This window comes from Cololabis saira, chromosome 2 (assembly GCF_033807715.1).
Source record: "Cololabis saira isolate AMF1-May2022 chromosome 2, fColSai1.1, whole genome shotgun sequence".
Lineage (NCBI taxonomy): Eukaryota > Metazoa > Chordata > Actinopteri > Beloniformes > Belonidae > Cololabis > Cololabis saira.
In genome coordinates, this window is record NC_084588.1 from 45,879,777 (window position 1) to 45,951,865 (window position 72,089).

Below are 72,089 nucleotides of genomic sequence, written 5' to 3' on the forward strand. Positions count from 1 at the left end.
TTATTTGATATTTGCACAAATGTTTTGTTATTTGCACAACTGTCAACCTCAGTGGAAAAGTCTGCCTGTTACTGTCTACATTGTATTAATTGCACAGTATATTTTAATTTAATTGTTATGCAGGAAAGGGATATTTGTTTTATTTTATTCAAGAAGCATTTTTATTCTATATATGCAGGCAGTTTATTTTTATTTCATTTGTTTTATACATTTTGATATTGTGCAGACCTCTGTTAATAAAGGTATCTGTGTGACATTTGGCACGAGGCTTTGTAATAAAACTGACTGTTTTTTTTAAGGGTTTGCCTCAGAAAAAAATGAAGCTAACAGAGATGCTAACAGAGATGCTATGCTATAATGCTTTGGGGGAAACCCCAATTAGTGCACAGAAAAAATATCGATATATATCGAGTATCGCCATTCAGCTAGAAAATATCGAGATATGACTTTTGGTCCATATCGCCCAGCCCTAAGTGACAGTGTGTTTGCGATGGCGGTACCAGTACTAGTAATACTTGATCTACTTTTGAAAATAAAAAAAAAAGGAAAAAATCATCCTTAGCAGCCACACCTGCCATCACAGTAGTTGCATCTATTTAAGGTCCAATTTGACAGAAATGTGCAAACCTGTAACCCTGATTACTTGTGCTTTCACATTAGCCTCACCTGGGACGAGCGCTATGCAGGCAATGTAACCTGGTTCTACAAAGCTGCACATCTAATTCATGACACGATTACAGGAGCCCCACTCAATCCGTTTGTTTTTCCCCCTCACAGCAACATCAGTCACCAGTTTGATTGAAACACATTGATGCTTAAACCAACCAAAGGTTTGTATTAGTCCCGGTCGAGTCCAGCCGTCTCTCCGTGGAGCTGAACCTGAACCTGTACGTCCCGGTGAGAAAAGGCAGAGCCATATCCACAACCGCACGGCCAACAGTCTCCGCGCCGTGTCCTTTGGCCCCGGTTCACGTTTGACTCGATCAATTATTTTGCCCCGAAACATTCTACTAGGTCCGCTGTGAGCTAACAGTCTTGGCGAAATTCCCAACATTGAACTTCACATTTATTTTATTATTAGTGCCACAAACTTTAAGTGGAACCCGACCCCGGGTCCCGTCACCGTGTGCTCTTCACCAGTGATCGACGCTAACACAAAAGCATGAGATGGTCGTGACTCATGATGGGATGGCACTATTGCATTTAGACAATCAAGTTATTATTTCTTCTTTTTTTTGGCACAGTACACATGATGATTTCGGTGCTGCCCTGAACAACTTTCCCCTCCTTCCATAACCATTTTATGGACAACTCTATTTTCTATATTCGCCAAAAAAACTAAATTTAAGAAATTGGGCATCCACTTTTTTTTGTCTGCAACCATTTACTAACTCGTCATGGTACTTGTAAGTTAATACTGTTGTCTTTGCTGCAGGGGTACATACATTCAGGAGGTGAACGCCACCGTTTTGTACGCAGAACTCGACAAATCTTTGCGATTTTCCTCCAACAGCAGGCTCTCGATATCAGCGACCCTCAATCCACCTCCCCTCCTCTTACAATCATGACTTTACCTCGGCAAAAAGGGAACGACTGTGCGTCTGACTTGCTTTCATAATTTGCGTTTGACTATGAAAAATGGATAAATGTGAACAATCTTAACCGACACCTGAACTCCTGGACACCGTGTAGCTGCAGCCGGGGTCTGGTGTGCGTGACAGAAGCGCGTTCTTCTGCAGAACATGTGCAATATTACAGGGTTACAATATCTTTGATTTTATCATTGTATGCGACAGACATCTAGATAGGACCATCTACTGATATATACCTAAAAAGATACTGTGATAATAGAAGGTCTTTCGTTTCCCTGCACCTGTTCTCTCACACACACACACCGATGTTAGTGGCCGTCTGTTTGAGTCAAAAAAGACAGTTATAATTACTCTTAGCAGCTGCCGTGGTTATCCTAGTTGAAACCAGAGATTGTGCTGCCTCCTCGTATATGTCTGTAGCAGCAAAAACCAGAGCAACCTCTGGCTTTGGAGTGGTAATGGTTAAATGAAAATGACCTCCGCACTGATCACAGAACCGACATGATTAAAAGAAAGGAAACGTGCTGTGATGTAGGATCGTGTGAGGGGTCTCCTCTCCTGTGCTCGAAGGCCGTTCTCCCTCACGGAGATGCAGGGTGTCATCTCTGAGTGAACGCTCAGCTCTCATACGATGGAGTCCTTGATCTCCGAGCCCAGCCGGACCCGGGGCCGGGGGCAGGTGGGCGAGTACTCCACGTGGCTCTCCTTCACGTTGAGCGGCCGCCGGTCCGAGGACTCGGAGAAGCTCTTGCTGTTGTCCGGCGAGGACTCGTGCGTGGGCGTGCTGCAGATGTAGTTGTCGTTTAGCGTCTGGTAGCCCTTGTGGTCCGACGTGGAGACGGGGATGGTGTTGCCGTTGAGCGGCAGGCTCTCCGTGGGCTTCCCCGCTATCCGGGGCTTCTTCTGCTGCATGTTGGGGCACTCGCCCTGCTTCAGCATGGACTTCATGTGGTCGCGGTTCCTGTAGATGACGAACAGGGAGAACACCACCAGGGAGAAGGCCAGCAGAGCGCACACCACGATCAGCTCGTTCCAGTACGTCTTGGTGTGCACCTGCTCGGCGGGGGACTGGCCCGGCAGGATGATGCTCTCCTCCTGGGCGATGTGCGGCGTGCGCGAGTGGCCGATCAGAGTCGTGCTCTCCTGCCGGGGCTCTGCTCTCACGCAGTAGTTGGCCAGCAGCTGGCGGAAGCCCTCTTCCTCCGACCAGCACTCGTACGTCTCCACCTGGTCGGACTGGGCCACCACCACCAGGTTCCCCTCCGGCGTGGCGTACAGGAACTTGCTGGTGCTGTCGCTGTAGTGCCACCTCCTCTGGGCCAGGTTGGACCGGAGCTTACAGGGCAGCACTCGAAACGTGTTGGCTGGCATCGTAATGACCTTGCAATGAGAGCCACCTGCAAGATAAAATGTAGATTAATTATGGAGGATCAAGTCTCTATTACAAAGAACTGAACTGGATAAAATGTCCATTAATAAAGTCAGTTTTGGGGTTTGCTGGTTCCCTTTTCTTAACTGTGTACAAAAAAAAACAACACATTTTTAAGCCTGTCTTGTAATCAGAAGTCCTGAAAACATTGTAATGTTCACACTAGGTGACTGAAAGGTGACAAAAAAAAAAAACATGCAAGAAATTACCGTATTTTCTGGACTATAAACCGCACATAAGCCGCATCCGCTCTATTTTTTTTTTAAATAATTAAAAAAAGATATACAAGTCGTACCTGCATACAAGCTGCATCCTCTCTATTTAAAAAAAAAAAAGATATGCAAGCCGCAGATATTTATGTTGTTAGATTAGATATTTACTACATGTACAGAAGGATTTTGAACTGTAAATGATGTACATGTTTGTACCTAAATAGATCCTTTCCTAACAGTGTCTTTTAACACGGCAGCAACTTTGCTGATTAAAACGGGACAGAACCAAGAGAAAATAACCAGTATTTATTTATCTATGTATCTGTTTGAAATCTGCTTCTACCTACTTCTATCTGCTAAAGAAGAAGTAGTGTATTCTTCTTTGCATTTATTTTGTCTTAGTTTTGATTCTAATTCCAGTTAGAGCGCCCCGAGCAGTGGAAGAAAAATCCACAGAATAGCCGCACCTTTGTATAAGCCGCATGGTTCAAAACCTATGAAAAAAGTAGCGGTTTATAGTCCAGAAAATACGGTAGATATAAATCAGGAGTTGTTCATTTGAAAATGGAGCGAGGGAAGCAGTTTGTGGCGTGATCTGTTCTGAGTTCAAATGAAAAAAGCAAAGTCAAGGAACACGGGTTAGTAATGGGTTTGCACATGTCGGGAGATGGGATCATCTGCACTACACAGAACTAAAAAAGTAGCTGATTGTTGGTATAGTAGCGCGGGGTCTTGTGTCTAAGCGTATGTTTGCCAGGACTCTTTGCTTTAGGTCTCCCGTCCTCACAGCACTGTCCCCTCATCTCGCTCTCTGGACAATGTCCTGTTGAAGAAATGTCTAAACAACTGTAATGTGTAACATCACTCCATCGTTAAAAAGAGTGAAATCAGTTTGACTGCAAACTGCAAACCAAGTACTTTATGTTTTTATGTCTTTGGTTTGTGCTGCATTAATATTTTATTAAACAAACACAAAAAAAGAAATTGTGCCGGAGTTGGTTTGGAAGTGGAGCAAACCAACTCTTTTCAGAGGATCTCAGTCCACTTGTGGTTTACCCACATCTCCGATGACAGAATTCACTCAAACCATAACAGGACCATCAAACCAGAGCTTGCTTTAATCCAAATAAAGCCCCCAAGTGCTTGTCTAGTTATCAAAGGGTGCTTAATAATTGTCTGATGACTGTTATTAATAATGTAAATAAATCATCCATATTACTTAATCACCACCCGAATATTGGGAATGAATAACTAAACAGCACAATCAGTCTAAAAAGAACTGTTATTCTATGCGTGTCAGCTTGTGACCAGGGGTGGCGCTGTAGAGTAACAGAAGAGGAAGAGCTTTGCAGCCAGAAAATGTAACAAAAAAGGCCCGCTCTTTATAGCCGGGCCTGGGCTGCTACGCGCAGAGCTGGGTAGAGGAGCCAAAAATTGTACTCAAGTAAAAGTACTGTTACTTCAGAATAATATGACTCAAGTACAAGTAAAAAGTAGTCATCCAAATAATTACTTGAGTAAAAGTAAAAAAGTACTTGGTGAAAAAACTACTCAAGTACTGAGTAACTGTTGAGTAACGTCTGATTTCTTTTTTTAACACAACCATTCAAACAGACAAAAGTACAAAATAATTCAGGCAAATTAAATCAATAAAATAATAAAATAAATTAAAATTAATAGCTTAAATTAAAATAATAAGTAAATTCAAGTACTTTAATACATAAAATAAATAAAATAATAACAGAATAAAAAAAATAAATTAAGCACAAGTAGCACAAAATTTCAAGCCTTTGTACTTTTCTTTTTTAACCAGAACTAGAACAAGTCCATGAACTCATAGAAACTCTGTGTGTTTGAGTCTGTGTAAATGTGACAAAACATGCAAAAACAAATATTTTTTCCCAAAGAATCACCCAGTGATGTCATGAGATTGACGCATACGTGAATAAAAGGAATAAAAGAAAAGTAACAGCTAAACGTAGCCTAATGTAGCGGAGGAAGAGGAACAGTTTCTCCTTCACAAATCTACTCAAGTAGTAAAAAGTATAGTGATTCAAAACTACTCCTAAAAGTACAAAATTTCCCCAAACTTACTCAAGTAAATGTAACGGAGTAAATGTAACTCGTTACTACCCACCTCTGGCTACGCGTCAGCGGGGATCGCTGCTGGGGTTTGGGGTCCGTGCCCAATGAAAGCCCAAATCTTTGTCATTTACACCAAAACAATAAACCCTGCAAAGCCTGCTGGGGATTTGAGTCATGGAGTGTGTTTGTCTCAAAACCATGTGGTCAGGCTTTGCTGTTGATGTTGGGTCTGACTTTGCTCAACACATGGCTGAGGCCCAACAACCTGTTCCCTGACTTTATCATCGGAGCTGACGCGGTTCTTTAAAGGCTGAGAGCGCGTTTGCGGAGAAGTGAGTGGCAGAACTTAAATGAAAGGCCGAGACTGGGATGAAAACAAAAACACACTCACGAGGAGCGGCTGGTCTGGCAGATCTGGGGCTGGGAACGGTCCTGTTACAGATGGCTGATGTGTCAGCCTCCTCCACGTCCTGCTGCCAGTGGCTGAGACAAAACACAGCAAACCAAACAACCGGGTGAGAAGCAGAAGCTGGAACCAGGAGCACCTTATATGGATGTACCTTCTCCCCCGGAGCGAATCCTGCGTGCACAGCTTCATCAGAATGACTAAGAGACAGAGCTTTTACAAGCACATGACTATAAGCTGGTAATGGTCATCTCAAATGTTTGAGTGAATATTAGATTGCATTGATTTGCATTGATTGCATTCTTATGGAATTGAAATTTGTATGAATGTGTGTCTGTATCTGTGTGTGTGTGCGTGTATGTATATATGTGTGAATGTATATGTGTGTGTAAATGGATGTGTATATGTATAGGCAGTACTCGAGTTGTAAAAACAAATCAGGGGGGATGGTGGATTTTATCATATGGGGACAGATAATTTGTGCTGATTACAAATAATATAATATGTTACAAATAATAGCACTGACCAAAACAGCTGCAGAAATACTGCAGGAATGACATAGCAGCAGTTAAATGCAGCCTTCTGTAAGCTTTAAATATCCACTGGGCTTACATCAAATACATCAAAACAAAACAATAAAAAACAGTTTTCTGAACTTATCAATATGACTCTGTCCTTCACAGGATAAGTAACATGGATCACTGCAAAAACTCAAAATCCTAACAAGAATATTTGTCTTATTTCTAGTTAAAATGTCTCATTTTAGTAAAAAAAATCTCATTACACTTAAAACAAGACTCATCACTGGAAAAAACAACAATTTTCACCTGTTTCAAGTAAATTTTCACTTGAAATAAGTAGAAAAATCTGCCAGTGGAACAAGATTTTTTTGCTTGTAATGAGAAGATAAATCGTGTCCCACTGGCAGATTTTCCTACTTATTTCAAGTGAAAATTTACTTGAAACAAGTGAAAATGGTCAAATAAGTTATTTTTCTGATGTTATTTTTCTGGTGATGACTCTAAATGTTGAAATATCAGTAAAACCACATTCATTGATGAAATGACATAAGGGATGGAAAGGAGGAATGGCAGTTTTACAGGGGGGATGATTTGGACCGTTTTTATTTCAGTGGGGACGCCACCCCCCCTCATCACCCCTCAACTCGAGTACTGTGTATAGGTGTGTATGTGTATGTATGTGTTTATGAATGTATATATATGTATATATAATTGTATTTTATACTATATGACAAAGTATGGGGGGGCTGAACTTGATAAGCTTTGCTTTCTTTAGCTCCTTCTCGAACTTGCACTTCATCACAATGTGCTATTTCTTTTTATTATTATTATTATATATACCGTTTGTTTTATGCTTCTGCATGTTTGAGACAAATAAAAATCAAATCAAATCAAATATTTGCAGCAATAAAACAAGTCATGTGACTCATTCTGTAGATGCACGTGGGTTATTTATGTCAACTCCTTTGCTTCATCCAGTGTTTAATCAGCCCCTCACCTGTCAGGTGGAGCCATCCTGACGTCGCGACACAGGCGGCCCGTCCAGGCGCAGTACGGGTCTCGGGACAGCACGCACTCGCCACAGCTCAGGTAGTTGGAGCAGTTTGCCACTGGAACCTCCACCAGGCCCGAGTATGACGACACGAACAAAAGTCCCTGCAGAGAGAGGAGTGAAAACATCTGTGAGCGCGTGCGTGTGGGCCCCGCGAGGGGGCGGCTGCAGGGCAGGGGACGGCTTCTGCCTCTCTGTTTACGGGTTTCTCATTTCAGGGAAAGAAGAAAGCAGGCTGGAGTGATTACTTAAGGCAAACAGAAGAGTACGACTTACACAACGGGGTAAACGCCGGCCAGCTGTTCTCTGTATCCAGACCAGCTGAGAAACTTTATCATCATGTGTTCAAAGACACATGTTCGCAATGTCAGTGACGTTTACCGTGCACTTTGTTCATTTTCTGTTTATTCTTTTTGCAGTTTGACCGATTTTCATGCCAACATGTGTTAAACACATGCCCCCCCCCACCCCCCACCTACGTTACAGTCAAACCAACACACGGCCTACAGGTTCAGACTCAGAGTCTATTTTTATGTCGTCTTCTCTCCCTCAGTCTTTCATCTCACTATCTGGAGAAAAAGACTTTACTGACAAAAAGAATATTTGACTTTATTAGTATTATATAATCACAGATAAGATTTCAGTTTGGCAGCGTTGGCACAGGGAGAGTTCTTTATGTAATAAAGGGAAAAGGTAATGTAATTTAGCTCTGGGTAAAATGCCAGGGAGGGTAATAAACTCTCTTCCAGGCCGTGAGATTACTAACAGCAAAGCAGACCCTGCGGAGGGAAAAGCCTCTAACCAGCTTTTGCTTCTTTTGCATCCTCATTAGTTAACAAAAATGAACTACACCTGATTGAATAAAAGATACTTCTGACTAATAAAAATGCATGAATATAATTTGATAGTATTTCTGGGTTTAATTGGGTTAATCAGACTTACCCGTTGAGGATCCAGTTCGATGTGTTGCACCGGCTGAGGCTCCTCAAACAGAACCATCTCCTCTATGATGTGCATCTTTCTGTTGGCATTGATGGCTTTGTGAAGCTTTCCGTCATCTGGGGAGACATTGTATATTATTATATTTACATTTTGTGGTGGAAACTACGACGGAGTATTAGGGCCAAACTAAGACAAAAAAAATATAGGAAATTACGAGAATAAAGTCATAATATAATGAGAATAAAGTCGTAAAATTACGAGAATAAAGTCGTAATATTATGAGAATAATGTCGTAATATTATGAGAATAAAGTCGTAATATTACGAGAATAAAGTCGTAATGTTGCGAGAATAAAGTCGTAATAGAATAAAGTCGTAATATTATGAGAATAATGTCGTAATATTACGAGAATAAAGTCATAATGTTACGAGAATAAAGTCGTAATAGAATAAAGTTGTAATATTATGAGAATAATGTCGTAATATTATGAGAATAAAGTCATAGCATTACGAGAATAAAGTCGTAACATTACGAGAATAAAGTTGTAATTTATGAGAATAAAGTCGTAATATTATGAGAATATAATTTATGAGAACTCTAACAGGAAGGGCAGTCTTCTCCCTGTGTTAAAATGAGGAATATTGAGCATCTTGTGAAGTTGTATTTATATATTTATAATATATTTAATATTACGACTTTATTCTGGTAATATTATGACTTTATTCTCAAAATATTACGACTTTATTCTCGTAATTTCCATTTTTTTTTTGTCTTAGTTTGGCCCTAATACTCCGTCGTAGGAAACAAAGCAATTGACACTATTCTTTTCTATTAAAGCCATTTGCTGAATTTCTTTCAATTTTTTTGTGGCATAAAAACGGCACCTGTCCCGATGAAAAGCACATCGTAAGCCTTCTCCATGCCCTGGATCTTGTGCACGGCGATCTGGGTGTAGCGCACGCTGCGTTTCAGCAGCAGGGGAGCGCTGCGGATCACGCTGTCCATCAGGAAATGGTCCTTGACGAAGTTGAGCACTTTATCGGGCATGTGCAGGGATGAATGGATACCCATTTGCCTGGCATGGTTGGTCACGCACTGATGGGAAATATATTAGAAATGAGGGGAAAAAAGAAGAAAAAACAAAAATCAAACTACTGCTGGAGGTGTGTATACATGGATTTTATTATGCTGAGTTACAGTCATGCTTCTGTCTCAAGTCATTAGTTTATAGATAATATTTCTAATTCTAACTCATCATAATGGTTAACAGTATATGGACGCTGTTGTTTCTGCTGGTGATCAAAGTCCTTATCAAACTGTGACAATAGACTCCTGCAAAGGTTTCTCAGCTCTCTAGGTCTCCAGTGTAGAAGATCAGCTTTTAGTTTCTATTTAACAAACATCTGGAACTCCTTAAAGCACATCCTAAAACTGTTTTACTTTGTAACCTCTGTTATTGGAGATGAAATGAATTGAGTTACTCTATAAATAACACTGTCCTGACCCAGGAATAGAAGATGTTAGAGTTGGGTTCACGTGGCATCTCAAAATTAAACGGAAAACACTAATAAAGATGTATTTTATCAAGTAATTCAGCTTCACGGACTATCTATTGTTAGTTTTAAAGACTATTTCATTTCGTTTGATGCATAGAAAAAGTAAAATCAGCAAAGGCACCATTTGTGGACCTCATCTTCGATCAGGCAAAGAAATTAAGAGGAAATAGAGTGGACAAATATATACGGCAAATATGTCTAGAGCCGCAAAAAATGAAAAGTCTTGTATAACCCTTAGAATGAAGGCAAATGGCGAAAGTCGAAATGTTGAGAAAAAAGTTGAAATTTCGAGAAAAAAGTTGAAATGTCGAGATTAATGTTGAAGTACAATTTTGAGAAAAAAGTTTAAATGTTGAGAAAAAAGTCGAAATGTTGAGAAAAAAGTCGAAATGTTGAGAAAAAAGTTGAAATGTCGAGATTAATGTTGAAGTACAATTTTGAGAAAAAAGTTTAAATGTTGAGAAAAAAGTCGAAATGTTGAGAAAAAAGTCGAAATGTTGAGATAAATGTTGAAGTACAATTTCGAGAGAAAAGTCGAAATGTCGAGAAAAAAGTTGAAATGTCGAGAAAAAAGTTGAAATGTCGAGATTAAAAAAGAAAAAAGGAAGAAAAAAGGGAAAAAAAGGAAAAAAGAAAAAAAAAGAAAAGGAAAAAAAGAAAAAAAAGAAGAAAAAAAGAGAAAAAGGGAAAAAAGAGAAAGAAAGAGAAATAAAGAGACAAAAAAGAAAAAAAAAGGAAAAAAAAAAGGTCAAACATTTTTGAAAAAGCTCCAGGAGCCACCAGGGCGGCGCTAAAGAGCCGCATGCGGCTCTAGAGCCGCGGGTTGCCGACCCCTGATCTAGCTGTTGTGTGAACCTGCATTCTTCTAACTTAAATGACGGGGAACCAACAGAAAAACGATAGAAACAGCTTCAGTGCCACCGTGACAGGACAGTGTAAACTCACCGCTCCGGGCCGTGGCTCCGGGGCCGGGTGGTTGTAGGTGTACCACTGCTGCGTCTCTCTGTTCACCTCCCGGTAGCGGCCGCTGAACGCTTGCTCCACCTGCTCCATGCTGAAGGAACAGACTGCTGAACTGCCCGATGCCCCTTTATACCTATTTAAAAAGACAGATTAGTAATAGAAAAAGCATATAACTACATCATAACCTTAAAAAAAAAAGTATTTATCCAGTTCTGTATTTCAGGTTTGCAACATATTCCACACAGTTTTGGTTCAGTAAAGGTTTTTGCCACTTTGTAATCAACTCTCCTTACACTGCTGTTTATTGGGGAGTGCAGTGGAGAATGCATGGGAAGATTATGCAACGTATCATTGCTCTCGCCTTTCTGTCTGTGAAAAGGTCAATACTTATGAACTGGAAGATTCGCAAACCAAACTGCTTTCACAAATACAATTGGCTGAAGGACTTTTTGGACTTATTATCAATGGAAAAGGCAACCGCAATCCTCAAAGATAATGAAAATGACCAATTTGCCCCATGGACTGTCATTAGACAACAGTTGAGAATAATGTAATAATAATAATATGACCTGTTGTGTTGGTCACATGCTTTTTATTTTATTTTACTTATTATTCTTTTAGAGCGGGACCTGAACTGACGCTAGAGGCTCCATCATTCTTAAAGTTTATCTGTACCAACCCTTCCCCCACCCCCTTGTCTTTTTTTTTTTTGTATGTTATTGTAATGTTTCTTTTTTTGATTATGTGAAATGTGGTGTTTTTAACCTTTTTTTTTATTTATTGTCCCTGTCTTCATTTTGAAAAATAAAAATTATAAATTAAAAAAAAAAACTCTCCTTACACTACGCAGCCTTTTAAAGATAATTATAAAAATACCGATGATACCAAGCAATGAAGTTCAGAAATGAGTTTCAGTTGTTGCTTGTCATTTTTTTAAGAAAACTCAAATATCCTATCTCAAAAAATTTGAATATTCTGGAAATCTTAATCTTAAACTATAAACCATAATCAGCAATATTAAAATAATAAAAGGCTTGCAATATTTCAGTTGATTTGTAATGAATCCAGAATGTATGATATTTTTGTTTTTTTTTAATTGCATTACAGAAAATAAAGAACTTTATCACAATATTAAAATTTTCTGAGACAGTCCTGTATTTGTTGACAAACTGGAGGTCTTTCAGGCATCAACTCATGATTACAGTCAGCTGTTGACCTGTTTGAAGTAACATCATCGATATGTTATTTTCTACCTCATTTCTGGCCTCAGTTTGCCCCATCGCCATATTTTGCAATGTGTTGCGAACTGCAAATGCAGGACTGGATGTCCGCTAACGAGTAAAATGAAAATGACGAGACGAAATATGAAATATCTTGAGTTTATACCATCTGCAAGGACATAAAAACCCAACAGCTGTAATAATATACCTTGTAAAGGTTTAAAAACTGTAATACAGTTTTTTTGTACAGGACTGTCTCAGAAAATTAGAATATTGTGATAAAGTCCTTTATTTTCTGTAATGCAAAAATGTCATACATTCTGGATTCATTACAAATCAACTGAAATATTGCAAGCCTTTTATTATTTTAATATTGTGATCATGGTTTACAGTTTAAGAAAACTCAAATATCCTATCTCAAAAAATTAGAATATTCTGGGAATCTTAATCTTAAACTGTAAGCCATAATCAGCTATATTAAAATAATAAAAGGCTTGCAATATTTCAGTCGATTTGTAATGAATCCAGAATGTATGACATTTTTGTTTTTTTAATTGCATTACAGAAAATAAAGAACTTTATCACAATATTCTAATTTTCTGAGACAGTCCTGTAAGTATTTTCCTTGCTTCAGTTTTTTTCTACTTGAGGATTGCATTACAGCTGTTTTTTTTAAGGTCAACATTGCGTGTGAGCTGCATGTGTGTGTGGGATCGCCTCTGACGGTGACAGAAATCACACCGTGTGAAACAGACGACAGCTGAGATGCGACACAGTGACGGCCTGAACCACTTCCTGTACTCGTGTCTCACCACTGAGAGGTGAAGACGCCGTAGAACACGGTGCTCTCCCAGCTGTCTCCCATGGGCTTCAAAACAAACATGTCCTGGATGATGTTGAAGGGGAAGCCGTCGTCGGGGAGCGAACACAGGAGCTGAGCCTTCAGGAACGTGGTCCATTTCTTCTGCAGCACCCGCTCACCGCCCTTGTCACCCTGAGTGAGAGACATTCAGTATGTTAGACGACATCACAGATGACTTTATGTCCCAATCATTTTTGTAGACCTAAAACCTCTACATATTTTGGCATCAGCTAAAGATCCACTGATGATCCGAGCTCAGCCTTCGACTCTCTACAGACTGAAATCTGATTTTGGATGAATGTGTTGCAGCTGGGAGGAAATCAAAGCCTCCCATTCTCCAAAACAACAGACAAAAACAGCAGTATGAGGGCTGGAAACTGCTCAGCTCACTGCAACTAGATGCTCAACTGCTTTTCCAATGTCATGTTGAAGCTAAAATAGACCATTAACAAGTGAATAATGAAATATCAAAAAGCTTTAGATCTGGATTACAGGCCTGTGTTGAAAAGATCGATTCTCCGATTTTAAATCGATTCTCATTTTAATTCCTAAAAATCGATTCATATGTCTAAGGATCGATTTAAAAAAAAATTTTTTTTTTTTCTTTTTCATAATTACATCACAACTTTTGGTATTTTTTTGTTTATGCCCAAAAAAGGAATATTTTGTTGGACACGAGAATAACTGGTGCCATGTTTTTGCCTTTAAATATGTTTAAAGGTATGAAAACATTAAAGTTTTCAGTTATAATTGCATAAATTGTCTATATTTCTTTGCTTTATATACTGTCTTGGGGTTAAATTTGCATAAATGTTAAAAACCAAATTCTCATAAATGGGGAAAAAATAAAAACGATTTCTTTTGTCCTCTGTTTGCTGCCCTGGATCTGTTTGATAATTCTGACCCACAAGATGATGTTTCTGATGTTTCTGAAAGCAGTTCTATCAGCATTCTGGGAGCTGATTGGTCCTTACAGCATCATTAGCTGCCAATACTTGCTGTTGAATCTCAATATAATACTAGTATTAATATGTTGCAGAACTACAGTCATATAATTCATGCAACAGCTGAAAAAACAGTTTTATTAACACTAACCCAAATCAATATTGGATCGAATCGGATCCAATCAAATCTTGATAATCGATTCTGAATCTTAAGAATCGGAATCGAATCGATTCTTGATATTTAAATCGATCCCCACCCCTACTGGATTAAATATTCATTTTAAGTGAATACTCTCATCACACATTTTCAGACACAGTTAGGTTGATATATCACAGAAACACTCAAGTATGTATATCATGAATATACTGAATGTTACATACCGGTAATAATGGGATTAAATGTGCAAAACAAATTCAGGGGAATGTTTAGGATTTACAGCTCAGACAATAGACAATAGATTCAAGTTATTTCATCAACACATGTTTATGTGGGATGCTTTGTGATTAACTCAGTTGTTAAGAAGGTCAAACGTGAGGTTTGTGCAGGCGGAACGGATCAATCTGTATCTACAGCAGTCAGAGGAGCTCTCCGTGCACGTGAAACATTGTTTAGGCTGCAGAAACAGAAAACAATCATAAAGATACCAGGGAGATTAGGAGTGACTGGATAAACAGTTTAGTACATCCTGAGTCAAATCAAAGCATTTACGACTTGAAGCCAAGTGGAGGAAGATACGACACTAATCGTGTTTACAATGAAAACAAGCTTTCATCAGAACAAATACAACAAGGTTTAAGCCACTCATTAGTCTCAGTAAAGGAAAGTTAGACCTGTGAGAAACCGGACATTAACGATGGTTGATCGGTACCAGGAGAATGAGAGAAGTGAATATGCAGCCGTGTTGGAATGGTGGATGATCTAAAGCAGGGGTTTGGTCCTCAAGGTCTGGTGTCCTGCATGTTTTATCGTGTCCCTGCTGCAGCACACGCCAATACATATGACTGTCAATAACAGGCCTGAACAGACCTTGGTGAGATGCTGAGGATGGACATTCATTTCAATCAGGTCTGTTAGAGCGAGGAAGCATCTAAAACAGGGGTCGGCAACCCGCGGCTCTTTAGCGCCGCCCTAGTGGCTCCTAGAGCTTTTTCAGATATGTTTGACCTTTTTTTCTTTTTTTTTTTCTTTTTTTCTTCTTTTTTTCCTTTCCTTTTTAATCTCGACATTTTGACTTTTTTCTCAACATTACGACTTTTTTCTCGACATTTCGACTTTTTTCTTAACATTTTGACTTTTTTCTCAACATTTCGACTTTTTTCTTAACATTTTGACTTTTTTCTCGACATTTCGACTTTTTTCTTAACATTTTGACTTTTTTCTCGACATTTCGACTTTTTTCTCAACATTTCGACTTTTTTGTCGAGATTGTACTTCAATATTAATCTCGACATTTCGACTTTTTTCTCGACATTTCGACTTTTTTCTCAACATTTCAACTTTTTTCTCAACATTTCGACTTTTTTCTCAACATTTCGACTTTTTTTTCAACATTTTGACTTTTTTCTCGAGATTGTACTTCAATATTAATCTCAACATTTCGACTTTTGTCTCGAGATTGTACTTCAACATTAATCTCGACATTTCAACTTTTTTTTCTCGAAATTTCCACTTTTTTCTCGAAGTGCATAATGAGAAAAAAAAATCTTCCCCCAGTTATAACTAACTAATACATGCAGCATGTGTTGTCTTCATTCTAAGGCTTATACAAGACTTTTCATTTTTTGCGGCTCCAGACATATTTGTTTTTTGTGTTTTTGGTCCAATTTCAACATTTTGGGTTGCTGACCCCTGATCTAAAACATGCAGGACACCGGACTTTGAGGATGGGAACTGAAGACCCCCGATCTAACGTACGCAAGGTCTTTTATAACGTAAGTGGCAGTGGGTTTCTGGATCTTACTGATAAAAGACCAGATGAATACTCCAGTAGTGATGTTTAGACTGCTCACTGTGCCTTAAATGCAGTTATGTTGATTAAATTATACTTTATAGATCAGCAGTGAGTGACCCAAAACATCCTACAAAAGTCTTTGAAGGGAAAGAAGGATACAATTCTGCAGCAAGATAATCAATCCTCTGATCTTAACATACATCCTTACTGTCGCAGCTGGTGTCCTAAATAGAAATGTACATTCAGACACAGAAAAGAAAAAACGAGGACAGCTTCACCAAAGACCAGCAAAAACATCAGAGGCCTGTTTCTTTAGTGACGTCCTTGGACCGAAGATTTCAAGAAAGAGCAATCAGCAGATTCGTGTGAAGATGCCCTTCTAAAGTCGGACAGCCAGCCAGATTAAGAAAATCCCATTTTGAGCATTGAAGCTACAAAACACGCTCCTGCTTAAAAGATTGAAGCTGCAATTGAGGCCATTTCCCCAGAGAGGGTGCTGCTGACGTCAGAAAACAGCAACGTCAGTTATGACAATCATGACTTTAACATCAGTGTCTTTCATAATTTGTTGAAATCCTTTCCTGCAGTGTCACGTCAGAGGACTGATCTGTGTTAAACGAGAAGTTGAAAGTCACAAGATGATAAAATACTAATTACAGCTTCCATGGAGATCAGTGGTCCGTGCCAGACTTCCTCTCAGACTACACAGGTGAAACAAACATTCATTTCCTCCTGAGATGACCAGAAATATTCCCACACAAAAGTTTTCAGACAACCTGGCCAAGACCGGCAATTATGGAGTAGCTTGTAAACACACGCTAAAGACACTCTTAGTGCAGAAGGAAGAGATTGAGGAGGGAGATCAGGACCAAAACAAAACAAGTGGTTGCACCCAATATGAAGTCCTAACTATCCCGTCAGCAACTCCTCCCTAAACCCAGAACAACTCCTGCACGGGGAGTGAATCACCTCTGGATGGACAAAAAGTACTACTTCCTCCTCCTCCTCCTCCTCCTCCTCCTCCTCCTCCTCCTCCTGCCTGTGCTGCTGTCGCACACAAACAATTACGCAGCTCCTCTGCAGTGAGCCGAACCCTTGTGGGACCGTTGCAGGACCTGGGAGCCAATTACGAGGCTGTGCTCGTAGCCCGTGCACATAATGAGGAGAGCACATTCCTGCTCTCTCAGCCGGCCGATGCCGTTGTTGCCGTGCTCCGCTGCACGGCTTCAACTTCCAGTCGCATCGACCACTCCCCTGTGATATCTGCCCTCCCCCTCTTCTCCATATCTCTTATATGTATATGCTAGTTTTCTTATCATTTGTCAACTTCAGGAGTAGCCGGAGAGGAAAATGCTGCTGCACAGTGTTTAAAATCTGCTGGCTTTTCAGCGTCCCACGGGGAGCAACACCTGAATAAACACGAGGAAGAGGGAGTCTAAGAAGGGAGGGGACGCATAGGAAAGGAGGGAGAAAAAAACAACTCGGAAGCAGGATTACTTGGCTAACCAAAGTACAACAATAGTTAGAATTCCTTAAAAAAAAAAAAAAAAAAAGAAACAAAAGATGAGATTTTCAGTTTTTCCACTTCTCTAATGTGACGGGACGCGCGTCTTCTTTCTTCACTATTGTCCAAGACATGATTCAGATATTAAATAAGACCACATTCCAACACACGTGCACTTTTTTTGGCCTGGTGCATGTGGAAAAAGAGGGAGTGCATGCCTTCCCTCGGTCTGCATAAGCACGTTAGATGTACAGCCCGCTAACCGGGACGGTTCTCCGTGAGGCGGTTTCAGCTCAACGTAATCCCAGTTCAGCACGCCCTGCAAGCATCGCAGCGCCAGGCGAAAGGTGCAGCTGCCTGTCGGGGAGCAGTTTCTGAGATTTTAGCTACCGGCTTCACCGTCCACCTTCAGAATCAGCAGAGAGGCAATGGATGCACTTGAAACCCCGAGAGCCCCATTGTCAACATTTGCGTGAAAACATTTCTATTTTTGCGATCATTACTTTAAATGCCTCAAATGAGTGCAGGCATAAATGTGTTTATAGTAGGGGTGTAACAATACACTAATCTCACGATACGGTACGATACACGATATTGAGGTCCCGATAACGATACGATATTATAGCAGTATTTTTTTAACAACCTTGCATGAGGATCATATGACTAGAAAGAATTGTCTTTTATTTGAAAGACACAAAATACAATACAATGCTGTGCATTTGCCCTATTGTTACAGTTTGTAATGCTTTATAACTGTTTAAGTTTTAAAGAGAAAGCCAGGCCAACCATTTTCCACAAACTGAACTAAAAGTAAATGTCAGGTTTGCATTATGCATCTTCAGTTTCATACAAGTACAAATATTTTACCACAAACTGAATAGTTTCATGTATGATTTGACCTTTTTCTTTTCCAGAAATGTAACAACTAAAATTAAATAAATAAATACAAGTAAATAAATGCATACAATTTTACATCATAAAAAAGATTGATTCATGCTCACCTTATAAGTGTAAGAGGAGATTTATTTTTGTTAAGAAGGTTATTTTGGTAATTCAGGGTTCATTATTTTCTAAATATATTCTGTATATTCTGATGTAAATCAGGGACTATAATGACACTAGTCAGTTTATCTGTAGTGATTAGTCTGTTTTAGATTGGGCGGAGTGATACGCCACAGTACGGCACTAGGTGCTGTGTTGATGTTCTAAAATCCTACACTGTTGAGGGACATTAAAGTACACTGGAACTCAGCAGAAGTTGTCCCCGTGTTTATCCTACTCACGACCCCAAAAAGGTTTAATTTAATAAGGTAAGGCTTAACTCTACACCAGCCTTACATTAGTAAAGGTTCAGAGCTCAAAACGGGACTAGTTTCTTCTGAGCGGAGTAAGATTATATAATATAATCTAATAACCCAATATCGCGATACAGTTTGTCACCTCCACGACACGTATTGTGACGTTTTTGTATCGCGATATTTCGTGGCACGATATATTGTTACACCCCTAGTTTATAGTGACACAGAAAGCACAGAAAACGGTAAGAAACTTATTGTAACTCATGATGCTTTCACGTTCTTTATTATTCACTGTAAATTGGAAACAAGGAGAACAAAAAAAGGAATGCTGCATTCCAGTGAAATGAAAGGTGCGTTAGTGGCAGAGAAAGACACTTTGCTGCCTCGATTGCACGGCTCAGCTGCAGAGAGTTGTCACAGTCTGTGGGCCTTTCTGTCAATGATTTCCATATATAGAACCCAGGAGGAGCTCTGCCGGCTACGAGAGGTGTCGCAGCACCAAACGCCAGAGCCTTGCAGGACTAAGTCATTAAGCTGTCACTTGAGATTACATGCAGTCCCCGCGATTACTCACATTACTGCCTCCACGAACAAAGGAGCAACAGTCGGGGAGGGGACGCCGAGCGCATGTATATCACACGGCTTCATTGCCATTTAATTGATCTGATTGCAGGCGAGAAAAAAGACGAAGTCCGCGAATGGTTTGGCAGTTTAAATCAAATATAACTCTCGAGGGAAGGGGTTGGGGAGGTCGACGGCAGTAGAATGACGTCTAAAATGATCAAAGTGACATCTGTAGCTGTCACACTTTGCATGCTTTATCTTGACAAAAAAAATGCTGTGTAGGGGGAGACGGGGAGAAGAGGCATTTCATTTTGCTGCGAAGCACCCTTGAATACTAATAACGCCTGCAAAAGCTCAAAGGGCTGGTGGAGGAAGGCGAGGAGCTGCCGGGATGGACGAGTGCAGCTGACATTGTAAAGAAGATGGAAGGAGAGTGGGATATGACATTGCAGAGGAATGGGAGGGCGGGGAGCGGAGAGGAAGGGAGGGAGGGAGCGATGATTTAGACAAGGGGAAAGAAAATCTGTTGAAAACATGTTTGTACAGTCAAATATAGACGACGCTTTAACACGCCAGCTACATTTTTCTTCCCAGCGCCTCCACGCAGGCATGAAAATACAGTTGCATGTCATCCAACATGCTTTGACGTGGGAGTGCCCCTACTTGTTTCAAGGCCAACTGGAGCAGGATTAAGGACGGGGAAGCTTGAGCCGTGCTGCACCTCTTTCTACTGTGTAAAGTAGGAATGGGTGATATTTTACCGTTCACGATATACCGTCCAAAAAATTCCCCACGGTAAGAATTTGTCATCTCGCGGTAAAAATGATAAATTCCTGTTGATAAAGTTTTTGTGTAAAAATGATTTATGGTTCTGCGTTAAATCCACAACGTACGGGAAGGAAGGAAGGAAGGAAGGAAGGAAGGAAGGAAGGAAGGAAGGAAGGAAGGAGGAAGAAAAGAAGGAAGGAAGGAAGGAAGGAAGGAAGGAAGGAAGGAAGGAAGGAAGGAAGGAAGGAAGGAGGAAGAAAAGAAGGAAGGAGAGAGCAGGAGGAAGGAAGGAAGGAAGGAAGGAAGAAAATAAGGAAGGAAGGAAGGAAGGAAGGAAGGAAGGAAGGAGGAAGGAAGGAAGGAGGAAGAAAAGAAGGAAGGAAGGAAGAAAATAAGGAAGGAAGGAAGGAAGGAAGGAAGGAAGGAAGGAAGGAAGGAAGGAAGGAGGAAGAAAAGAAGGAAGAAAAGAAGGAAGGAAGGAAGGAAGGAGGAAGGAAGGAAGGAGGAAGAAAAGAAGGAAGGAAGGAAGAAAATAAGGAAGGAAGGAAGGAAGGAAGGAAGGAAGGAAGGAAGGAAGGAAGGAAGGAAGGAAGGAAGGAGGAAGAAAAGAAGGAAGGAAGGAAGAAAATAAGGAAGGAAGGAAGGAAGGAAGGAAGGAAGGAAGGAAGGAGAGAGCAGGAGGAAGGAAGGAAGGAAGGAAGGAAGGAAGGAAGAAAATAAGGAAGGAGAGAGCAGGAGGAAGGAAGGAAGGAAGGAAAGAAGGAAGGAAGGAAGGAGAGAGCAGGAGGAAGGAAGGAAGGAAGGAAGGAAGGAAGGAAGAAAGAAAGAAAGAAAGAAAGAAAGAAAGAAAGAAAGAAAGAAAGAAAGAAAGAAAGAAAGAAAGAAAGAAAGAAAGAAAGAAAGAAAGAAAGAAAGAAAGAAAGAAAGAAAGAAAGAAAGAAAGAAAGAAAGAAAGAAAGAAAGAAAGAAAAAAGGATAAATTCCCGTTTATGACGATTTGTGTAACAAACATGGCGGATCTGAGAGCGAGATAGATTTATAGTTAAAAAGGTGGAGTTGAATTGGTATTTTTTAATCGTTATCGGGATAAATGCCGGAAATTATCGTGATACATTTTTTAGTCCATACCGCCCATCCCTAGTGTAAAGCTCCCACCGTTACCCCGTATGTCTCACCTTGCAGACCCGGGCGATCCTCGACACGATGGTGCTGTCAAAGAAGTCAAACTCCTTTCCCGCCTCGCTGAAGAAGAAGTAGATTTTGTCGTCGTCACCTACGGGGTTACCTGCCGGCTGACTCTCCTCGATGTAAGCCGAACCGACAAAGACGGGATCTGTCAGGAGTAGAAAACACAAATATATACATGAATTCACAAAAGGCATGGTGTGCTTTCATCACTGGCACCACAGGAGCTATTTTTTTCTTTTTTTTGCAGCAAGTTCATCGTTTTTGTGATTTTTGTCATAAATCTGGAGCAAAGTTAGATGTGTCTAGGGGTGTAATGATACACTAATCTCACGATACGGTACGATACACGATATTGAGGTCACGATAACGATACGATATTATAGCAGTATTTTTTAACAACCTTGAATGAGGAACATATGACTGGAAAAAATTGTCTTTTATTTGAAAGACACAAAATACAAAACAATACTGTGCGTTTGCCCTATTGTTACAGTTTGTAATGCTTTATAACTGTTTAAGTTTTAAAGAGAAAGCCAGGCCAAACATTTTCCACAAACTGAACTAAAAGTAAATGTCAGGTTTGCATTATGCATCTTCAGTTTCATACAAGTACAAATATTTTGCCACAAACTGAATAGTTTCTCTCATGTATGATCTGACTTTTTTCTTTTCCAGAAATTTAACAACTAAAATTAAATAAATAAAAGTAAATAAATACATACAACTTTACATCATAAAAAAGATTGATTCATGCTCACCTTATAAGTGTAAGAGGAGATTTATTTTTGTTAAGAAGTTTATTTTGGTAATTCAGGGTTCATTATTTTATAAATATATTCTTTATATTCTGTAAATCAGGGACTATAATGACACTAGTCAGTATATCAGTTGTTAGTATGTTTTAGATTGGGCGGAGTGATACAGCACTAGGTGCTGTGTTGATGTTCTGAAATCCTACACTGTTGAGCGGACTTGAAGTACACTGGAACTCAGCAGAAGTTGTCCCCGTGTTTATCCTACTCACGACCCCAAAAAGGTTTAATTTAATAAGGTAAGGCTTAACTCTACACCAGACTTAAATAAGTAAAGGTTCAGAGCTCAAAACAGGACCGCAAAACGGGACTACTTTCTTCTCAGCGGAGTAAGATTTTGGTCCGCGCGGGACCAAAATCCCGCGCGGATGTACTTGGATGCCACGGCTGCGGCCGCGGTCGCAGTTGGATGCGCGTTTCTAGTCAACACAATAGATTAATATTAATAACCCAATATCGTGATACAGTTTCTCACGTCCACGACACGTATCGTGACGTTTTTGTATCGCGAAATTTCGTGGCACGATATATTGTTACACCCCTAGATGTGTCACACGACCCTGCAAGAGTAAAGGAAAAAAACTCTGTATAGATGTACTTGGATGTCACATTAGTAGCTGCAGTGTTGTGCTAGTTACTGAAAAATAGTAACTAGTTACCGTTACTAGTTACTTCATTAAAAATGTAACTCAGTAACTCAGTTACTTAGATCAAAAAGTAATGCGTTACTATGAAAAGTAACTATTTAGTTACTTTAAATGCTCCCATTAATGCCCTCTAGTCTTCATTTCAGCAGGTTCTGTATGGATTTGCATTGTGCATCGTGTTCTGCATTCTGATTGGCTAAACATTCTCTCCGCTTCTTCACTTCCTGTGTCAATAACGTTGGTCGCTTAGCAACAAGCTGAGAACGACCAATGAGCTTCAGCAGCAGCTCAAGAACGGGACCCTTTGATGAATCGTTCATTACAGTCTCAGATATAACCAATGGTAGCATGTCGGTTTATAAGAATATTTTTGCCCAGAAGAAAAAAAAAGCGACAAAACGACCCATAACTATTTTCTTCTCTCTAAAAACACAGCTGCACCGCGGCTTTAGGAGAAAAAGACGCTACAGAGTCAGGATGCAGCGGCTCAGAAGAGCAGTGGAATACGTGCGAGGAGGTGCTGATCTTCACTATTTGAAGCCTTCTATAATAATTGTAAAAAGAATTTCACTTACCACGGGTTCTTTTTGGAACGTAACCGCTGCGAAAAACGAGGGATTACTGTAATGACAATATCTCCACGTTGCAAAACTCGCCGCCTCGCCGGTGAAGTTAGTTTTATGTTGGATATTCGACAGACGTTCGCTCTGGTGGCGGCATTTCTGTCGAATATCCAACGAATATCCAACGTAAAACTAACTTCACAGCGGTCTCGCCATGACCGTCATGTTTTTGAATGCACACACACTACATTTCCTCCGGTCTCTGCGTGCGGGGAAAAAAACTTCACTGTAGCCAGAAATAACAGAGTAACGCACTGTATGGTAACGGTAACTGCTAGGGATGTCCCGATCAGGTTTTTTTGCCCCCGAGTCCGAGTCCGAGTCCTTTGATTTTGAGGACTTGCCGATACCGAGTCCCAATCCGATACTTTTATAAAACAATAAAAAATGAAGAAGAGAAAAGAAAATTATGCAGGATGACCCTTTTATTATATTTTAACATGTGTACTGTAAACTGAGCACATAGGAGGTAGGCAGCTTGAACATTCTTAAGTCAGTATAAAAAATTTTAATGAGCAGAGAGACTGCATCTGCAGCTGATGTGTTGCCTGCCATTACAGGTAATTTTTATTCATCATTTTGTTTGGTAACATTTTATTTATATTGTTATTTGAAAAGGAGAACTTCTCCTTTTCCTTTTTTTCCTTCTTTTTCTTCTTCTTCTCATAATTTAATTAACTCATCATGCACTTTTTTTTGTTGACTTTGGTACCTGAGTTCTGGGTGTCGTGCGCAATATATCTCAGTGATTAGTTATTTACATCAATACACACTGCTTCAGCTTCAAAACAAACAGGCGTGCTCTGCGCGCATGCGGTGCTCTCCGCGCATGCGGTGTATGGCTGCCGCTCCGAGCCCACTACTCCACGTGTGCGTTGATTTATGGTCCCGCGTCACACCAACGCAGAGCCTTCAACGTAGGGTCTGGCGTAGGGTGCGCGTCGCCGCGAACCCTACGCTGTACACTCTGCGTCGGTGCGACGCGGAACCATAAATCAACGCACACGTGGATGTCGGCGCCAGTGAGTATTTTCACCGGACATTTTGACCGGAGAGATTATAAAATACCGGACTTCGGTATATTTTACCGGACAAAGTCCGGCAATTACCGGACAACGGAAACCCTGATATATATATATCCGATTCCTGATCGGCTCATAACGTCCGAGTCCGGATCGAGTCTGCAATCACGTGATCGGCCCCGATTTCCGATCACGTGATCGGATCGGGACAACTCTAGTAACTGCATTACTGAATTTAAAAAGTAATGCGTTAGAGTATTAGTTACCGCAAAACTAACGGCGTTACTGTAACCCGTTACTAAATAATGCGTTAGTCCCAACACTGAGTAGCTGTCAGCACGGATTACCAAGACATCAAAAGTCTTAATTGTGTGGCTTATTGTAGCGACCCAAGACCCAACCTACACAGCTTCTTCTTAACTCCTGCTCTGCAGCATTAGTGAACGAGCCTCAACAACACTCTTTGTGGCCAATCTGCTACAGTCAGCTCATAAGTGAAGATGTGTGGAAACAAATAGATCATTTTAAAAAGTCCGTCATCAGACGGGAACTTACCTTGCAGCCATTTCAAGGAGTTTTCCGTCTTGAGCGCCGTTCCCTGACCCAAGCTTTTATAAATGACTGGCTCATTCCCCTGGAAGTTACTGACAGTACCAGTGTACAACTCTCCATCTGGAGGGAGGCGAGAGGAGAAGACAAAGATCTGAGCCGACAGCAGTCATGAAAAAAAGATGAGGTTGAGATGAAGCCAGTGATAAAGGGAACGTTTAGCGCCAACAACAGAACAGAGTCCGACTGGTTACCATTCCCTCAGATCCAGTCAAAGTCCAGTTCAATTATTCACTAATTCCTTGTTTGAGAAGTTGAACACAAACGACAGATTTTTGAAAGCAGTTATTTATAAGAGAGTCTGATAGAGACGAGCAACATTAACAGACACGTCATGATTCATTATCAAAACTGAGCCCTTCAGAAACCACTGAGCCTCTCTGTTCACCAGTTAAATCCATCTGCATGCGTAAATGTACAGTATGCACCATTACGTACCGACGATGATGGCCGTGGATTTGTACTCGGGGTTGAAAGGGCAGCGACTGCGTCCATCTTCCGTCACAACCTCGCCTGCTTCGTCCCGCTCCAGCGTGAACGTCGACGTGTTCTGGAGACAAACGGCAAGTCTCTGAGCCTCAGTTCGTTTAAAACTTGACTTAAAAGTGAAGATAAAGTGAACTCAGCAGCCTCCAGATCCTATCATCAACATATATTTGATCACTATGAACATATTTATAACTGTGGCTGGAGCTGATTACCAAGCCGGAGCTTTCTGCACACTGGCGTCATAATTGTTCACCAATGCGTGCTGATATCCTGCTCAAAATAGTTCCTGAAAAGCAGTTTAAGTCACATCTGCTGAATGCTGTGGTAACCAGATGTTACTGCCTTTTATCAAAGATGTAATACATGTGTGACCCATTTTTATCCCCTTTCTTTTTAAAGCTCATGTCATAAGATGAAACAGGGCGTTAAAGACGTGATAGAAGTCCCAACCTCTTGGGATTATGTACTTATATATAGTACTGGTTTTAAGCAGTTTATGTTCTATTCAGAAGGTTTATGAACGGCTGGACAAAAACCAGAGATACAAAACAGATAAAAATATCAAATTACTGATGAGCAATTGTTGGTATGAGAGTGACAATTACCTTGATTCACAGGGGACACATTTTTGTATTGGTCCAACTAACGCAGAAACAAATATGTAATTCATACAGGGTGCGATTTGTGAAAAAACCAGAGGGGGGGATAATTTTGAGAAATATTTTGATTCAGAAAAATTACCACACAACAACGGTCCAACAGTATAGGCTATATTAAAATGTGTTTCTTGTGTAAACCTTACACTTAAGCTACATAACGTACGCGGTAGGCCTATTTTGAACATGAACTGAACAACTGCATTTGCAGAAATATTTTCTCCTAATATTGTTTTTAAATCTGCCAAATAAAAATAAATAAACAAAATTAATATTTTTTTAAATTCTTTCTCGATATCAGTTTAACAGAAAACATGGGATCTCTCCTCAGCCGCATTTTTTTCTCTGGATTTTTGGTTGTGATCCTGTAAAATATGAGGATATGCTGCTCTGGATTCTTTTCATTTTTTCATTCATTTGATTGACTGGATCTTTTATTTTGGCGGGCCGGAAGTCGGACTTTTGGAACGCAAGAAAATCCGGTTGGTTTTCAAAATAAAACTGCTTTCTGTGGGCGCGACTTGCTCCTGGTATCAAAATCACAGCACAATCAGAATGAACACGAACTCTGTGTATTTTGGTTGTTATTACTTGTTAATAATTACGATGTAATGGAGAAAATACTTTGGGTGGGGGGGGGATACATTTTGTCCCCACCGAGGATAAAAATAATTCAGCAGAGGGTAGGACGCGTAAACCAGAGGGGGAGAATATCCCCACCATCCCCACCATCAAATCGCACCCTGCATTCATACATACACACACACACGCATACACACACATATTCATCAAAAACATTCACAGACAAAAATCACTTCCAGACTACGAGCATCACAGCCTTGTGATTTAAAATTTGACAAAATCTGTTAGCAAACTGTTAACAGATCTTATTAATATTAGTCATAAAATGTTATGAGACAGTTGTCTCCTGCTGTTTTATAGGATCGAGCCTGTAAATCTGTCTTAAAGGGTGTGTGGCGTGTCTATGTGGGGGGTCATGGTTATGCTTTTGTCATGTTTCCATCCAATCTTTATCGTGTATGAGCCATCCCAATGTCTTTAACCACTGAGGATCAAAGATACTAGTTATCCCTTTTATGTGATAACTGGAAAGATGGATCCATTATTACAATTATTCAACCTTAACTTCAGCTATAATGCACTAATAGTTCCTCCTTCACAGGCATCCTGGGACTAAATCATGTTTCATTTCTAAGAAATGTTTCTGAGTGAACAGAATTAAACTAGCGCTATTTCACCTGTATTGTTAGTTGTCCGAGCAAGATCTAACTAATTCAGGGTAACGTGGAGATGAACACATGGATTAGGTCATATTTATCCATCTGAAGGGGTTTCAAAGTCAAGAGCCGCAAATTCAGACACTTTCATCGAGTACCTGAACCCCACATTGGTCTTTCGCTTCAGGTGCTTTTGCCTGATGCAAACACCAAATCAAAAGTTCATACTTGGTAGAAATAGAGTTTTCTGTGTATGAAAAAAACACAACAAAACACGCCACCACATTTTGTTTTTGAAGGCGGAAGCAGAATGAAATTTCACCTCCTCTTCACATTTCTCTACGTAGGGAAATCCAGCGCAGGGAAGTCCAGCCGGCCACTTTACCCCCAAATAAAAACTTCTTATGGACAGAGATGTAAACAAATTATCAAAACGGGTTCTTCTGTATTGTTTTTCTTATTTATTTAGGCCAAAAATGATTTTGATGAATCAACCAATGAATCAAAATGTCCAGATTCTTTCAATTTGACTAAAACTGTAACAAACCCTCCCAGCAGATATGAATAATGAACCGTCGCTGACCTGTTCTTGTGGTTTTGTAATCAAATCAGAGACGATGGAGTGAAGTGGACGATCTTCTCAGGCCTTTCCAGGACCGGAGGTTGTTTTACACAGCACTTGTTTTAGTTTACTTCGTGTCCTGAATGTTTCTGAATGTTTATTATTTTATCTGAGTCATTAAGACGGGCTCCTTTTACAATGTTCACAAAGTCCTCCGCGACTGTTTTGAGAAGACCTATAATAACAAAATGTTTATTAAAGTTAATGTTATGCATCTCTGAGAGCCTGGCTGCTTGTAATACACAAACACACACACACACACACACACACGTACACACACACACACACACACACACACACACACACTCTCTGTGGACTCTGTCACCGTTATGACCAACAGGACTCTCTTGGAGTCTCAGCTCAGGGCCAGACGTCCGGTTGACTCATCTTAAATCTGAGCGTTTCCATGTTTGCTTCTTACCCTCTGACGTCAAACGGGAGGAGAGTTTAGTGCCCCCGCGTCTCCTGCTGCCCTATCAGTGAAATCAACGTTGGGTGGACGGTCCCCGTCACTCCAGACGTACTCGTCTTGTGAATAAACAGGCCTGCTGCCTCCCTCTTACTGGAAACCACTCAGCTCGTGTACCCCCGGTTGTCTCGTCTGGCTAAAGAGCTTCAGCAGGATTTGGCAACGCTTAGATAACAGATCCAACGCAGATACGGGGGATAGAAGAGCTCGATTTCCCCCCGAAAATAAAAAAATCATTACCCCAATTCAACAGGAAAGGAAAAATCCAGAGTTTCTCTTAATAATGGGAGAAATATCAGCGCTTATTAGGCCTGTGTTGAAAAGATCGATTCTCCGATTTTAAATCGATTCTCATATTGATTCCTAAAAATCGATTCATATGTCTAAAGATCGATTAAAAAAATAAAAATAAAAAATTGTTTTTTTTCATCATTACATTACAACTTTTGGTACTTTTTTGTTCATGCCCAAAAAAGGAATATTTTGTTGGACACGAGAATAACTGGTGCCATGTTTTTGCCTTTAAATATGTTTAAAGGTATGAAAACATTAAAGTTTTCAGTTATAATTGCATAAATTGTCTATATTTCTTTGCTTTATATACTGTCTTGGGGTTACATTTGCATAAATGTTAAAAACCAAATTCTCATAAATAAAAGCGATTTCATCCGTCTCTGTTTCCTCCCTGGATCTGTTTGATAATTCTGACCCACATGATGTTTCTGAAAGCAGTTCTATCAGCATTCTGGGAGCTGATTGGTCCTTACAGCATCATTAGCTGCAATACTTGCTGTTGAATCTCAATATAATACTAGTATTAATATGTTGCATAACTAGACAGTCATATAATTCATGCAACAGCTGAAAAAACTGTTTTATTAACAGTAACCCAAATCAATATCGGATCGAATCAAAGCGTGATAATCGATTCGGAATCTTAAGAATCAGAATCTAATCGATTCTTGATATTTGAATCGATCCCCAGCATTAGCGCTTATGTGTGAACAGTTGAGGGGTCAGTACTTACTATGTAGGCGCAGACGGGACTGAAGGCGTAGGTGCCACACACGTACAGGTGAGTGCTATTCAGCCGCAGCAGAACCTTGATGTAATTGAAGCAATCAGTCTGAAAATGAACAAACAGGAAGTCAGACAACCCATTCACAAGACATTATTAGAAGAGACCTTAAAACCTTGGCTTAGAATAATCAGATGGTAATCTTTGAGATCAGGAAAATACTTCAGGAATTGTTCGATAGAAACTGTCAGTAAAGTATTCCCCTTTTCTTCAAAAAAAAAACACTGCTGGGAAAACCTCCCAGCATCACCCGGCAGTTGTCTGCAGAGCTTTTTGTAACGCGCAGACCAGAGTCGTACGCGGCAACACATGGATTACCGAGGCTTGTCGCCCAGGGATACAACAGCTGGCATGACAACAAGGTAACTGGCAGACTGCAGGAGAAAAGAGCAATCCCCCAGAGAGCCTGCACACTTGATGCATCCGTTTGCAACTGGTGGAAAGATTTGTCACACACACACACTTCTTGGCAAAGCAAAGCTTCAGACAAACGTGCACTAAAGGTAAATGCATAAAAATAAAAAATATGAACACAATCGAAGCCATACTCCACCTCCAGGTTCTTTCCTTTAAAGCTGCACTCTTCCCTTTTTCCAGCAGGGGTGCCCCATGTCAGCTGAAGATGAGGAATAAAGAAAAACAAAAAAAACTGGATGAATCGTGTGAAATACGGCCCATCTGTGCCCAATCTGAACCTCAGCCTGAATGATCTGTTAGCCACAAATACCACATATTTGCTAATCCACACGTTCAGGCTTTAAAGGGATTGTGACATGAAAAACACATTTTTCTTGATTTTTTGTGTTTTGTTGGGTGTCTTGACATCAATTACACCCAAAAAACAACGAACTTTTAACATTCAGTGTATTGTGTGCTTTCTGGGATTTTCCGCATAACTGTGCAAAAACGGCGCACCTGGTTTGGTGGCGGATCGTTACGTAACGATCCGCTAAATCACCGCCCCCTCCACCCAGCTCCCTGTCTCCTCTCCTCTCCAGCGCACCATAAAGGCTGATTTATGGTTCCGCGTTACACCGACGCAGAGCCTACGGCGTAGGCTCTGCGTCGATTTAACGCGGAACCATAAATGAGGCTTAACACGGAGCTGTAGAGCCTCTTTTGTTCTAATCACCGGAGGAAAACTGCTAAGAAGACCCGCGGCCACTGACTGGACTTAAGATAAGAGGACACTGCTGCTTGCATGCCTTTATTTTTATGATTGTTTGCTGTGGTTCGCCCTCCTGCTTTTCCGTGCATGCTTCGCCTGTCGCTCCGACGCCGCTGTGAGCGTATGGCTGGAGGAGGAGGAGGTTGGGAGGAGGAGCGGAGCAATGATTGACAGGAAAGGGGGGAAAGGAAGCATTTTTCACGGCGCAAAAAAACACTGTAATAAAAAGCCAGGAAAAGAGTACTAGAGTGAAGTTTTTCTTGTTACACTCTTTTAGACACATTTGAGGGATGTTGGCCAAGACTTTTAATAGTGTTAAAAGCATGTTAAAAATGATGTCACAATACCTTTAAACCAGCATCACCAGTCACACTCGTGGATATAAATTCAGATGTAAATAATGTATGCTTTTACATATCGATGAATATTAGGGACTCAGGGTAAGTAACCCGGGTATACCACCATTTATATTTATAAAATTCTTATTAATTTGTGCAACCTTTAACTATGTCAAGTTCTTTATTTTTTCTTTTCTTTCATATTCAATAACGAGGGTCCAACTGAAAAAAATAGTATTGAGTTCAAAGGGTAGGAGTTCATAAGTTTTCTACTTCTTCCTACTCCTTTTTCGAGCAGAACAAATTCATTATTATATTTATTAATTCTTGTCTACTTTGTTTACGCTGGTACATTTATTATTTAGTGATTATCATTGTTCTTTGTTATTTTTGTGCTTCTGTTTCGAAATAAAAGATATCAATCAATATCAATCTCCCGGGTAATCAACGAACATTAGCACAAAAAAATAAATAAATAAAACCGCAGAAGAATACATCAATAAAATAAAAAAGAACAATGATAATCACTAAATAATAAATGTACCATCGTAAACAAAGTAGACAAGAATTAATAAATATAACAGCAAATTTGTTCGAAATAAGATATTAATCAATATCAGTCTCTCGGGCAATCAACAAACAAAAGCAAAAAATATAAATAAATAAAACAGCAGAAGAATGAATCAATAAAATAGAAAAGAACAATGATAATCACTAAATAATAAATGTTCCATCGTAAACAAAGTAGACGAGAATTAAGAAATATAACAGCAAATTTGTTCTGCCGTTTTATTCATTCATTTTTTTGTGCTTATGTTCAAAACAACCTAAGTGAGGAACTCAAACAAAGTCCAAATATCCAACAGTTCAAGAAAATGTACAAAAATATGTTGTTTAGAGGGTACAAAGGATAAAGTTAATGAATGATTATTGTGTATTATCATTCATTTGATATGGCATGGTGATGAGAGGCAGAGAAGCCTGTGTATGTATGTATGTATGTGTATTTATATATATATATATATATATATATATATATATATATATATATATATATATATATATATATACATATATATACATATATATATATTTTTTTTTAAATTATTTTAGACAAAGGGGTGAGAGCTATTAAGCTATGCTTCTTCTCGCTCCTTTTCGAATATGTCATTTATTTTCGTTTTTTCTGTGCTTTATTATTTTGCTTCCTGGTAATTGGCATATTCAGAATAAACAGTACAAACAAACAAAAAAAAAACTAAATAAAAGATATCAATCAATATCAATCTCTTGGGTAATCAGTTTTTTTTAAGACTAACGTTCTTAGAAAAAAAAAAAATAAAAAATCACTGGGTTTGTATGTGTATATTTATGTATGTGTATGCATATGTATGCGTATATAAATGTATATATATATTAAATATAGTAATAATGCACATATTTATGCCTTTGGTTTCTACCGTCATGGTATCAATCATTAATATGTGTGCAGACTAACGTTCTTCTGCAGTTTGGTCCTGCTGATGTCGGAGAGGCTGAGGGCGAACAGCGCCTCCCGGGCCCCGACGTACAGCATGTCGTCCTCCTGGCTGAGCAGCAGCGCCGTGTAATTGAAGATGCCGTCCATGGAGAACCTCTTGGCCGATCTCTCTTTCGCGTCTGGGCGGAGCAGAAAACACAGGCAGCCGATTATTATCACATAGCAGGACAGGACAGAAGGGAACAGAGCCAGATGGGCGAGGTACAACCGGCGCTCAGGTTTATCTCGCTGTGAAAAGATAAAAAGTCATTAAGATTTCCTTTCTTGGACAGTTTTAAATGCACTTGTTTATCATCGCGTGATCGCTTCCTCCGAACTTTCACTCACCAGCACAATGTGGCTAAAATGACCACAGAAAACATTCCTTTAAGACCTCTGGAGCTCTTGTTCATCCATTTTCACTTGTTTATCCACTTTTACAAGGCGCGTAAGCTTTTTTGCCACAAAATAAAAACAATTTCTCTTGAAAATCTGAAAACTGATTTGTTTTTGCACAGACCGTGGAGGGAACGCCGTGCCTCGCTATTCAGTCACTGCAAATGTTTGTTCAAGGACCACTTTCTTTTTATTTTCATTTTACGCTCTGAATTTCTAGGAAAATAAGCCACAGACAGAAACACGGTTTCTCGCTCTACCTGTAAAGTGAATTTGACAGCAACTTTTGAATCACCACGATACAGACAGGGAGCACAGCGGGGGTGAGTGACTGCAGCGCCTATTGTTGTCACGTGGCAGCTCAACGTTAAACGCACTGAATGAAGTCGTAGTCGATTCCAAGGAAACAAAACGTTGAGGAAGATGCCACAAACAAAAGCAGATGCCTCGACCACATACGAGAGAAACATTGAGAGGACTTTAAGTTGTTCCTTCATGTTCGTGAGTATTGGCCGTGTTTCAGTCCAGAAGTGGAAACAGCCCATAAAATGTCTTCTAAAAGAGATATCGCCGTCTCTCCATCAAAGAAAGAGGAAAAAAAACCCAAATGGACCACAGCACAATTAATGGCTCTTCGTCAGATCACATAAGTAAACTAAACAAACAAATAAACAGTGAAAATGAGACATTCAGTCTCGAATGAGGCTCAAGGCAGAGACAAGCATTCACAAGTACTAGTTTATTATATATTGAGATTAAAATAGCCCTGTAGCGCCCTATAATGTAATAATATCCTGAAAATGTAATAAAATTTGCACTTAACTCAATCAAAAATGTAATAAAACCCAATAATGTAACAACTTTACCAATAATGTAATAAAATATCCTGACAGATGTTGTAATAACATTTTTACCAATAATGTAATACCTTATTACGTTATTGGGAATTTATTACATGGTACTCAAGGGGCCAAATCCACAAAGAATAGATTGCCCTGCAAATAGCGCTGTGAATTGCGCCGCATTTGCGCCCGCAATTTGCCCCGCTTTAAGGTCCTATTCACAAAAGATCTTGCTCTAATGATATGCCGGCGCAAACACGCCCATAAAGTTTTGCAGCACCGGATCGGGATCAGATCAGGATCTGACGGTAATTCATGTTCTGTGTTTTGCTACACACACCTACAGGTCAGCTGTTAAACACACACATTCTAGATTTATATGTTTATATGGTGGAATTGTTTGTAATAAAGCAGCCCCTTATGCAGGATGAATCCTGAGCTCCGTCCTGTTATTTTTATTTTTTCAAATCCGAGATAAGTCCACAACCCCACTTGATCTGACTATTTCACCCTTAATATCATTCAGTATCACACAGGCTTGAATGATATTGAAGAGAGAGAGAGAAACAGAGAGATGGGGAGTGAGGAGTTTGCGCGCAGTTAATACACGCTTCGAAAAGACGGTATTTGCTCCACTATTTTTGCGTGTGGCAAATAGCGCTGGCCTTTGTGAATTAGACGGTTTTTGCAATGAGGCTTATTTGCATAGAAAGGGGGCAATTTTGCGCCGAATGTATGAATATTACCTAATTTACATGCATGCAAATGGAACAGGCGCACCATGACACTATTTGCTTGGCAGCGCAGTTTGTGGTGCAATTCGCCCTTTGCGGGTGCTTTGTGAATTAGACGCTCTCTTTTTGTCTCATTTGCACCGATTTAGCGGCCGCAAAAGCCGCGCAATCCTTTTGTGGATTTGGCCCAAAGTCTGAAATTTAACCCAATAGTCATTCTGGTGTTTCAAATCTAGTGTATATAACATTCTTAGATTCTTAAAACACAAAATGTAGAACTCTGGACTGAAAATGAACATATGTATTACATTATTTGTCAAGTATTACATTATCAGTTTTGGAAAAAAAAAAAAGACCCACCTGAAAATGTAATAAGGTATTACATTATCGGTAAAAATGTTATCAGTCAAGATATTTTATTACATTATTGGTGAAGTTATTACATTATTGGATTTTATTACATTTTCGATTGAGTTAAGTGCAAATTTTATTTCATTTTAAGGCGTTATTACATTTTCAGGAAATTATTACATTATAGGGTGCTACAAGCCCCCTATTGTGTCTTTAACCGTTTCTAAGTAATATTTCTGTTGTTTGCTGTTCATTTTTTTGGTTTTGTATACTTTTTTGATTATATGGGTGCAAATAAAACTGAGCTTTGCAGATTTGGTTTTGAGCCACTTCCTGTAAAAATGTATTTTATTGTGTTAAACTGGTTTAACATTATGCACTGGCTCTAAACTAAAACTGGAATAGACGAAAAAAAAAAAAAAGGATAGCAGAGACTCTCAGTTTACAACATGCAGATCAAAAGAACAGAGAACGCATTGTGGTAAAAGTTGCTTGTATCTGTTTATGAAGCAAAGCAAATCTCTTGAAGCCTCGTGTGTTGTAGGAGCGGCCGCCAGCGGCTACTGTAGCTCCAGGAGAACAAGCCAAATGTTTATATACGCTGCATAAAAAAAGAGACACGTCTACACTTGGCTGTGCTGATCAGTGCTCTCGTTACCCATCTCAGAACTGGCAGCAGGTAAAAGGCTCCTCTACTCAACACTAATCTAAATCTCTTTGATTTTGCTGCTTCTCCCAAAGATCTCCTCCCTAGATCTTTTGAGCAGCGGACCATAAACCTGCTGAGTTACTGCTCCCACATCCTTTCATTCCTGCAGCTTCAAATAACCGCCGTGATGAAGTACAGACAGCGTTGCCAGAGAGAAAAAAACAAGTTGTCGTACAGAGACTGAAACTATCGTATTTCTGCAAAAAAATATCGTACGCTACGAATTTGACAACAGTGGGTGAAATTTTGCCGTGTATTCTGACGGTGGGGATAAAGAGGCTTAAACCAGGGTTTATACAGCAATCCTTATGTTAAATTTAATACCAATTTAATACCTTTTTCACTACCTTCAGATTTTTTTTAAAAACTGTCACAACATTAAGTGTTAATCACGGACCTTTTAACATTAATACATATTTTGAACTATAGAACACTATACAGAACAGATTTATAGACTCATTGATGTTGACCAGATGTTTCACATTTATTTCACTTTGTGAATGACAATAAAATAGACTGCTTAAAATGTAAAAGGTAAAAAATAATACCAATTTAAAAAAAAAATAATACCTCTGACAGTGAATTTAACACTTTTAATGGCCTTAAATTTGGCAATTTTAATGTATCACTTTTTAAAACCCCGCGGAAACCCTAATATCAATCACAAACAAATGAATCCTCTGAATCTGATTCGAAATCAGACGAATAAAGATTAATAGTCGTGAAAATACTCACTTTTTTAGAGGCATTGTGGAATTATCGTACACTTTCAACTATTGATTGTACAGAGGTCAAACTTATCAGGCAATTATGATGATTATCAAACATCTGGTACACCGGGGACAGACACATCCATCATTTGATATGAGCAAAAAACTCCTCTTTTTTCTGTATTCTGGTATCCCATTTTGTAAAGGACTGGACGGACTTTTGAAGCTTGTCCTTGTGGAAAGAAAAAGGTTTGATGATCATTTTTATGTTAGACAGACTGTATGATTCAGTCTTGTTGAGACTGAATATGAAAGTCAACTCAGGGTCAAACAGGTTTATTTAAGAGCTAAGCTGGTTGAAAATGATCTGCCATCAGATATGTAAAAAAAAACGCAAAGGGGTGGAAGCTGATCTGGTCATCCATCGTTTACATCAGTGGTTCACAACCTTTTTTCCTTGTTTCCCCCCTACTTGTGTCTAAGACCAGCCAGGCCCCCCGACCCGTACGTACTAGCAGCAAAATAGTCTTTAATTGAAAAAATGAACATTAATTATGTTTTTTTGATACATTTCTCTTTGGTTTACTCTGGAGAAAAACAAAGTCATATGTATACAATAGGAATGGGCGATATTTTACCGTTCACGATATACCGTCCAAAAAATTCCTCACGATAAGAATTTGTCATCTCGCGGTAAAAATGATAAATTCCCATTGATAAAGTTTTTGTGTAAAAATGATTTATGGTTCTGCGTTAAATCCACAACGTACGGGAAGGAAGGAAGGAAGGAAGGAAGGAAGGAAGGAAGGAAGGAAGGAAGGAAGGAAGGAAGGAAGGAAGGAAGGAAGGAAGGAAGGAAGGAAGGAAGGAAGGAAGGAAGGAAGGAAGGAAGGAAGGAAGAAAAGGGGAGAAGGGAGAAAACAAGGAAAGGAGGAAGGAAGGGAGAAAAGAGGAAGGGAAGAGGGAAGGAGAGAGCAGGAGGAAAGAAGGTAGGAAGGAAGGAAGGAAATGAGCCAGAAAGAAAGAAAGAAAGAAAGAAAGAAAGAAAGAAAGAAAGAAAGAAAGAAAGAAAGAAAGAAAGAAAGAAAGAAAGAAAGAAAGAAAGAAAGAAAGAAAGAAAGAAAGAAAGAAAGAAAGAAAGAAAGAAAGAAAGAAAGAAAGAAAGAAAGAAAGAAAGAAAGAAAGAAAGAAAGAAAAATTCCCGTTGATGACGATTTGTGTAACAAACATGGCGGATCTGAGAGCGAGATAGATTTATAGTTAAAAAGATGGAGTTGAATTGGTATTTTTTAATCGTTATCGGGATAAATGCCGGAAATTATCATGATACATTTTTTAGTCCATACCGCCCATCCCTAATATACAATGTATAAAATATGCACAAAAGGACATAAAAGGACATACAAATATTTCTGAAAAATGTCTCTTTTAATATGAGACCAACATTTTTTAACATACAACTGCATAATTTCAAAGCAGACAAAGTTTCGCGCCCCCCCAGAGATCTCTGGCGCCCCCCCAGGGGGGCCCGGACCCCAGGTTGGGAACCACTGGTTTACATACTTCTTACTTTTTCAGTCTTTGACCATCTTTGTAAATGTTTCTCTCTTTCCGAACATTCAAACGCACTCCACGTACCTCCCACGTTAGAAACACTGGGGGTCACCGGCTCCGTTTGTTTATCCAAATAGGATTACAAGCTCGAAGCCGGGATTGTAAACAGCGACTCCGCCATCGCTGCCTGCGCTTATCTGCAACACTCTAAGTGGTGCGCTGGACCGTGATGCAAATACAGCCTGAAAACTGCAATAAATGTTTACAACCCAAGACTTAAACTTTTCAATATGCTCACAAACAAATGGTTCATCTAACACTCGAGGCACTTTGGCAGATAATAGTCTTCCCCCTCTGGGAGAGAAAAGCCAGCTGCACAAGCTCACATCTCGTCCAGAATCAAATTGCACGATCGTAGGCTCTTTCCAAATCAACAGCCCTGAATCTCTTTAAAACGCTGTGACATCTGGAGTCAATGAAGAGTGGGGCCTGTCATTAAATCAAGAGAGAGGGAAAAATATATATATATTTCCTATTGTCATTTTCCATGTGCCTTTCAGGACAGGAAGGTTTTCCCATGCAGAGATGGAGAAACTGGTTTAAATATAAATATATATATATATATATATATATATATATATATTAGGGCTGTTCGATTAATCGATTTTAAATCGTAATCGCGATTATGTAATTAGAACGATGTTAAAACGTGAAAATCGTAAAATCGATTTTTCACTTTTTTTTTTTTTTTTTTTATTTTTTTTTTTTTTTACCTCGTCTGCACACATATTAATGATTGATACCATATTAAACAAATGTAATGACTGACATTACACACCTCTACCTCCTTCATGGGTTGCATTATTATTTAGAATGCAAAGACCCAGTTTAGTTTAATTAGAAAATGTCTTGTTTTATTTAATTGGAAATATAACTTACTGTATGTTTGCAAGTGCTGATTTGCTGATTTTTTTTTTTTCCCAGAGATAAAACTTTATATTTGATTATATTTTTTAAAACTTTTTCAACTTATTTTACAGAGTTTTGCACTTTATTCATTCATTTTTGGTTTAATAAGAGCAAAGTTTGCACTTAAAGCCCAATGGGGCAAATGTTCAATAAAAAAACAGCATATTTGAAATCATTTCTTTGCCTTTTGTCAATTCACAAAATAATCGTAAATCGGATTTTGAGAGAAAAAAAATCGAGATTTTATTTTTGGGCAAAATCGAACAGCCCTAATATATATATATATATATATATATATATATATATATATATATATATATATATATATATATATATATATATAGAAAAAAGGTGAATTAGTGTGTTAAAATGTCCTTAACTGTTCATAAAGATAAGCATTCCCCGACTCAGCAGAGCCTGCAGAACAGCAGTCAAAGGAGTACCATCCCTCCTCCTGACAGGAGGACATATAGCCTGATTGTCATGGCTCCCGTGGGTTTTGGTAATTCACGGCAAACTAAAAGTAGTTCTCAGCATATTAAAACACAGACATAAATCACAATGACAGTCTCTCAGACGGACAGTGGAATAACGAGCAGCGGAGAGCAAACTCATGAAACTTTTACTCGGAGCAGGCAGGGGTTACCGCGCAGAAGAGAGGATTTGAGGTCGGCGACTGAGACGGAGTTGAGATGTTGACCTACAAAGACGTCGTGGAGATAAAAATAAATAAAATAAAAAAGTGCAATGCACTCCCAAGACGACAAGAGCGGAAGGCCGGGCAGTAATGAATGTCAATGCCGTGTCAAGCGTTGGCCGTTTCATACGGAAAGATGTCCTATCTTTCCTTGTCCATCAATACAGGATGTTTCCTCGGGGTGTTTTGTAGCCTCTTAAATCAGCAGATCACTGGAGTGTTTCGACATCCATGTAAAAGAATGCTGGTCTTCCGCAGACAATGGCAGCAAAAACTACAACAACAACCATCACTACATGTCATTTTGCAGCCAGGAGCCAGTTCCATTCATCAGCTCGCTGTTTAATCAGCTGCCTGTCACCAAGTTGGGCTCTGAACCTCTGCCAGCGCTCTTCACATCACACCTACCATCAATACGGCTGCTTTATAGCTGCTGTTAACATGGTAAATTAGTCGGCACCACGGGATCTTTGAATTTCAGCCTGGAACGTAGAGCGAGTGCATTTACCTTGATTCATCACGGTGTAATTGTAAAAGAAAAACCTCATCATCTGAAGACAGATTGCAGCCAGAGGAACAATCTTTGCAGGCGTTGCCAACAACATTCAAGAGCTCTGTGCCCTCGCTGCACTGGTACGTTACCTCTCGGCAAATTAAGCAAGGATTAACTATTCATTCAAGGTGATTTTTTTCAATGAGTGGAGCTAAAGATTGCAAAACTGTCTGTGTTACAGTGAGAAAACATGTTTCCTGGTGACAGTGTAGTGCTCTAATGGGAAACCTTTGGTCCGTGCAGTAAAATGGATATTTTGGTATTTGGTTATTTTGACACAAACATTTCTATATAAAAACTCAAACCAGTGTATACTACGTAGTATACAGGACTGTCTCAGAAAATTAGAATATTGGGATTTTCTGTAATGCAATAACACATTCTGGATTCATTACAAATCAACTGAAATATTGCAAGCCTTTTATTATTTTAATATTGCTGATCATGGCTTACAGAAAACTCAAATATCCTATCTCAAAAAATTAGAATATTCTGGGAATCTTAATCTTAAACTGTAAACCATAATCAGCAATATTAAAATAATAAAAGGCTTGCAATATTTCAGTTGATTTGAAATGAATCCAGAATGTATGACATTTTAGTTTTTTTTTTTAAATTGCATTACAGAAAATAAAGAACTTTATCACAATATTCACATTTTCTGAGACAGTCCTCTATTAGCTAAATAACATGTGAAGCTATACCAAAAAAAAAAAACACAGTCCAGTAGAAGTGTCTGTTGCATAAGAAAAATAAACATATCTAATCTGGCATTTATTTCCTTATTTCCTTCTTATATTGCAGTATGTTGGTCTGCAAATGTTGGTCAAAGTGTGTTTGTACTAGCCAGTGTCAGTACGTAGGTGTGAGGACAAAAGCAAAACAGTAATGTATTCAAAAATGGTCATACATATGCAAGATGGATTAATTAATTAAACAACTGTCAATACAGCAGCTTCCCACGGGTTGAGTGCAGGAGTCATTTTGTTTGTGTGTTTCATACTCACACTGCTGCTATATTATAGTCGTATTTATAGTATTATAGTCGATTTATTACTTTGAAAGTCAAAGTAATAAAGAACCGGAAAAAGTTGCATTCCCTCATTTGGCTAATGCTTCAGCCAAAACACAAGTTCTTTTGTTCAACTTTGTCTCAAGTTCAAAAAGGATGTGATTTCAAAATTCCGACATCTCACTTCTGAGCTGCAGCGACCGAATGCATCATTACTTGTTACCTCAGAGGAAGAGGTTCGTCTTCTGAGTTTCCCTGCAGACAGACATGGATGGCACACTTATTTTTTATTTTTTGTCCAGATCCAACATTGTTTCTACCTGGCAAAACACAGTGAACGTTGAACTCTTAAATATAGACTATGTTAGCGACTGATAAAACCTAAGCACGCAGTGAGATCACAAGAGATTTTAAAACACACATTTTTGCTTTCCCATTTTTAAATGAAGAAATACAAAAAGCATTTATCTTGGCACGGGTAACACTGCAGGAAGATGCTGATATTAAATCAAATGTACAAGCTTCCAAAGCTCTTCCTTCCCACCGCAGCCGAGTGTCCAGAGTGCACTTAGGCAACACTGAGCTAACTAACATTTCATTACAGGATGCCAGGCTGAAGATGCAGCGTTGCTGAGACATCTAATTCATGCCAGCGGCTTGGCAGGAATCACATTTCAAGGAAAAATGGAGCAGGACCAACCTTTTCTTTTTCGTCTACAGTTTAACAGCGTGGAAAGGGCAGGGTGAATGATTGGTTACCGGCTAGGTATATGCCTGCCAGGACACTCCTAAAAGCTGAGTGTAAACACGGCCCAGATTTACTATGGCGGCGGGAGCCAAGTCACAAGGCAATGGCTAGCCGGGACAAAGGGGCTTTACTTTTAGGTGGGCTGAGAAAACAAAAGAGTAACACAGTTGTATTAATCTCCAACTGGGCTAGTATTATCTGCAGTAATCATTTACTTTGCTGGTGACGCGTGGTGACTGAGAACAACCGTAATATCTGCCTTCATTTGTGTCCAGCCAAGCATGTTGGCACTGACCTCTGACGAGGAGACTCCTCGCTTACTTCAGTTTTTATTTCTAGTTTAAATACTAACTACCGTATTTTCTGGACTATAAGCCGCTACTTTTTTCATAGATTTTGAACCATGCAGCTTATACAAAGGTGCGGCTATTCTGTGGATTTTTCTTCCACCGCTCGGGGCGCTCTAACTGGAATTAGAATCAAAACTAAGACAAAATAAATGCACAGAAGAATACGCTACTTTTTCTTTAGCAGATAGAAGTAGGTAGAAGCATATTTCAAACAGATAAATAGATAGATAAATAAATACCGGTTATTTTCTCTTGGTTCTGTCCCGTTTTAATCAGCAAAGTTGCTGTGGTGTTAAAAGGATCTATTTAGGTTCATACATGTACATCATTTACAGTTCAAAATCGTTCTGTACATGTAGTAAAAATCTAATCTAACAACATAAATATATGCGGCTTGTAGGGCTGGGCGATATATCGAGATTTTAATATATATCGATATATTTTCAAACACGATATGGTACGAGACAATATCGTTTATATCGATTTAAAAAAAATAAATTACATTTTTTTTTGTTTTTTTTTGTGACAAATTGACTTGAATGTTTTATTTGAGATTTGCACAAATGTTTTGTTATTTGCACAACTGTCACCCTCAGTGGAAAAGTCTGCCTGTTACTGTCTACATTGTATTAATTGTACAATGTATTTTAAGTTATTTGTTATGCAGGAAAGGGATATTTGTTTTATTTTATTCAAGAAGCATTTTTATTCTATATATGCAGGCAGTTTATTTTTATTTCATTTGTTTTATACATTTTGATATTGTGCAGACCTCTGTTAATAAAGGAACTTGTGTGACATTTGGCACGAGGCTTTGTATTAAAACTGACTGTTTTTTTAAGGGTTTGCCTCAGAAAAAATGAAGCTAACAGAGATGCTATGCTATAATGCTTTGATGGAAACCCCAATTATGGCACAGAAAAAATATCAAGATATATATCAAGTATCGCCATTCAGCTAGAAAATATCGAGATATGACTTTTGGTCCATATCGCCCAGCCCTAGCGGCTTGCATATCTTTTTTTTTTTTTTTTAAATAGAGTGGATGCGGCTTATATTCAGGTGCAGCTTATAGTCCAGAAAATATGGTTATCACTTTTTGAAAAGCGTACCTTTTCCAGTTGTATATGCCCTTAATAGCGACAGAGCAAACGTGGCAGTCCCGGTAGGATCCACTGACTTTCATTGATTGCCAATTACCAATAAATAAGAGAAGAAAAAAGATGAACAACAAATTCAGTGGCCTCATAAATCGGACCCAGAGAGAGTGAATCCTCCCTTTTCCCTGAGACGGGGCCACGAGGGCCATCGAACTCACATCAGCAGCATTCCTTAAAGTCATTGCTCTGCTGCAGTTTTCTCTGGATGTGCATGCAGTCTGTTCCATTCATAGGCAAATGTGCCTGAGCTTGTGCACATCATACTAAGAGACATCTGGACCTTGCAGATAATAGCCAGAGCCTGACAGTGTACAGGTCCAGCATTTGCACTATGAGAGGATTATGCATCAAAAGGCGCTTACTGACTGGCATTCTGCAACATTACCATAAGGGGACCACCAATTTTACTCCGATGGCTTTTACATACTGGCCCATGCAAGAGAAAAAAAACCCTGCAAATGATTGTCCTGGCATACACAAAACTGGCTTTTTGGAAACCAAGTGCAACTTGGAACATGATACAAGAAGTAATTTTCAACTGTCCATGGTTTAAATCAATCAATCATAGGGGTGGAGATGATGCCGTCAGCTTTCCGCTGCATGTACAGCATCAATACAGTAAATAAAAGCACTGCAGCTCCTGCAGCTGGAAGTGTCCAGGTCTTCCTCACCAGCTGCTGTGTGGGTTTGTAAGCAGGTTTTAACGCAAAGCGTGCGTGAGGCACGGCTGCTGGTCAGAAAACAGTAACAGTTAAGCACTTATCCGTGCTGGACCCTCTTATGTGATTTAATGCTTGTGTTGTTCTCTCAGATGCAAGTCACTTTGGATAAAAGCGTCTGCTAAAGGACAATAGTAGTATTATTATTATTATTATTATTATTATTATTATTTCTTTATTTGGTATTTGGTACAATTACATAGGACAAACCAAATGCACTGTTTGAGTGTTTTAGCATACATGCTAATTTACAACACTTGTCCACAGGAGGCTTTTAAAAAAGTACAGATAATAAAATATACAATAAAATTAGAGGATGACATAAGATATAAAGCAAAGACAACATAATTCAAGAGCAGAACCAGACCTGACCTATTCACGTAGGCACTGTTGTTTAGATTTGATTAGATAGTTTGAGTCCTCTGTTGAAAATATTGCCACGCGTTTCTAATTTTAAATTAGTCGGTAAAGAATTCCAGAGTTTTGCACCCTTCACAGAAAAGACAGACTCACCAAAAGAGGTCTTATACTTTGGGATACGACAATCACCTTTGGTGCAGGCCCGTGTGGTTACTTTAGCTAATAACGACTTCAGAGAACAGGGGGGAAACATGATTATGTAAACATTTAAAAAACAATTTAAGACTACTAAAATTGACAAAGTTTTCAAAACTGAAAAGGTTGTGTTTTCTTAAAATGTAGTAGTATAAATTAAATTTCACAATCATTATTTTCTTACCATAATAAGCTTAATATCATACAGATTAATTGTGACCGATTCTTTGGCCTGACGACGGGTGATGTGAGAGGATGCTGTCCCAGCTGCGTTCATTCAACTGTTTCTTCAGTTGTTTGTAATAATGTAGCGCCTGATTTAATCTTCTCCTAGAAAAACTAGTTTTCTTACGTCTCCATCTCCCAAATCCAGCAATGTTAATTATTTAGAGCAAGTAAATAAGAATAGAGCTTAATGATGCAGACAAATGTTTCCCTGCTTCTTTCTGCGTTTCTTTTTTACTCCTCCTCCCCGGGAGGTGGAAAAAGGTGATCAGATTTGACACCTTTCCGGGAAAGCGGCTCTTACTCACCAAGACCAGGCAAAAGGGAGAAATGTACCGCAAACAAAAGACAGTATGTAAGGGCCTAAAAATGTGTTAATGGTGTCAAATGGTAACAGGTGCAAAAAACGCAGCAGGGCAACAGCAGAAGATGCTGAAAGCGGTGTTTCCAAAAGACATGTTTGTGTCTACAAGCCTTAAAAAATGTTCCGTCATCCCTCTGAGAGGCATGAAATGTTTCTGCCACAAACATGTAATAAGGATGAGGTCAGAGCATCAGCATACCTCTAACAGCTAAGAACAAAGAGGCTGACACAGACGTGATGCTGTGCTCTGTAATAAAAGGCTTTCAGGTATCATCCTCCCATAGATCGGCATGTAAGCGTCCAGACGGAGGATGCATTGCTTACAGAAACCCTGGAAGTCGGATCAGCGAGACAGGGAGATGCTCTGGGGTGTCTGAGTGAGGCACTCAGACAAAGACACTAAAACCCAAAAAGAGGGAAACAGGTAGTTATTACAATTCCCTCACAACTCAAACATGTCTGGGCTCGTGTGTTTAGGGCATCCTCCTCAGTCTTTGGCTCAATCGGATCCCTTCAGAAAGAATGGGAAATGTAAAACATTTAATGCTGTGAGTCTTCCCGCTGAACTTTGGATCACACGTTCCCTTCATGAAAGCAGCTTGATTACAGTTTTGAAGACATTTCCTGTTCCAGAAGATGGAGGATTGATAGTCACTCAGTGCGGTTACATGCACATGTAAATCAAGCTGTTGGCAACAATCTAGCTAAGGATTAAACTGGAGTTTCAGAGAAATCCAAGTATTCATGCGCAAGAACACAATCGGTTATTGAGTGGGGTGTGTTCCACTCCGCGATGCTAGGTGGCGCCAACCGCACTTTTGCATTTTCGTTCTTCCGTGTAGTTATTTGTTGTTGATCTTCTTCTTATCCTACTGTGATGATATTCTGGCTTTCGCGGTGTCGTCACTTCTGAAAGGGGCTATCTTTAAAAATGAATGACATTCCAAATTTAGAAATCGTTAACATTATTTTTTATATAGATACTATTGACACATCAGTGTCCTTCTTGGTTAATGTCATTCTCTTACTGGCTAAATATCACATACATTGTTGTAATGGAGAAAAATGAAGCCCTCTTTCCATTTTTTTATAAATGATTTCAAAAGTTTTTTTGTTTCTTTCAAAAATATGAAGTCAAATAACTGCAAAAAAAATGTTAACCGATATATCAAAGTATTTTTCATATTAAGTCTCTTTCTGAAATGTCGATGCTATTTGCTTTAAAATGCCTTACTGTTCCTTTGTATTAACTTTACTTGTCTATCTTATTTATGTTTATATGTCTCTTGTTCATGAAACCTCCAAGATGTTCTTTTTTCTTATTATATTTCCTCTACTAGCAGTTTTGTATAAAGTGTGTTTTTCTTGTTTAAAAAAAATTGTGTTCAATAAAAAAAAAAAAAAAAAAAAAAACTTCTGAAAGCTCCGCTAAGCGTGGGTTGCGTATACATGCCGGAATAACTGAAATTACGACCCCATTATCTGGCACTAACAGCTCGATCTCAAGAGCTTCAGTTTGGTTCGACTACAGCCCGACTAAGGTGGTGTATACGTGGCTTTTAAAACTTTGATATCGGTCGGATTAAGGCAACAATTCAACTTTCTGTTGTAAACGTACCGAGTGGCAACTGGAAATGGGGATGCAGCGCTCCTTTTTTTTTCTCAATGCTATGGAATCATATCATTTGTATAACAGGTCAAGAAATCCAAACTTAAAATCTGTAAAAGCAGAGAGTGGGCTGCACAAAAGACAGTTCATGTTGTGAAGCAGGTAAGTGGCACGAAAGCAGAAAAAAGCTTCTTTTTCAAGTTTTAAGTTGGTTTTAGTCCGTTTTAAATCAAGGGCGTACTCCTGCCTTTCACCCAAAGACAGCTGGGATAGGTCTCATTGTGACTGCAAGCAATAGATGACATTCCCTAAAAGTAACCAAATATGCCTTTGAATGACATTAAACTAATAAAATTCATGAAAATAAAAATGAAAAATTCCTTCGTGCTGCTTTAAGCAGTGGAGATGGAAATATGACTGCACTCGTAGGAGTGGTCATCAAAGGCGTGATGAATTTTAAAGGTAAAATAGTGAAGTCCTACCAAACTGCAGTGTGTGTGTTTGTGAGTGTACACACACATCGCAGGCAAACACTAGTATGACAAAACACATGTGTACTATGAGAGATTTGCTTAATGAGTTGCATGATATCTGTGTTCCTGCCAAAGGGATCTGAGGATTAAGGGGAAAAAAAAAAAGCCATATGCATCAGTATTGCCAGAGTCAAATTCCAGCTGGCTTGCAAATGGTTACAGATGGTTTCTGCTTCAGACAGAGGCCCATCAAAGTACAAGTAAATCCTTCTGTTTTTGACACTGTACACTTGTTGATTTTCAGGGCACCGGAGGAGTTGCTTGTGATTCATAAAGTGCACTCACTTTGGACTGGCATGTGCTGCTGATGGTGTTTAAAGTGCTCGTGCAGACTCCAAACACAGTCCTCGTCCATGTGCATCTCTGGAGAGGCTCTTGATGAGGAGAGCAGGCTGGAGTCGTACCAGCGCTCCCGTCTCTCCACTCGTCCTCCACAGTGGGTGAGGGTGAGAGATGGTCAAACACTTGGGTTTACTCTCTTTGCTAATGGCTCGTCTCGTCTTACACACACGACTCTTCAGCCCTTGCTCTTGCTGTTCCGCCGTTGTGTTTATTTCCTGTAGTCACGCTGCTACAAACAGGCCGATGTGCTCAGGATGTGCTGCGGTGGTCCGTATTAGGAGTTTATCCGGCCTGGGAAACTTTGGGATTGCTCAAAAACGGTCTAAAGAGTTTGTCAAGTAAATAAAAATCAAGACTTTAAAGAAAATGAATGATGACTTCTTTAAAAGACGGAGACTTTAATGGCAAATCCTTCAGCTGGTGCTCATCAGCCAGGCCAAATGGGGACATGCACTTCTGCCTCTCTCTCCACACACATGCACCAGCAGGACTAAATGGCACGTGGAGCACATCAGCATACTGGAATAAATTCAGGAAAGTTCTGACTTATAATAAAAGATACATGAGATGGCTGCGTTTAACCCTTTTAGTTCCGCTTCAAGTGTATTTTTTTTTTTATTTCTTTCATTTTTTTTTTAAACAACTTATGAACACAAGTGTTATATAGTACAACTTTCATTATTTTATTCAGCACACTTTTTTTCTTTTTTTTTTCCCTTCGGCGCTTCAAGTGTATATATCACGTGACAATAGGCCTTTGTTGAAAAAATCGATTTCCCAATTCTAAATCGATTATCATATTAATTCCTAAAAATCGATTCATATGTCTTTTTTTATTTCTTTTATTTATTTATGTTTTTTTTTTCATCATTACATTACAACTTTTGGTTATTTTTTTGTTTACCCCCAAAAAAGGAATGTTTTTTTGGACACGAGAATAACTGGTGCCATGTTTTTGCCTTTAAATATGTTTAAAGGTATGAAAACATTAAACATTAATTAATTAAGTTTTAGGTTATAATTGCATAAATTGTCTATATTTCATTACTTTATATACTGTCTTGGGGTTACATTTGCAAAAAATGCTAAAAACTAAATGCTCAAAAATGTAAAACCAAAATAAACCAAAAATGGAACAAATAAAAACGGAATGTGGGAAAAAATAAAACCGATTTCATCCGTCTCTGTTTCCTCCCTGGATCTGTTTGGTAATTCTGACCCACAAGATGTTTCTGAAAGCAGTTCTATCAGCATTCTGGGAGCTGATTGGTCCTTACAGCATCATTAGCTGCAATATTTGCTGTTTAATCTCAATATAATACTAGTAGTAATATTTTGCATAACTACAGTCATATAATTCAAGCAAAAGCTCAAAAAACTGTTTTAATAACACTAACCCAAATCAATATCGGAATCAAAAACGAATCGGATCGAATCAAATCTTGATAATCGATTCTGAATCTTAAGAATCGAATCGATTCTTGACATTTGAATCTATCCCCAGCCCTACGTCACAATACTTCAACCTGACACTTCTCTCTGTCCGTGTGAACTCCCGGCTCCACAGCTACGTCTTACTTCCTGCCATTTCATCAAATCAAAACACTACTGATCAAAATCTGCACAGACTGAATATTTCCCAAGGTTCTTTGGAGCGTGTAAGTGACAGTTACTGAACCGCCTGGAGCAGATGGAGCTGATGTGCAGTAATTATTCTCCACTGTCCTGGCTGCTGTGGTCGTTCACGCAGGCATTTGTGAGTGACACCTCTGCTGGAAGCCACAGGCTGCTTTTCTTTCAGGATCGGTGGGCGTGTCCTTGCAGGGTTTTATGCGAGCACTGGAGCATGTCTAAAACCCCACAAGTATTTTGTCTGACCCCCACAAACCTCCTATCCCCATCCCCGTTTGCAGCCCCTCCTCTGCTCCTCAACTGTGAACCGCACACTGCCAAGGTCAGTGCATTATCATGCATGAGAGATTGTGGACAATAACAACCAAACATAAAGCCAACGTAAATGAAAAAAGGACGACATGCACACATGATGGCATACGTTTGTGTGTCTCATTTTGAACTGAGAGGGAGGTTCTCTTGTTTTAAAGGTCAGATTTTAACCTGCTCGCCCTCAAATCTCTGCCCTTGCTCAAAAAGAGTCAGTGTTTGCATGCAGAGATGCTCCACCCACCTCAAAACCCTGCTCCTGCAATCAGCTTCAGTGCCGTGCATATAAATATCTCCAGTTCCAGCCCTTCTCCTGGCAGTCAGGCTTCCTCTGCGCCCTTGTGACACCTCTGCTCCTGGATTTTTGCTTTTTGCTCTCCGACTGATGATAAACAGTCCTGTCCAAATTTGTACTCCAAAATATTACTGGCTAGTTTTGACTAGATTAAAACTTGAAAATACACAAATATTGGTTGGATAACAATGGATTTTTTTTTTCCATTTAATTTAATTTATTCCATTCATGATATATATTCTTAATAATATTGTACAAAATTCCATGTACACATTATCACCATGAAAGAAAAGGAGCAGGAAGAAGAAAACGTATGATACCTGCCCCTCTCTGTTAATACAATTACATTGACTTACTGAACACCAATCTATCTATACACATATTTATAACAAGAAAACAAAAAAAAATACCACTCTTCTATCTATCTTTTTCTCTTTCTCCTTCATCTTTTTTGTAGGCACTTATCTTTTCTTTTTTAAAACATTTTCTTAAGCTGATACAAACTTGTGCAACTTTTCAGTTCCTTGCTTTGTCCATGCCATAATTTTACACCTGTAACAGAAATACACATTTGTTTTATGTTTAGCCTTGCAAAAGTATGTTTGAAATCAAGTTTAAGTCTATTGTCCTCATCCTCCAATCTGAACAAATTTTGTAACTGTTCTGGTAACGATCTATTTTTTGCTTTAAACATTATTTTTTAAAGTTTGAAGTTCAACTATATCCGCCATTTTCAAAACGTTTCAAATTTGTTTGCACTCATTTGTGCTTCAGTTTCTCTTTGTAACATCCAGCAGTCAGAGGCTTTAAAAACAAGGGATTCACCCAGTTCTTGGCTGGAATCTGACACATTTTCAGCTTGACCAGCTCTGACCGATGACCTGCCTATCAGGCAAACGGAAAGGCCAGATTCTCTGGCCAGTGAAAACACCACAGCACAACAACCATGTAATCACACACAGTGGCAGAGAAGCCTGGGTACGGTGTAGAAGTTTCCCCCCTTACGAGTATCACTCCTCTGCACACGTCCAATATCACCACGCTAACAAAGGCCACGGGTCTAAAAATAAAAGTAGCAGAGCATACGGCCAGCAGCCGTTTGATATACTCCACTCGTATCGCCAGTGAATAAAAATAAAACCTTTACAGGGAAAATAAAAATAAAAATCATGAAATTCCTGGAACTGGATGATCAGTCATTTCCTGGAGGTTTTTACACAAACCTGCTGAAAGTCTGACTACATGTCACAATCAGTTGTACAACAGATACTTGTAGATCTGATGTCAGATTGAAGTTCACATTAAATCTGGATGCTCTGGTTCTATTACCTTCTGGGCTGGTTTTAGTCTGCAGAAAGTACAGATAAAAGGTCAGACTAGTCCAGGTTGCAGCTCACAGCCCATCGCTCATTGACGACTGGGAGGAGCTGAGGGATATGAAGACGGATACGCTGTCATTCACCTTTCTGTGGGGGTTTGAGCACAAAATTGTATCCAGGAACCTTCAACCCTTCATCTTCTGGATTTCTACTGAGAAAGAGAAAATGACCTCTGAACTGATTCTTTTTTTTATTATTATTAATAAAGATTAGAGGTGGGTGCAATTCATCGATGTGTCGATGCATCGCAATGCGTCACGATTTGTAATCGATTATGGTCCAGTAAAAAAAAAAAATTTTTTTTTTTTTTTTTTCCAAGTTATCCTATCCAGATTCCAGACTGAATAAGCTGCGGAATCATTTCATTTTCAAGAATGCACATTTCTTATTATTCACTTGAAATATGGCAGATATGTTTACACTAAGTAAATATCTTGTTTACTTGAATTAATGAACTCATTAAATCCAGGGCTTGACCGTTTTCAGTCTTTTCCGTCAATATAGGGCGCTCTCATGCAAGTGCAGCTTTCCCTGGTCAAAGTTAAGTAAGTCAAAGAGCAAATGTTTACATAGTCATAAAATAAATTATTTTGTGTCTTTGAAAAATACATGTCAAATGTTCAAACAACCTTGTTATTTACTTAATGAGTGTTGTTAGAGGAACAGAGTTAATTGATTGGCTATTTATTTACAAATGTAGCCACAGATGAAGACAAAATCAATCTTGTATGGAAAAAAGCATTAAAAATCACAATAATTGAAGAATCGTGGCACCAATAATCGAATCGAAAATCGTTATAATCGAAGAATCGAAGCTCCAATAATCGAAATCGAATCGAATCGTGAGGTACCCTTGTTTGCACACCCCTAATAAAGATGCAAGAAGTATTTGTGTCAAAAGCTTGAAACTGTTCAAACTTGGGACTCCTTTGTCTTTGAAAGTGAACAAAAACTCCAGTATTCTGGAGGGGGGGAAAAAAAAAAGCCCATTTCCTCAAGGCACCTCTGGAGAAAAAAAAAGCAACACGTTTCCTGAGAAGGTTCTGATAATTAGTGGCGGTACATGTGCATGCCCGCCTAGCTGCGGCTGCTTACTGCTTCAAGTCCCGTGATCCTTTGTGCTCCCTCTCAGCTCAAAACCCGTAATGAAAAACAGACAAGCTCTCCCACTGCAGCAAACACAAAAAAAAAAAAACCTTCCCTCACTACACATGAGATTAGCCTGCTCATTAGAAGAGAAGGAAGGAGCGAGGGAGGAGGCGAGGAGCACGGAAAGGAGAAGGACATCTTTTCAGGCCAAGGGTCCTTTTGAGAAAACAGCCCGGGCCCTCCCTTTTCTGACAGGCTATTTAAACTAAAAATGGAGGCTTGAACAGGTGACCTGCTTTAGATGAAGAAGTTTGTATTGTGAAATATTCCAAAAACACCCAAAAACCCTTTTTATACAAAGTTGTACTCATGTTGAACAAGTTGCAATGAGTGCCAGGACATTTAAAACGGGATTTTAACATCAAACTACCAGCTATTTATGCTCACCTCCTGATCAAAACATACACAATTTAGACCATGAATGCCAACAGGTATAAAACAGAAAATAGGTGCGAGGCCAAACTCTTTTTCTTGGAAACGGCTTTGAGTCACGGGAAATTGCTAAAATATGCTTTTGGTTAAGAGCGATGCCAATTTTTTAAGGAATCACTTCAAAAGGATAAAGCCTCTCAGAATTAGCCTGAGACGTAAGAAAACAAGCATCAGAATATGTTTTCAGGCGGATGAGCTTCAGTCAGGTGCGTGCGTTTAAAAAGGGGCAAAGCCAGCGCTATTGCTGCTATACGTCGCTCGCTGTTGGACCGACAAATCTGACTGGATGAAACAGACAAACAGTGACTGCGTTTACATGCACTCAATAACCCTTTTAAAACCCGAATATTAAAAAAGAAAACTCCCGCACACGTTCTTCTCACCAAACTACAGTATTTATTGGGCCAACGTTTCGGTCAAATGTTTTGATGCCTTGAGAAAGGTCGATGACCGAAACGTTGGCCCAATAAATACTGTAGTTTGGTGAGAAGAACGTGTGCAGGAGTTTTCTTTTTTAAAATTGTCTGCGGCTTTCCTCCTCCGACGCACCTTTCTGCAGAACCGGTGTGCAAAACGTTTCTATACTTTGGAAAACCCGAATATTAGCAATAACCCGAATTTGCACGGCCATGTAAACACCAATAACCCCTTTGAATAACCCGAATTTGCTCATATTCGGGTTTTTAAAAACCCGAATATGACCCCTGGGTTACTCCTTTTAAAACCTGAATATTGGGTCATGTAAACGCCAAACGGTATATCCCCATCAAACGGAACAGGAATTAGTTTTCTGCGCATGCTCTGTTCACAAGGAATCCTGGTCTTTTGAGTCCAGGAAGTTCTTATAAACACGGGGAAAGACAAGACCTCGCTTTTCACTTCACGCCACACTTTTGGAGTGAGGAGGAGACTAATCACTTCATAAATGTAATGAAGGATATGAACATTTTGGCATTTGTAGACGGTAAAAAGTACTGGGATAGCCAGATTTACAAGAAGGTGAGCGAAAAGTTGCGCGAAGCAGCATTTGTTTTGAATTTAGATACAGGAAGAAGAAGCGGAAATGACGCTAATTGCATCATCACGTTCTCCGCGCGTCGCTGGTTTGATCGAGATATCCCAAATGATTAATCACCATGTAAACGGAATATTCAGAATGTTTCAGTAACCGGATATTAGCAATAACCCGAATTTTGACTGCATGTAAACGTAGTCACTGAAAGAAGCAGGGAGAAGATGTCTAAGGAGAGAGCTGTGCAGAACTGCTCGTTTCAACAGCTACAGAGGATGAGAAGTCTTTAAAGAGGCTTTCCTAAAAAAAAAAAAAGGTGTCAATCCCGCCCTGAAAGTCACATCCGAACAGCTTTCTCATTTGTCATAGGCTCCTGCAATGCATTAGTCAATTATCAAAATGCTTTCAGCTGAACTAATACTGAAAAAAACAGCTCCATTTTTATATTAGAAAAAGCCTAAAACCCCAGTCACGAGGAGCAGGGCTGCAGTGTGTGCAGAGTAATTACATCCAGTGGTGAAGTCAGGTGCAAATAGGGCTTCCATTTAATCAGCGCACTGGCCAGGACACACATCGAGCTCTGTTTTTGAGACACATTGTTGCATTCAGCTGCACGCCATGTAACAAAAGGTCAATTGGAAGCAAGAGAGAGAAAAAAAGAAGGGAAGAATAATGAGAACATATGAAGCCGCAGAACAGCAACCAGCCTATAATAGTTAGTCCTCATTTTCTGCTCACTGCGAGCAGTTAAGAGTTATTGCGCCGTGCTTATTATTATTCTGTTAACGCTAATGAATCGTCATGAATCATGATAAACTCGTGTGTTTAGAGCCGTGGTCTTTTTCAACCAGCATCTGCACAGCTGGGCTGGTTTTTTTTTTTCTTTTCTGAACACAACACTGCAAGTGGCTGCTTTCACTTATACAGACAAGAATGCTTTTATTTTACATGAAACAATGTGATCACTAAAGCTCATCTATCCCCGAGTTATTTACTCCTACACAAGGATTGCACCTCATTTCCACTTGTTTCTGCGGACTCCTGCAATACAACAGGAAATCCGCTCACTCCTGCGGGAGCCTCTGCAGTCTGAGACGAAGTGCTTAAACTCCTCCCTCTGGCGTTTTCGGAGCACCATCTGCCTCACGTGCAGTGGAACTTATATACGCTGTGCAAGCTTACAATGACAGATAGCACAAAGCGGATAAGTAGCAGGGTTTTCTGAAAAACAAACTTCTTTCAGTTTTTTGACTTCAAAGGGAAATTGAACAGCCTTCTCTCCTGGCGACGTTAGCGTCAGTACTTCCTCCAGCTGAACGCTAGAGGGCCTTTTCCGCATGTCATAAGCACCGATGGGATGCAATGACGGATTACCGCATGGGCAAAGTGGGCGTGTGCCCAGGGCCCTGGAGCCAATGGGGGCCCTCGGCTTTCAAACATTTAGTTTTTTTTTTATGTGTAAATTAAAATAAATATATAAATTACATATTATTATGTAAATGTTTGAATGTTATGCAAATTATTGTATTAAATCATTTCAATGTCCTACTGACGTATAACGTTATGACGTAGGTCATAGTTCAAACGCAGGTCAAACCGTTACTCTAGCGGTCAAAATGGAGAAGCGAACAATAAGCAGGGCGGCAAAGAGGAAAAGAAAGAAAGAAAAAGACGCTAAAGATGCTGCTTTGGAAGCTGAGGGATTGTGACCCTGCCCTGCGTTTGTGTCCCATCTTTCCTGAACTCAAACGTTTCTCTTTCTCCGCAGCGCGCCGCGCCATCAACAAGGGCCCAATTAAGGCTGATTTATGGTTCCGCGTTACACCAACGCAGAGTTACGCCGTAAGGTACACGCGTACCCTACGGCGTAACTCTGCGTCGATTTAACGCGGAACCATAAATCAGCCTTAAAGCCTGAATTACGTGTTGTCATCCAGGGCTCTCGGTGTCATTCGGACAATGTTTGGCCATTTACCCGGCCTGTGTCTGCGTGCTCCGAGGAGGTCTCGACAGAAATTGATACTAATTGCAGGGACTGTACACTGCTCAATCATTATTAATGGTAAATGTTTTGGGTTTTTTTTTTTTACCAGTGAAGAAACATACATAGGATGGCAGTAATTTAACCTGTGAAAATAAATAACATATAATTTCAAAGTAATGCCGTGTGATTGTGGATTCTCTGTGCTATTGTGTGACCAAACTGAGTGCTTGGGGAGGGCATGCACCGTAAGATATTATTGTAGGTAGGGGCCCATAGCGAGTTTGTGTCCAGGGCCCGTGGTCATGATAATCCGTCCTTGATGGGATGCAAGTGGAAATGTTAACTCAAAAGTCTAGTTTTCGTTTCATTGTTTTGGTCATTTGCATTCACCGTCCAGTCACAGCTGCTTTAGCCGCACCAGCAGGCCGACTGTCCTTGGCTGTATTCTTAATCTTTCAAGCTGCTGCATTTTAAACAGGCATGTAAAAGCTCAAACGAGCCTCGTGATTGCACATTTAAAAAAAAGGAAAGAAATACCCTGATATTTAAGCTAGAAACCATACACATCTTACAAAAACCAAGACCATTTTTGCAGTCAACAGTGAATTAAGAGGTGCGGTTTTAGCACCGTAGCGATGCAGTATGAGACTAATCGTGTTCATTTCTGTCTCACTGCAGACTTAACAAGCAAGATGCACATCTACTATGTGGGTCTGACGTGACCTAAAACTCGACAGTTCACTATAAATTCCCTTTAAGACAAAGCACATATAATGAGGACATCTGCAGCTTGCATTAAATCATTTTATGTTTTTGTTTTTAAAATTTGGGAGAGGAAAACACCACAGCTTCATGCACGCACATATGCACGCAAATGAACATTTTGGGGAAAAAAAATAAATAAATAAATGAAAAAGCCCAGCAAACTTTCTGCGCCGGGCTGCAGAGCTCGGCCAAGAGCGAACAGGGTTCAGCAGCTAATCATGTTTTTGAAATATTGTTGAAATAATTACTGGTGTTCCATGTGCATCCTATTAAGACTGAACTTCAGTGTGACGGACGACTTTTCTACTCACTGTGTGGGAAACTGATGCGAGGTGTGACGTCATCCTCAGTTGCGTTTGCCAATTGGAGGCAGCAGGCCGACAGCAGAGCGGCTGTCAGAAGACAGTACACGGCGGCAGCTGACGCGCACATGGCTGCCGGATTCTTCGACACGGAAATACAGTTTGTTTTAAGATTCCCTGGAATTCATCAGGCTCACCGACACTCCAGAGGTTTATTTTTTCACTCCCATCTTCCTGCAGGCTGAGGGGGGGTTAATGCGTCCTTGACTGAATTCTTGTATTCCCAGAGGTCCTTGCACGCAGTTAGCAGACTCTCAGCACAGAGAAGAAGAATCCTTTCTGGCTTAAAGGCAGCTTGCTTTCATGTGCTTATAGCACTTCTGGATTGGTCACCACTAAGCTCCGATGAGTGGTCATTTAGTAAATGTCATTTCAGATCTGAGGAGAGAAGAGAAAGGAGGCGTTTCTTTATATCGGATCCAAGAATACATTTAAAACAAACTTGTCTCACACAGATCCGGATCCAACTTTCCAAGTGCTGCAAAGATATATTTGGCTTGAGGTCATTATGCTTATTAAAACAGACAGGAAATAGGAAAAAAATATATAAAAAAGGTATTTATCAATTTTCACAGCAATACCAGTATCACGCAAAAACAGTTTTGAACGGTACCACGGTTTATGGTTTATTTTTTTCCACCACGAAGTCAAAAGAAAAACTAAACCAAACAGATAATTCAGACAAGACAGCTGACATGAACGCAACCATGTGGTAGTTTGAAGGCTTTCACAAACTTTGAAGTGACTGTTTAATTTGCTGTTCAAGCTGCAGCTCACAAATTTTCCCCTCGGAGATAAAAGGCTCGCTGGGTTTTTTATTTTTTTTCTTAATCCCTGTGTTTAATTATGTCGTAGCGAGAAACTGATGAGAGAAACCTCAGAAAATAACACTGCAGCAGCTTGACTAGTATTTTGAGGCCGTCACATGTCGCAGAGAGAGATAGGCGCACATAGCAGAAACACACCGATTTTATTTTTCCCTATTTAATATGTCAGCTTTTTTGAACAACTGTTGAAATATATGTACTGTAGCTCCTGTGTTAGTCAAAAACAGCATCTTCACATTTCCAGAAGAGCCAAATTATTCTGTGATGCTTCACAGAAACACAAAAACTGTCATACATCCAACCGTTTGTATGTAATTTGGACAAATCTAATCTTCATTCCATCTATTGCAAGAGAGAATTGGATGTTGTAAATTATGACTATTAAATATCTCATAAACGCTGCAACATTATCCAGGACCTTCTCTTATGTCAAAATGAAGTGTTGCAGATCATCAACAGCTACATCTACAAATTAAATGCAGAGTATTCCACTTCGTCCACACGTTAACATCTTAAATGTCTTGCAGCTGTAAAGTATTATAGTCCAGGGGCCACAGCCCAAAATTTCACTTGTCGGTAGCATTCAAGGTGACAAAACTTACTTAAGATCCATGTCTATAGATGATATTTTGGTATGATAACCCTTCCTGAGTGGCAGCTGAGTTATCAGCTCATGAACTTACCAACCCCCTTCAGAAAATTACACTTTAGATGCTGCTGCATATCCTGGTTTACATATCCTGCTGACAATATCTGTTACAATACCAGTTACATGCTGTAACAAGCACCTTCAGCAATAATCATGTCTGCCTCACTCTGCTGCACCTCTCACTTTTTGTATTTTTTGTATAATCTTTTGTATAATTGTATATAGGTTATTTTATTCAGAGCTGTCTTTTTTTTCTCTACCTCAAACTGCTGCAACTTAGATGTTTATTGTATATATGCCAACAAATGCCACATCTGTTTATTTTTTGTTTATTTTACTACCTAAAGAGCAAAATTACTGGAGTCAAATTCCTTGTTGTACAATGTTCGAACCTGGCCAATAAAGATGATTCTGATTCTGACTGTCTTTGGTCTCATTTTAAAGGGGACCTTTTAAGCATTCATTCAAGCTAAGATGTGAATCTTTCTGACCGACATAGAGGTCACTGCAGCTCTTTAAACTATAAACAACACACATTTTACACAATTTTTGCATAAATTATATACTATCTTTTAGCCCTGTGTCATCTAGGAACAACAGAGACACAAAATACAAAAACTGGAATACTCACAGGACCATAAGGATTCAGGAAATGTATAATATACCCACACATCTTAGCTTGAATGAATGGTATCATTTTAAAAAGGGGAACAAACATTGATCCAATAATTAAATTACAAAAGAGAGCCATAAGAATTGTAAATAATTCAAAATACTGCGACCCAACGAACCCACTCTTCATTAAACTAAATACCTTCAAATATGTAGATCTAGTTGAGCAAAGGACTTCTTTTATAATGTATAAGGCACACAACAACCTACTTCCTTACTGCATTCAGGAAATGTTTTCACCCAGAGAAAGTCGGTATGAACTCAGGGGAACTTGTATGTTTAAAAAAATAAAGGTAAGGACAAACTTTAGAAGTAGATGTGTTTCTGTTAAAGGGGTAAACTTGTGGAATAGTCTCTGTGATGAGCTAAAAATGTGTAGTTCTATCCGCAAATTCAAAAAAATGTTTAAACTTAGGGCAATTGATAAATATAAACTATGACCAATGGCAGCTTCTCCTGCAAATCCTCTATATCACATGCTTTTGTTGTAATTGATCTCTGTAATACTTTTATTTTGATTTGTTGTGATGTGATGTATTGTAAAAAAGGGGTAGGCATTATATAAGCTACGGCTTCAGTCTACACCTTTTTTGGTTCATTTATTTATATATCCAGCTTTACTGTGGTGCATGTTTTGATTGACAAATGGACCAAAATAAAAATAACTAAAGGGGACCTTTTAACCAAAGACAATATTGTGAAATATTGACAGATATCTTGTACATGAGTCTAAACCCGGACATGCAGCAGCATCTAAAGTGTAATTTTCTGAAGGGGGTGGGTAACTTCATGAGCTGATAACTATGATACAGCTGCCACTCAGGAAGGGTTATTATACCAAAATATCAACTACAGACATGGATATTTTCAAAAATTATAAGCAAGTTTTGTCACATTGAGTGGTGCTGATATCTGGTCTGGCCCATGGACTATTATTTGTTCAAGTCAGGTGCACGTTGACATCCATCTTTCAGAGAAAAATAGTGTGCTTTTTTGGTGCAAACTGCTACCATTTGTTCACAACAACGGGTCTCTTCCAAGCAGCGGGAGTTTTCACCTGCCACATGTAACGTGCTTTCCCAAACGTCCAGGGCTTCTCTGAGGGAAACTGCAGAGCTCCCCGGGGACATCACACATCCAGGGAGCTTTTCCTACAACTGCATTTGTTACACCGATCAAAGGACTGATATGTGTGAAAAACAAACCCCACATTCTTCCATTACATTTAGACATAAACCCAGATCTTTTTTGTGATTTTAAAATGGTCTGACAGCCTTTCTGACACGATAGATCAGGGGTGGGGAACCCTGGTCCTCCAGGGCCGCTGGCCTGCAGGTTTTATTTGTCTCCTTGCGTCAACACACCTGATTCACGTTGATGGTTGTTATCAGCTTGTCATCAAGACCTGCACAAGTCTGTTAATGACAGTCATTTGGATCAGGGTGCTTTGAAGCAGGGAAACATCCAAAACATGCAGGACAGCATGTTTTAAAAGACCAAGGTTCCTCAGCCCTGCTACAGATATGCTACTGGTGCTGCGTTCAACAGATCACCATAGTTACTTCATAAATGGTTTCCCTTTAAGTCGCGAGATACTGATCATATATATGATAAATATCATCCATCCATCCATCGTCTATACCCGCTTTATCCTTTGCAGGGTCACGGGGTCTGCTGGAGCCTATCCCAGCCAATTTCAGGCGAAAGGCAGGGGTTCACCCTGGACAGGTCACCAGTCCATCGCTGGGCGATAAATATCATATATATCATAAACAGTGTTGGGGTAGTTACTCAAAAAAAGTAATCCATTACATATTACTAGTTACTTTTTTTAAAAGTAATCCCTTACACTACTTAGTTACTGGTTACTGGTTACTTTTAGATTACTCCGCAATATCACCTGAGCTGCACCATAACTCGATTGCCAATGAACAACATATACAGGACTGTCTCAGAAAATTAGAATATTGTGATTTTCTGTAATGCAATTACAAAAACAAAAATGTCATACATTCTGGATTCATTACTAATAAACTGAAATATTGCAAGCCTTTTATTATTTTAATATTGCTGATCATGGCTTACAGTTTAAGAAAACTCAAATATCCTATCTCAAAAAATTTGAATATTCTGGGAAACTTAATCTTAAACTGTAAGCCATGATCAGAAATATTAAAATAATAAAATGCTTGCAATATTTCAGTTGATTTGTAATGAATCCAGAATGTATGACATTTTTGTTTTTTTTAAATTGCATTACAGAAAATAAATAACTTTATCACAATATTCTAATTTTCTGAGACAGTCCTGTAGTTGGAACCCTATTACTGCAGTGCTCAGATCAGCACAAATGTGTATTCGTAAAGTCCCGTAAAATCCCGCAAAATCCCGCAAAATCCCGTTAAGTCAGACAAGTGTTGCGCAACGTGTGAAGACCCATGAAAGGCAAGCAAGTTTGATTTTCTTTTCTGTTCTGCCGTTCTACATGTAGCTGAAAAGCTTAAAGTAACTAAAGTAACGTAATGTTTTTTGTCTTAGAGTAACTATAATGTGATTACCCAAATTACAACTGTAACGCGGTACATTACTGCGTTACTGGCGAATGTAATCTTGTTACAGTAACGCGTTACTTTGTACCGCGTTAGACCCAACACTGATCATAAATGATCATAAATTGAATGATTTGGAACTGGAAATGCCTTGTATGTGTAAACAACAAGGAAATATATGTCTCCAAGAAGTTTTAATAGTCAGTTATTTCTGACGTGATGACCCATCACTGGTCCGAGTGACCTGTAGCCACGCTGCCGCAATCTTTATAAAACACACCGCATGCTGGAGTGGTGGCATTTGAACATTTTAAACAAAGCATTCAAATTTAACCCAAGTGTAAAAACAAGTTCCCACGAACTTACTAATATAACCAGACGGTTAAATAAAAACCACTAAAGCGCATCCGTGTTTTAACACACGACCCACTGCTCCCTCACTGCCTCACACACAGTCTCCTCAGAGGAGCCGTCAGCCGTAGATGGTAAAGTTTAGAAAGTAAACACTGAAGAGCACATACCGTCTCGGACATCCCTGCAACGACTCCCAGACGACCTTGTTCAAATATTTACGATAGCCAATAAATCCAACAACAACAATACAACACAAGTGCGAGGTGGTGAGTGGCCCCTGGACGTTTGGCGGCCGTGCTGTGGTGTGACATTTTAAACCTCTGATTGGCCCCAACACTTAACACCGTGTAACAGAAACAGATTAAACAGGGGGGTTTTTTCTACCTTCCAGTGAATCCTCTGAGGGTTTGTAAGCTGATAAAAGGCTAATATTATGATAACGTGCAGGCATCTGCAGAGGAGACACGTACACAAGCTCGCTGCTGCATGTAGGTTTATGCTGACTGACTGATGGTGAAGTTGAGCCTGGAGAAGAAACACAGACAACAGTTGCCCAGTAGGGATGGGCGGTATGGACTAAAAAACGTATCACGATAATTTCTGGCATTTATCCCGATAACGATAAAAATGACGATAAAAAAAATACCAATTCAACTCCACCTTTGTAACTATAAATCTATGACCACATTCAGTCTTTGGAGCCAAATCACTGCTCTAAAAGATACTAAATACTACTAAACTACACCAATTAAATTATTTTCTTTCTTTCTTTCTTTCTTTCTTTCTTTCTTTCTTTCTTTCTTTCTTTCTTTCTTTCTTTCTTTCTTTCTTTCTTTCTTTCTTTCTTTCTTTCTTTCTTTCTTTCTTTCTTTCTTTCTTTCTTTCTTTCTTTCTTTCTTTCTTTCTTTCTTTCATGCTCATTTCTTTCTTTATTTCTGGCTAATTTCTTTCTTTCTTTCTTTCTTTCTTTCTCTTTCTTCCAGGCTCATTTCTTTCTTTCTTTCTTTCTTTCTTTCTTTCTTTCTTTCTTTCTTTCTTTCTTTCTTTCTTTCTTTCTTTCTTTCTTTCTTTCTTTCTTTCTTTCTTTCTTTCTTTCTTTCTTTCTTTCTTTCTTTCTTTCAGGCTCATTTCTTTCTTTCTTTCTTTCAGGCTCATTTCTTTCTTTCTTTCTTTCAGGCTCATTTCTTTCTTTCTTTCTTTCAGGCTCATTTCTTTCTTTCTTTCTTTCAGGCTCATTTCTTTCTTTCTTTCAGGCTCATTTCCTTCCTTCCTTCCTTCCTTCCTTCCTTCCTTCCTTCCTTCCTTCCTTCCTTCCTTCCTTCCTTCCTTCCTTCCTTCCTTCCTTCCTTCCTTCCTTCCTTCCTTCCTTCCTTCCTTCCTTCCTTCCTTCCTTCCTTCCTTCCTTCCTTCCTTCCTTCTTTTTTCCCTTCCTTCCTCCTGCTCCTTCCTTCCTTCCTTCCTTCCTTCCTTCCTTCCTTCCTTCCTTCCTTCCTTCCTTCCTTCCTTCCTTCCTTCCTTCCTTCCTTCCTTCCTTCCTTCCTTCCTTCCTTCCTTCCTTCCTTCCTTCCTTCCTTCCTTCCTTCCTTCCCTTCCTTCCTTCCTTCCTTCCTTCACGTCGTGCGTGGATTTAACGCAGAAACATACAGTATATCGTGAACGGTAAAATATGGCCCATTCCTATTGCCCAGGACTGTTTTCATCCTAACACTTCGTGTACACAGTAGTTTAAGCATCTGTAGTTTAAGCATCTGTATCCGAGCACGTGACTGTTTAGTAGTTTTGCAGCTTGCAAACGCCACTGAAGTTAGCCGAGCGGCTGCAGGCTAAAGCATCCTCCCAATCCTTTAACATTCCCTCCTCCTCCTCCTCTGGGGGTTCCTCTCATGCATGCAGGGACAACAAGCATGACAGCCCTGTGTGTGGCAGGAAGCTTATGGTCTCAAACTTCCCAGGGCGCATCCTCGTGCAGCTCCTGAGTTCTTTTAAACTTTAACAAACATCAAAAGGAAAATGTTAGAAGGGATTGATCACACACACTGAATAAAAAAAAGAAAGCCATATGGCTGCTTTTGAAGGCAGTAATGCATGCAGAAGTAACAACAAGGTCTCGCCTTCTCCTTTCGTTTCTACCGGAGGAAGCAGCGAAAACAACATCCACCAAAGAAAAATGACCTTGAGAAAGAGGAGGTACTTCTGATACACTGAAAACCTTGAGACTAAAGCTAAATATCTACACTTGCTTGATTATTCACAGTTTCTTCTCATTATTTCTGCAGTTTATTTATTGTTTGGAAACAACAACTTAACTTATTCACGCGTATTTCTACCAGTGACCGTGAGATATGAGGATTCAAGCAAACTCAAGAACAAAAATTAGGAAAAGGAAGATATTATGACAAGAAGGAATGGCTACAATATTGATCTCCAATTACTGGATATACAGGACTGTCTCAGAAAATTAGAATATGGTGATAAAGTCCTTTATTTTCTGTAATGCAAAAATGTCATACATTCTGGATTCATTACAAATAAACTGACATATTGCAAGCCTTTTATTATTTTAATATTGCTGATCATGGCTTACAGCTTAAGAAAACTCAAATATCCTATCTCAAAAAATTTGAATATTCTGGGAATCTTAATCTTAAACTGTAAACCATAATCAGCAATATTAAAATAATAAAAGGCTTGCAATATTTCAGTTGATTTGTAATGAATCCAGAATGTATGACATTTTTGTTTTTTTAAATTGCATTACAGAAAATAAAAGAACTTTATCACAATATTCTAATTTTCTGAGACAGTCCTGTAGACTGGATATTTCCAAGATACAAATAAAAGGAGCCACAATCCAAAGAAAGTTTAGGCTGATTTTGCCCAAAAATGGGCATTTGGGTGAATATTGTGACCACTAATATAAAAGTACAGTTATATTATGAGCTTTACATTTTTTATTTTTTCAATAAGACTTCAGGCAAAGTCTTACCAAATTGTAGTAACATTAACAACAACAACATAGCATGAACTTAAAGATAAATATTTAAATCATATGTGACTATGAATGTTTAACTAAAGAAGGTGATATGTTTAGATGATGGAGTCACAGGATAGGACTGATATTTCATTCAACCTGAGCCGTTACAGAGCAGGCGACCAGCCACGCTCCGAGCCACAGGACCCATCTGCTCATCTAGGCGGGTCTGCCGCTCCGTGTACCCATGAAGGGGGGAATCTGCTGCCATATTGCTTAAAGCTACAGATTCATTAACCTTCCACACCTCCCCTGAGGCTCCCCAGTAATACCTGCATCTGTTCCGAGGGAGACAGGATGCGACAGACACACTGGACGATACACTTGGCTGGGTCATGGCGAGTTCATTGGATGGGGACCAGCGTGAATGTTTACCATTTGGCTCACTTCATATTAGGGATGGGCGGTATGGACTAAAAAATGTATCACGATAATTTCTGGCATTTATCCCAATAACGATAAAAATGACGATAAAAAAAATACCAATCCAACTCCACCTTTTTAACTATAAATCTATCACCACATTCAGTCTTTGGAGCCAAAACACTGCTCTAAAAGAATACTAAATACTACTAAACTACACCAATTCAATTGAATTGATAAAAAACAATTAAATGAGTTACACCTGTACTACAAAACTGGAATGACTCAGATCCGCAATGTTTGTTACACAAAAACCTCATCAATGAGAATTTATCTTTCTTTCTTTCTTTCTTTCTTTCTTTCTTTCTTTCTTTCTTTCTTTCTTTCTTTCTTTCTTTCTTTCTTTCTTTCTTTCTTTCTTTCTTTCTTTCTTTCTTTCTTTCTTTCTTTCTTTCTTTCTTTCTTTCTTTCTTTCTTTCTTTCTTTCAAAAACCTCATCAATGGGAATTTATCTTTTCTTTCTTTCTTTCTTTCTTTCTTTCTTTCTTTCTTTCTTTCTTTCTTTCTTTCTTTCTTTCAAAAACCTCATCAATGGGAATTTATCTTTTCTTTCTTTCTTTCTTTCTTTCTTTCTTTCTTTCTTTCTTTCTTTCTTTCTTTCTTTCTTTCTTTCTTTCTTTCTTTCTTTCTTTCTTTCTTTCTTTCTTTCTTTCTTTCAAAAACCTCATCAATGGGAATTTATCTTTTCTTTCTTTCTTTCTTTCTTTCTTTCTTTCTTTCTTTCTTTCAAAAACCTCATCAATGGGAATTTATCTTTTCTTTCTTTCTTTCTTTCTTTCTTTCTTTCTTTCTTTCTTTCTTTCTTTCTTTCTTTCAAAAACCTCATCAATGGGAATTTATCTTTTCTTTCTTTCTTTCTTTCTTTCTCTCTTTCTTTCAAAAACCTCATCAATGGGAATTTATCTTTTCTTTCTTTCTTTCTTTCTTTCTTTCAAAAACCTCATCAATGGGAATTTATCTTTTCTTTCTTTCTTTCTTTCTTTCTTTCTTTCTTTCTTTCTTTCTTTCTTTCTTTCTTTCTTTCTTTCTTTCTTTCTTTCTTTCTTTCTTTCTTTCTTTCTTTCTTTCTTTCTTTCTTTCTTTCTTTCTTTCTTTCTTTCTTTCTCGTTTATCGTTTTTACAAAGATGACAAATTCTTACCGTGCAGAATTGTTTTGACGGTATATCGTGAACGGTAAAATATCGCCCATTCCTACTTCATATATAAAAACGACCAGCCTTTGTGCTCAATGATCAGCTTCCTGGCTCAGTAAAGCAGCTTGTCCCACAAATAGTTTTTGACGCAGATCAAGGTACTTATGGAGGTAATCAATGGCCAGGCAAGGCCCTGTGATCAGAGTGCCATCACAGAATAAACGTAACATTTGTCCGATAAAAGATGCCTTTGTGAATCCAAACCCAAAAAGAGGCCCCAAAACATTTACTTGGTTCTAGTCGGTCAAATAAACGCTTCTATCCTGCAGAGCCGTTAGGTTGGGTTTTGTCCACCCTCCCAAAAGAGGGTGCGTCTTGGATTCAAATCACATTTCAGCAAGATTTGTGTACTTAATATGTTGCTCAGAAAAGTCCTCAGTGGGTGACTGATGAGGCGGAGGCCGCTTGCTGTGTCTGTCATTATAACTCACACTTATAGCCGGCTGCTTAGCCAAGTGAGGAGCTCCGTGATTGGTTCAGATAGCAGGCAGGGGGATGTAGGACAAAGTGTAATTTTCCTCTAAATCAATAGTCATTCAATGGTCGACTAACAGCAGAGCTGTTTTCTTCTGGTGAAAGCATTATGTTATCAACAACGGGACTCCGATTAAAATGATGCGTCCGCGAAATCCCTCTTAAACAAATGGCCTTGCTTTACTTATATGGAGTCATTACAGGCCTCATAAAATAGTGTAAATGACTCCATACTTTACGTAGGAGGAATGTCCTGATATACTGAGGACGACCCAGAGCAGTCTAGTGACTCATTTACATATTTATATTCAAATCATTTACACTCAGAAAATATTTTAGTATATTTAATATTTTAGAAATATGTTAGTTGAGTTTGATTGACATACCCATAGGCGGCGGTAATTTTATTTTATTTTAATTTTAGTTTTTTTTATTAGTTTTTTTTATTCACTTAGTTGTTGTTTTTTATTATTAGTATTTTTAATTTATGTTATTTGTGAAGTTATTTTCTTGGAAAAAGGGGCAGATCAGATAAGATTCTTCTTCTTTCTGCTCCCTTTTCATTCACAATTTAAGAACATTTGTATTTGTATTGAATTATTTTATTTTTTTTGAATGAAATAAAGAATAAAATGAAAATGAAATGAAATATTTTGTATATCACATTAAAAAATGTCTTATATTTATCTTTCTTATAAACCAAAAGGAGACCACAACCAGTTTGGGAACCATGCAGTCATGCAGATCTCTGAGGACTGTCATCTGTCATGAACCCTGTTCCATCACAAATAGCCAACACTACACGTCTCAAATAAAGTTTTCCTCACAGATAAGTAGATACACCCTGATTTGAACTATCAATATCCTCCATTTATTACATTTTAAGAAGGTTGCAGTGGATGTTCTTGTTATTAACGATTTCTTATTATTTTTTTCTTTATTTTCAGCTGGTCCCTTTGCCAGTTAAAAATAGAAAATTATGTTTTCATATACGTTTTCTTTCCTTTTTGCAATTTTATTTATGTGTGGGTGTGTATTTGCATTATGGTGTTTAGAGTAATAGTTTAGTGAGCTGTTTTTTTTTATTTTTATTTTATTTTATTTTTATTTTATTTTTTATTTTTTTATTTTTTTTTATTTATGTATTTTCTATTCTTTTTTTGCGTAATTAATTCTTATCCTGCTATCATTTTATATCCATTTATTTTTATTTTATTTTTATATTTCTATATTGGAGGGGTTAAAAAAAAAAGGGAAAAAAATCTTTGACTTGTGATTTTCTTTTAGTGATACTTGGTACAGTACAGTCACTGAATGTAGTGATCTTTCTATTGTTTTCTTTTCTTCGAAATAGTTATGAAGATGCATGTACCATTGTTACTTTGGCTATTGATCTCAATAAAAAAAAAAATAGAAACTGATGTGTTTAATTGCGTATAGAGCAGGAAGGTCAGATCTGATCATCCAAGGCGTATTTGGGATCACATTTTAATGCCTGGTGTGAACATGCACATCCACATCTGACCACTTGCTACTGGATTTCTCAGGAAACCTGTTAATGACGGGTCTGAATGAGGCCCGAGGGATTGGATGTCGATGCCTCCTGAACGTGTCCGCACCTGTATTTAAAGCTGGGCCTTCGACAAAGTATACCTTGAAACAAAGCACAAGTTTCCTTACTTCCATCACCGTTTTGTCAGGCAATGGAAAGAGTACGGAAGAGTATTAGGACCAGACAGGAGAAAAATAAAAATAATATTTTAGAGGAGGAAGATTTTTCTTTTCATTATGCACTTCGAGAAAAAAGTCGAAATGTTGAGAAAAAAGTTACTAGTACTATTTCGACTTTATTCACGAATATTTCGACTTTATTCACGAAATTTCGACTTTATTCACGAAATTTTGACTTTATTCTTGAAATTGTATTTCAATATTAATCTCGAAATTTCGACTTTATTCACGAAATTTCGACTTTTTTCTCGAAATTTCGACTTTTTTCTCAAAATTGTACTTCAACATTAATCTCGACATTTCGACTTTTTCACTAAGTGCATAATGAAAAAAAATCTTCTCCTCCAAGATATTATTTTTATTTTTCTCCTGCCTGGCCCTAATACTGTTCCGTAGAGAGTGAGACAGAAAGAGAGGGAGAAAAAAAAAAATCAATTGGCCAACAGTCCTACCTCTGCACAAAAATAAAAGACGGAAAACACATGGACAAAGTGCAGCACTGTGCAGCAGCGGGGAGCTACAGCTACAGCTTACTCTGTTTGTTCTGAGAGTCTTCGGTGAGCAATAAAACATATCAAAACACCTTTGTGGTGCCAGTACCAAGTGTGGTACTTTGAGGGAATTTGGAGCACCGCGTTACGACCTTTACCCGGACCACCTGGCAGTGGGAACGATTGGTTTGAAGAGCCAAGTTTCAGCTGAGCCGACTGCTCCCTGCAGCAAGAATCAGACTGCTAGATAAATCACGTCTGGATTAAAAATAAACTGTAACCGTGATAAAGAGGTCACACAAAAATAAGGACTAGACGACTGTAACATCATACACCTGCATGGAAATGTTTCTCTCCATCCACCACGACCTCTAATAAAGCCTTTTTGCATGGGATATTTGTACAAAAGTTGCACGGAAATCAAAAAATCAACAGAGGCAAGGCGAGGTGTCCCATCATCACCACACTGATCTAACGCTATTAATCCAAATTGTAAGAAAAAAAACGATCAAAACAAGTTGCTAAAAGGTCTGTGAAGTTTCAAAAACAGGAAGTTCACACCAAGATATGGCTCAGCTGTTGAGTGGAGCAGCACTAAAACGCTTCATTGCTTTCTTTACTGAAATGTCAATCAGAGAAATCTGCAGGATATCCTCTCACAGAGGACTTGGAGTGGTTTTTAATATGGACCGTCTTTAACTTTCTCACAACAACAGGGCCTAATGCGAAGCCAAGCAACATAATTGCCATGGAGATAGTCTGACGGCTCTTTGCTTCTCCTAAAATATAGTCCAGCGGAAATTAAAATACCAGTTTATTGGAAAGAGCAAAGAAAACGCAAGCAGGTGGATTAACTACTAAAGTCAAATCCTTCAGTTGTTCCCCTTTTCTTACAATTTACCAGAACCACGTGATCATGTATACAAAAGAGGGAGAAAAAAAAGTTCTTAAGTTGACACAATTACAGTTTTTTAGCCTGCAGGCAACAGTTTGTGTTGACTCTGAAACCAAACGAGGCCCCTTTGACAGCCTGCACCAGAAGAGATTTCGACCGAGGATAGAGTTAAAACCCTTGTGCACGTGCCAACCCTAATGTCTGTAACGCTAAACAGCTGGAAACTGCAGATTCGGGACTCTGACGCCCGAAGGCAACCCTTCTTCTGAAAGAGACACATGTGCACGAATGGCGCAAACTACAGATCTGACAGCCCGTCAGTGGCCACCCGTTTAATGCGCCCCATATTTCCACTGTGCCTTTCTGCTAATGACGCTGAGCGATTTGAAATGAGCAGCATGTCTCAGAGGGTATTTCAGGAACCATATCCCACATTTCAAACTCTGTAATTTGATACTGATAAAATATTTACGATGACCTAAATATTTTCAGCACTATATAACTAAAAGTCAATTTCTTTGCCAGCGCTACTCCCATTGAACAATTTTCCAGACACAACAGGGTATTTAAAGGAATACTGATATGAAAGTCACCAGGAACTGGAAACTCATCCAAGCACTCGATTAATTATTCAAGTGTGTGATCCAGATTGATTTTTACGAGGAGGAGGAACACTTTCCACAGCATGTGTTATTAATTATTCACACAATTATCTTTGTGTTGATGATGGGCTGTAATAGATCCTGCCGTGGCGTGTCCCAGGTGCATCCACATACACAATAATGATGTTGTTCAAATAATATATACGACATTAGGTTCTGATGAAGAGGCAGGGAAACCTCCAAATCTGAAGCAAACTGAGCCCTCAAATACTCTCCCACTCAGTGTGATGACATTTGCTGTCAAATCCTCCGAATAAACTTCTTCAGGAACAGAAAATGTGCAGAAATTGTTAATTTTCTGTGAAAATGTGTTCAGCAAAAAAAAAAAAAATTGCACTAGGGCGACAAGAATTCTTACCCATACGAACCATAAATGACGTGATAATTGTTAAGTGTTCATGATTACATACCGGTGGCTGAGCAGCATATATTTAACCGTGCACATCCAGAAAAAGGTGCCTGCAGCCTGCCAATTAATCAAATGCTTCAGTGATGATAATGCATCGTGAAATCTATTTTGGTGTCCATTACAGAGCATATAAATGAATTCATTGGCTGATCCACCCATGCGCGTCGCTCTCTCGTGGTGATCAAGGATCACACCGGTCACTGAATGTGTCCTAATAGGTTAGATGACCTTAAACTACCAGGCAGGTCAATGTTAAGTGTTAAAGGGAAAGTTTCGTTTTTTACAACCTGGACCTTATTTCTGGCATTTTTTATGGTCGTATACTCACCCAGAAAAGTTTGGTGTCATTTGGAGTCCTTCGGAAGATATTAGGAGTTTTGTGCGAGCCGCTTCTCCATATAATGGTAGCGAATGGGGGCACAGCGGGACACAGACGATGCAGCGTCTAAATAACACATTATTGCCGCGAAACTCGTTCATTTCTTTTAGAAGATGTCAGAGATGACGTCATGAGTTCAGAGGTCTTGTTTACAAACTGATTTATTTGTTACACACACAGCCCCGGATGTAGAAAACAGGTCATGGAAGATGCCCAGAAGCAGATCTAGAGATTCATAAAAGAAATGAACGAGTTTCGCGGCAATAATGTGTTATTTAGACGCTGCATCGTCTGTGTCCCGCTGTGCCCCCATTCGCTACCGTTATATGGAGAAGCGGCTCGCACAAAACTCCTAATATCTTCCGAAGGACTCCAAATGACACCAAACTTTTCTGGGTGAGTATACGACCATAAAAAATGCCAGAAATAAGGTCCAGGTTGTAAAAAACGAAACTTTCCCTTTAAACTACAGTACAGGACTGTCTCAGAAAATTTGAATATTGTGATAAAGTTCTTTATTTTCTGTAATGCAATTAAAAAAACAAAAATGT

General features: G+C 39.0%; 1 protein-coding gene across 1 annotated transcript; it reads right to left on the reverse strand.

Annotated features, from left to right (window-relative positions):
• Positions 1-1,697: 1,697 nt before the first annotated feature.
• Positions 1,698-56,868, reverse strand: LOC133456668 (semaphorin-4B-like). The gene is made up of 15 exons (XM_061735197.1): positions 56,748-56,868; positions 47,423-47,566; positions 32,327-32,487; positions 29,876-29,938; positions 29,251-29,370; positions 25,209-25,320; positions 24,717-24,833; positions 21,045-21,202; positions 12,790-12,971; positions 10,740-10,890; positions 9,123-9,333; positions 8,239-8,354; positions 7,243-7,400; positions 5,710-5,801; positions 1,698-2,989 (listed from the first exon to the last, which is right to left on the reverse strand). The coding sequence occupies exons 1-15, from the start codon at positions 56,866-56,868 to the stop codon at positions 2,217-2,219; spliced, it is 2,679 nt and encodes an 892-aa protein (XP_061591181.1). The 3' UTR covers positions 1,698-2,216.
• Positions 56,869-72,089: the final 15,221 nt, after the last annotated feature.

Excerpts from the sequence above, each read along its gene's own strand:
- LOC133456668 (XM_061735197.1), bottom strand. The coding sequence starts at position 56,868 with ATGTGCGCGTCAGCTGCCGCCGTGTACTGTCTTCTGACAGCCGCTCTG. Across the intron at positions 29,939-32,326 it reads GGACCAAACTGCAGAAGAAC|CTGACATGGGGCACCCCTGC; the intron begins GTTAGTCTGCAC and ends CCTCATCTTCAG. Across the intron at positions 8,355-9,122 it reads TGTGCTTTTCATCGGGACAG|ATGACGGAAAGCTTCACAAA; the intron begins GTGCCGTTTTTA and ends ATGTCTCCCCAG.